The sequence below is a fragment of the Anastrepha ludens genome, chromosome 2 (genome assembly GCF_028408465.1).
Source record: "Anastrepha ludens isolate Willacy chromosome 2, idAnaLude1.1, whole genome shotgun sequence".
NCBI classification, from domain to species: Eukaryota; Metazoa; Arthropoda; class Insecta; order Diptera; family Tephritidae; genus Anastrepha; species Anastrepha ludens.
In genome coordinates, this window is record NC_071498.1 from 107,896,069 (window position 1) to 107,968,157 (window position 72,089).

Here is a 72,089-nt window from a genome sequence, read left to right on the forward strand (position 1 = left end):
GTATATTGCAGCTGTCTGGTTTACCAGTTCTATTATATGTACATCTTCCAATAGGGTGATTAATTTTGTGCCATCTTGTATATTTTTTATTACACCTTTTAACGATTTTGTGTATTTATTATTTGAAGCTACATACATACATACATACATACATACATATAGTAACGTTTCACGACACACATTTTCAAAATTTGGCGAGTGCAGGGTTTAATATCTTGAAGCGATCGAGTTCTCGGCATTAGAAACGAATGCTATAACAACGAATATGACAAAACAATAAGAGACGCACTACTTTTTCTTCTTCTTTAACGGTGCAGTAACCATCTAAGCGATTTTGGCTGAGTTCAACAAACCACGTCCTTTCTTTCACGTACCAACCGGCGGCAATTAGAAATGTTAAGTGAAGTCAAGCCTTTCTCCACTTGATTCTTTCAACTCAATGGAGCCTTCCTACTCGTCTGCTACCAACCTCGCACATCGTATCGAATACTTTCAGAACTGATGCGTTAGTGTCCATTCGTACGTGGCCTCGCCGGCAAAGCCTGTGAATCTTAATTCGCTGCACAAAGTACATGTCTATTTACAGCTCATACAACTCTTCATTCATTCGGCTTCGATATTCGCTGTCGCTATAAATCGTCGGCAGACTCTTTCTGACGAACACTACAAGGGCCCTCGCATCAGGTGCTGTTATCGTCCACGTTTCTGCGTCATACAATAGGCCGAGCATGCTGAGAGACTTGTAAAGTGTGATTTTTATTCGTCGAGAGAGAATTTTACTACTGAGTTGCCTACTTAGTCCATAGTAGCACTTGTTGGCAAGAGAGATTCTCCGTTGGATTTCATGTCTGACGTTGTTATCGTTGTTGATGCTGGTGCCCAATTAGAAGAAGTCTGGATATACCTGTAGGAGGAATTAATCCGCTTTGCTCTCTTTTACTTCCAAACACTCGCCTCACTATCCATATTGAAAAATACAAAATTAACAACGTCGTTGTTAAGGCTAACGATGTCGACATCATCGACACATGAGAGTAATTATGCGCCTTTATAGAAGACTGTTCAGTTCTGTACTATCTCCTCCAGCATCAGGTTAAAGAAATTGATGATAAAGGTTCGTCTTCTTTAAAACCTCGTTTGGTATCAAACAGCCCGAAAAAGTCCTTTCCAAGTCAAATGAAGCCTGTGGTAATTCTCAACGGAATTTTGCATAGCCGTATTAGTTTTATATGGCCACCAATCTGAGCGATATCGAATTCGAAGCTACAAAAGCTTGTTACGTTTAATTTGGAATCCCTGTAAAGAAAGTGTAACCTATAGAGGTATACAGGATGCGTACCGCATTTGAGAACAGCTTGAGAGCAAAACTAAAAGGATTCTATTTTGCACAACATTTAATGAAGCTTCATCTCGGTCCATGAAATAGCAAGAAAAAAGGTTTTTCTAATAACGGTCGCCCCACGACAGCTTCCGAGCGTATTTCCGTTATAAAACAGCTCCTCATAAAAAATATCTGTCGCTCGGAGTCGGCTTAAAATTGCAGGTCCCTCCATTTGTGAAACAACAACAAGACCCACGTCACAAATAGAAGGAGGAGATCGGCCAAACACCTATCAAAAGTTTACCCGCCAATTATTTATTTATTTTGTATAAAATCATTCATTAAAATATCCATTAGATCCAATAATCGGCTTGATCCGGATCCAGAATTGATTGCGTGCCCTAATCAAATGCTTCTTATTCATATTTACAATAACAGTATTAGAGGATGCTAATTGGTTTCACTCTCAACTTCGTCCCATACGCAGTAATCTAAAGGATTTTGGTCTGGGGAGTTAGGCTGAAAGATGTATGGGCTGTCACCGCGTGCCCTATCAATACAGAGCTGTTTTGCTACTGTATCTAGAACCTTGATAAATGCAGCAGAACACACCTTGGGTATTGGTACTTAGTCATCTATCATTCTGGTAATTTTTGCGGTTGGTCTTTTGGTCTTAGTAAAAATGTGTTTCGTCAGGAAAAAAATCGCTGTTCTCCTGTTTGCTCTGACATAAACTGTCTTTTGCGCATAACGTAGGATTTATACTGTAGACCTTCTTGGGCAACTCGACGGATAGGCACCTCATTGATTTTAAAGGGTCCTCGTCAATGATCGCTCGCACTTCTTGAATAAATCCTGCAGATCGGACAGTGTCAAAACGTGTCTCAAGGTTTTTTGCGTTTTGCAACAGATTTTGCATCGTCGCTTAATGCTTAAAATTGACTTCGAACCTTCTGAACGAATAAACGGGTGCTCTTAAGAAAATTAGATTTTTAAATCGGTGTGATTGGCACATTTAGTGACGATGGCTGCATGTCTCTTCATTTCTTGAATTAAGTCGTAGTCCTCCATGTCTTACATATATAAAAAAGAACAAAAAGAAAAATAATGGTTTTAGCTCCTCCTCCAATTTGTGGTGTGCGTCTTAATGTTTTTCCACAAACGGACGGACCTACAGTTTTAAGCCGACTCCGAACAGCAGAAGGGTTTTTCATGAGGAGGAGGCAGGATGGTTTTTTTTTCATGGCATTGCCTGCGGAGAAACGACCGCTATAAGAAAATATTTTTCCTATCATTTAGGATTTCGTGCCTTGCTTTTCGAACCTGTGCATTTTCAGCTAATAGTCACGCACCAACTCATTCCGCTACGCCGGCCGCTGTGTAAGTAAGCACTCGCCACCTTTTTTTATAGATTTGTGGCACCTGCAAGTACATACCTAATCATGAAAGAAGTCACGACAAAAACTAATTCCAAAGGCAAAATCAATTAATACGATGGGAATGAAAATGTCTCCAAAAAACCACTCTAAATTCACTTGGTCAGGATTTACAAACTGCCTTCACGCAGTTTTGATATAGAAAAATTATTAAAAGTTTCAAGTATGCGAAACGATTTGTATGCAAAAATTACTCTACTAAAGCCTTTTTGCCACAGAGTGTTTTTATACAGAGCGCACTTAGTGTTCTTAAGTATTTTATATTTTATCTGCTTAATCATTCCTTATACCTTTTGCAGCAGATTTTCTTTCTTCATCGTCCTTCACAACCGCAGTGAATTTTGCGCGTATATTTCAAATGATTTGCATGCAACTTTCAAATATGCTACCGAAAAGTAAAGTATGAGTGTCACTGCAACTCATCACTTTGCATTGCATTTATGCCGAAAACTTTAAATGGTTTTTGGTCTGCGGACCATGACGTCAATTTCGTTTGCAAGTCGCGTGCTACTTCCTCAGAAATTAGCAGAGTGGCGAATGAACGGAATGGCAGTTGTACGAGTATGTGCTGAGTGGAATATGAAATAAAAGAACTAAACTTGCTTTCCAAAATTAATTTCTATCATCTTTGCTCACCAAATCTAAGACATTAAAAACTTTGTTGAATGCAAATTTTGTGTAATTTGTTGCAGTTTAATAATAATGGGAGTGGGAAACTTTGGAGACAATACTATACAAAATATATTTTCAAAGGACAGTGAAATGTAATGGTAAGACCATCATCAGCTATTTGTATTTTTCTTACTTGATGGTAGAAACTGAATGCTATTCGAAGAAAATGTGTTCTTCTTCAAATAGCATCTTATACTTATAATCCCCGGAGATTATGAGTTTACTTTCTACTTTTCATACAGAAAAATGTTAAATTAAACCTTCAGTTCAACTTATCAGGTCAGCCCATAAGTTCGTGCGTTTTTTAAAGGTGGTTTTAAAATTAATAAAAAAGATGTTTAAAGTATTTATTAATCAATAATACAATATATTTTTCTTCATTATTTACAATGTCTTCCCATCGTTTCATCAACTTTTCTCCATACGTCTCGAACGCTTGCGACTTTTTTCCAGGTCATTATCCTAAGTTTCTTGATGTCGTCCTCTAGTTCGTCGGTCCATCTTGTTCTCGGTCTTCCTCTTGCTCTAGTGTTGAACGCTCTGGCTTCTACGATTTTCTTCTGTGCCCTCGTACCGTCCATTCTTGTAATGTGACCCAGCCATCTTAACCGCTGCGCTTTGATGAAACGTATAACATTTTCGCCCTTTATCAGTTGATCTAGCTCGTCGTTCCATCTTATCCACCACTCGCAGTGATCTTTGATTGCTCCGAAAATTCTCTTGAGTACTTTTCGTTCGAAGGCTTGCAGTTTTGTTTTATCTGCTTCAATTAGCGTCCACGATTCAGCTGCATAGCATAATACTTGTCTAATGATGGTTTTATACCGAGTCAATTTGCATTTTCTGTTTAGTAGTTTTGATTTGAAGAGTTTCGTTAACGACGCATACGATCTGTTCGCTGCTAGAATTCTCTCATCCCAACGTTTAGGCAAATTTTTAATTCCCTGCTCAAAAAATTTTTTGTCCTTGGAGCCAAAATACCCTTTTTATAGTTTCTTTTGAGGAGTAATTCTTGTTACTCATATGGGATTGAAGTCCACGGATCCCTTGCGGTATGAGGTCTTGCGTTGTCGTGGTTAAACAAAACTTTGCGTCTATTCACTAAAGACGGTCGTTTTTTGTTAAGTGCCTCATTCAGGTTTGATAGCTGATGGGAGTAATAATCAGCAGTTATCGTCTGGTTTGGTTCCAGAAGTTCATAATAAACAATAAACAAGAGATACGGGTGGGCCATATAGCGTTTGCTGTTTGAACCACCTATTTTTTTGAGAATGGTAACACAAATGACATGTCAAATGTGTTGATAATTTACTTAAAGGTTTGACATTTACGAAATGGGACGCTATACGCTTTAACAAAATTGGAAACTATTGAAAACCTATTTCCAAAGTGGTGAGTCTTCTTCTTCTTTTCTAATTTTCACATCGGTGGCTACGTTAATAAGCAAAATTGTCGGACTTGGAGCTCAGAAGATCCACACGTTACTGTAGAGAAGCAAATGCATCCACAACGAGTCACTGTTTGGTGCGGTTTTTGATCTGGCGGCATCATCGGGCCATTTTTTTCGAAAATGAGCGAGGAGCCGTGGTTACAGTAAATGGCGAGCGTTCCCGTGACATGCCCAAGGAGTTGTTTCCAAAAATTGAAGAGGATGACATGGACGGCATTTGGTTTCAACAGGACGGTGCAACTTGTCACACTGCCAAAGTTACACTCGAACTTTTGGCTACCGTTTTTGAAAACCGAATAATCAGCCGAAATTCCGATATCAATTGGTCGCCTCGGAGCTGTGATTTAAGCCCGTTGGACTATTTTTTGTGGGGAGCCGTTAAGGACAAATGCTTTGCGAGCCATCCAGAGACGATTGATGCTTTAAAACACGAAATCGAAGTTGCCATTCATGAAATTGGAGCCCAAACAATCGAAAATGTGCTTAAAAATTGGGTTGATCGAATGGCCTACTGTAAAGCGAGTCGTGGCAGTCATTTGAACGATATTATTTTTCATTCATAAATGACAATGTTCAATCTTCAAAATAAAAAAAGTTTGGAAAAATATTGATTAGTTTTTTTTTATAGCCTATTCAAAAAGCAAATTTTACATGGCCCACCCTATTTAAGAAGTTTTTGCATCGACTAACGCAAACATCTTTAGCCCATATTTAGCCGGCTTACTAGGTATGTATACACTTTTTAAAGAAGCATCACCCTCTAAAAACCAATAACTGCTCATCTATTGTCAAAAATTCACTTGCAATAAAATATTTTTGAAAATTAGCCACGAATATGTCAAATACATCTCTGATGGGCGCATATATAGCGACTTGTCTCCTATCATTTCTTGTTCTAATGTCATCAAACCTTAGGCATCTTCAAAAATCTAAAACGCTTTTTACTCATTGCCAGGTAACATAATTCCACGCTGTTTTCTTTTGAATTATCCCATATTTGGTGAGCATTTTTGCTAGAACTTCTCAAGGTTCCAATTAGAAATAGAATTCCAATAAAGGCACTTATTTCTTTTTCGTTAGTTAATCTTGCATCCCTTTCCCTTTCAAATTTGTTTTTGATTTTTTCAATATATGTATTTGTTGAATCAGTTATCCTTTGAATAATATTGTCAGTTAGAAAAAGTTGAATACAATCAATCTCCGAAGCTACACTTCGAGCGTTATTTTTTGGACCAGGAAAAAGTTTTATAATATTGTAGGAGCAAATGCGTACCTGTAAATTAGCTCTCATTTTTTCCACTTTGTTGTTTTGTCTCTGCCAAGGTAAAAATTATTGTCATCTGATTTTCTCTCTGCGTAGGCTTCTGGCTCTATAATAGCTTCTTCTTCAGCCGCAGAAAGTTCTTGTTCAGAGTCTGTTTGATGATCGCTACTTTCTACGACGTTGTCCTCTAGTTCATCTTCATCTGCTTCATCTATTGAACCTTCCTCTTCGCTAGAAAGCTCATCTAACCATTTCGTCCTAACAGCAGGATCTGTGCTATGTTCCAAACGATTTTTTTTGCATCAGACATTTCAATCTCTATATAAAACAAAAATACCACTTTCTGTACTGGAATATTTGTTGCAGTGAATAGTCTCTAATTGTGAAAATCCTAAGATTTATAAATAATTATATTTTTGGAATAATATAACTTACCTAGGTATTCCACCAGACAAACTTTTAAATTGTGCACTCTGTAAAAAATGTTACGTAATTGGACGCGTGGATTACAATTGTAGTCCACTCGTATTTAGCTTCAAATAAACGGCCTAATCGTGGGTCTACTCTTTTAATTTTGTACTAAATTAGTAGTTCTGCATATTATAGGCAGCTACTGAAACGGGATTTGACATCTTCAAGCTAAATTTAAATTGGCTACTGATTAAAGGTGGATGGGTTACATAGGTATGTAATCAATGCGCCTAATGGAGGGTTAAACTTGGGCGAACTTCCGTTTTTGATGAGGAGCGACCAGGACGCCCGGCAGACGTTGTTGGCGAGGAAATCATTCAAAAAGCCCATGACATGATTCTCGCTGATCGACGAACGAAAGTGCGTGAAGTAACAGAGACCAGAGGTTTATCGACCGGAACAGCAATTATTATTTTACATAAGTTGGCGATGAAAAAGTGTTCGGCCCGATGGGTGCCGCGATTGCTGCCTAGTAACAACAAGCGGATGCGGCTGTTAACTTCGAAGCAGTGTTTGGAGCAATTCAAGCGAGATCCGAAGGAATTTTTGCGTCCAATTGTCACCGTTGATGAAACCTGGATTCATCATAACACTCCAGAAACTAAGCAACAATCAAAACAAAACACACAGGAAACAAAGCAACAATCACAAAATACTGAAGGAGACAAGGCTGCATTTGGCGAAAAATAAGCCGCTGTTTCACCACGATAACGCACCCTCATATTTATCCGGAGTTGTCGCCGCCAAACTGCGTTAATTGCGTTATGAATTGAAAATGTTTTTGATGGCGCCATCTTTTTAATGAGTTAGTGCGGTAGAAGTAACATCCTTAACAGACTTCCAGTGAAAGCTTGGTGGAATTCGGTTCGGGGGAAGCAAAGTTATTGCATCTAAAGTGTCAGTATGTTTGTGTCATCGGCACAAAAATGAGTTTCGAACGAAAAGCTAATATCAAATTTTTTGTTTTCAAATCGGTAAACTGTTTTCTGAAACATTTGAATTGATGAAAAGAGTTTGTGGCGATGATTGTTTATCTCATGACAGAGTTCAAACAACGAAATTTCGACACGTAATTGCAGAAGCGTAAACCTTTCCAAATATGCAACGGTCGTAGAAATATATTTTCAAACAACAAAACTATGAAATCTCTACAGAAAAAGTGCTGTAACTCCTTCAACTTTACCCTGATTGGCCTGAAATGTTTGGCTTGAAATTTCGACAAGTAATTGCAGCAGGGTAAGCCTTTCCAAATATGCAAAAATCATGAAAATCGGTTGTGAAATAATAAAACTGTGGAATCGCTTCGGAAAACTTGCTGTAACTCCCTCAATTTTTCTCTGATAGGCCTGAAACTTTGACATATTCCCCTCCAGTAAAGTGCTGTAGCTCGAAAATATGGTTCTTTGTGAATTCTACCTATTCGGAAAATTGCATTTGGCCATGAAAGGTAAATATTTTGCGTCCGCAGAGGCCATCCAAAAGGCTTGTACCGACATCCTGAAGGACATTCCGGTCAATCATCGTAAACACTCTTTCGAAAAGCTTTTAGATCGCGCAAAACAATGTGTCGAGGCCAAAGGGGACTATTTTGAATAAAAAAAAATCTTATCAGAGCAGAGTTACTTTCGTTTCTATTTTAGCTAAGGCTTTTTTATTTTAGACTTCACCTTGTACTTCTATAATAATTTATTTTATTGCGTGTAATTAGATTAAAGCTTCACAAAAACGCAGTTCGTTTTCTCTTGACTTGATAAAAATAATACTCACTTGTGAATAGCATCACCTGTGTACTCGTACTATGCACAAATTGTTGTTACAATAAGAAACCGTACAAAAAAAGCTAACGCAGAAGTGACCATTTCATATCACATCAGAGAGGTGGTGTTATTGTTGAAGAGAACGGAATAATTAACATGTAGGTGAGCATTTGGGTTAATATGATTTTGTTTTTTGTTACATTTGTTTTTGTTAATCGAACTAAAAGATGAGCAAATTTGCTTTAAAATACATGCATTATATTTTTCCATACGTTTCATATGCCTGTTCAGAGTTATACACGCACACCACAACTGTTGCGAATATCATTAATGTTTATATTGTACAAATTTATGTGTATATGTAAAGATGTATAATACTCGCAACAAATATAAGACATTTTTTGTATGGAGAAAATGCGCAACAACGTCAGGGGAAAGATTTTGTGCAACATCATGACGCGACGTGACCCAAAAAGAATGGTCACCGCCAATTATATACAGGGTGAACGATATGAAGCGTTACCAACTTCACACTGTTTGTATCTGTAAAACAGCTCATGACATCAACGTCAAAATTGTTCTAATGACGGTTCAATATATTGTTTATAAGCCATCAAGAGCATTTGCGTCTCAGTTTTGTTGAATTTTTGTTTTCTGTAATGGAATTAAAACGTAATAATGTGATTGCGTTATATTTGGCTTGAAAATCGCAACCAGCCATTGTTCGTGAACTCAGTCACCTCAAAGTGAATAAAATGTTTGTGTATCGCACTATAAAACGTTACAATGATACTGGTAGCATTGCAAAACGCTATGGAGGTGGACCAAAAAAACCGCAACAACGCCAGAAATGGTTCGGAAAGTGAAGGCTCGACTTGAACGAAGTCGGCGTCGAAGTGGAAGAAAAATGGCCAAAGAACTGAAAATATCGCAAGGCAGCTTTCGACGCATATTGAAAAATGAGCTCAAGGTAAAGGCTTGCAAGTTCCAAAAAGCACACGATCTTTCACCCCAGCAAAAACAAGTTCGGTGCGAAAGAGCAAAGGTGTTGTTGCGCTTGCACGAACGCACAGTGCGGCCGATTCCCAAAAAGCTGGCCAAAAGTCGAAAAAAAAGTTTCTAGATAGAGTTTTTTTGTCTTTAGGTCTAAGTATCCTCTGTATTTTCAGTCGCAACGTGGCCTTCGTTTGAGCATCGTATTACTGTCGATGAATAGTGAAAGTTGTACACATTTGAAAGATTTTGTAATGGAGTAAATTGAACAAAACCAAATGGAATCATCTTCGGAAGGTTAGTAAAATACGAGAAATCTTTAGTACATATCAATACCTCGACACAAAATTTTTAGCTGCAGCAATACGTAGATACATTTTTTGCAATTTTTTTTATAAAATTTGAGTTTTCAAACTGTATAGTAATACAACGCCGTCATATGCTGCTTTGAAACCTATTAAAGGTTACTCAAAAAAGTAATGGTTACTGAATAAAACAAGATTCAGCTGCTACCACTTGCTACCTTGGCTTTTATGCTATTTTTTGTGCACAAGTGCATCTTGATTATGTTCTTGAATATACGCTATTTCACGTGAGGGGGTGGCCAATAGGGGTGGAAGGGGGTAGATTTTCAAAATTTTAAGATCAAATTCGTAATCAGCGACCCCGAAAACATATAAATTAACATGCATCTTGATTATGTTCTAGAATATACGCTATTTCACGTGAGGGGGTGGCCAATAGGGGTGGAAGGGGGTGGATTTTCAAAATTTTAAGATCAAATTCGTAATCAGCGACCCCGACAACCCCCGAGTAAGAAATTTTGAATCAATTACTTAATTTTTTGAGTTTTGGCCAGCTTTTCGGGAATCGGCCGCACTGTGGAACGTGGCGAATTTCCTAACATTGTGTTTTCTGATGAAAAAAATTTCCCAATTGAGCAGTTTATAAACACCTAAAACGATCGTGTTTACTTGACCGAACGCTCATACGAGAATTTGAGCCTACGTATGGCCACTCGAAGCAGTTTTCCATCGCAAGTAATGGTTTGGGCCGCAGTGACCGCTGATGGACGCTCTCTAATCGTTTTTATAGAGCCTGGTGTCAGAGCGAATGCGACTTATTATCGGGAAAAGGTTTTAGAAGCTGCTTTAGGGCCGTGGACACGCAAACATTTCGGTCGTGGACCATGGACGTTCCAACAGGACTCGGCACCGTCTCATAAAGCTCGAGTGAACCAAGAATGGTTAAAAAATCATGTTCCACACTTCATTGCATCCACACAATGGCTTTCGAATTCGCCAGACGCAAATCCGATGGACTATTCCATCTGGTCCATTTTGGAGAGCAAGGTGAGGACTAAAAAATATGCCAGTATGGATGCGCTGAAAAAAGCGATTATACGAGAATGGGCCAAAATACCTCAAGATCACATTCGTGCAGCATGCAACTCATTTTTTGACCGTTTGAAGGCTATTGTCAAGGCAAAAGGTGGTCATATCGAGCTAAAGTGAATATATGTTAAAATTGTAATCATTTTTGAACAATTTTGTTTTTGAAATCAATAAAAACTAATTTCACACAAAAATGTAATGGTGTTTTGAATAGGTAACACTTCATATCGTTCACCCTGTAGTATATACTCGTATATATTTTTTATAAATATATATTTATTATTGCAAATATTAAATTTTACTAGCTTTATTCTGCATAAGTTCCCCATTTTTCAGCTTAAAGGATTTGGTGTTAAAGCGTTCGTTGTGACAAGCACTCGAGTTCCTCGCGTTGCGTCAAACCGAAACGAACACCAAGGCTAGGTGAAAGTCGTAGATAGATGATCCTTTAACAATATTTCAAACACAAGAAAGCCATTTTCGTTTAAAAGTATATATTTTCATTTGTCTATCTCAAAACTTAAGGAGAAAACCTGCAATCTGGGTTAAATTATATTATGTATGAACATTTTGTAAGCGAAAGTTACTGTGATCGGTTAGCTCCGATCAGTTAGGTTATCTAAAATTTCTCCGCCTAAGAACCTCAATATTTTCCGCCTCAATTGGGTGGGTCGAATTGCATACAACCACAGTATTATTAATATTGTCTGTACTACAATGGCAAAGTGAAATGTAGGCATAGTCATTCATATAACAAAACAAGCAAAAAACTACACTTGGGCTATTGGTGGCAATGAACGCGTCATCAAAAAGCTAAAAATAAAGAAGAAAAATTAGTGGGGTAGTAAAATAAAGAGATTGATTTGCGAATTAATGGATAAAACGCAAAGTGCAATATAAATTGAAATTAGTAGGGCATGCACGTAATAAAAGTATAGTCAATTGAAAATGATTAGTGCAAAATATAATATAAAGCATGGATGAGATGAAGGCACAAGTAGAAACATCCATTCAGGCGAACCAAATACAATTCCCAATTCACGCTAGCAGTTTTGAAAAAATTTGCTTAAACATGAATGCTTCTGAAATATGCATATATACATATTCAGTTATAAAAAAATGGGTACAAAGAAATTCAATTTACAGGGCTTACATGCATGTATACAAACGTACATATACATTTTTATATACAACCAACTGTCTCTCTACACGGTCTTTTTTTACACGATTTTGAAATAACACTATTCCCTAATACATTTTTTACACAAAATTTTCGTTCTTGCACGAATCTCAAAACAAAACACAATTATTATTAGGTGCGCAACTAAGTTCCCGCTGTTTGTCAATAGATGCCGCCAGCAGTGTGTGCTAGTAGATTCTAACATAACCTAAACGTCATAAACCAAGCTTAGGCATATGGTAAACAAATTGCTTCGGCACATTAGTGATTTTGTTTTGGTATCATATAATTTTGGTTTTGTGAAAATGTCTGATTTTGTGCCGAATAATCGTCATTTGCGGGCAGTGTTGATTTTCCTCCTTCATTCGAAAAAAACGGCAGCTGAAGCACCTCGAGAGCTATAAAAAGTTTATGGAGATGCTGCTTTAAGTGAAACAAAGTGCCGAGATTGGTTCCGTCGCTTCAAAGACGGTGATTTTAATGTTGGCGACCGTCCGCGTGAAGGAAGGCCAAAAACCTTCTACCCACCAATCCATTTCCAAGCGATTGTATGCTTTAGGAATGATTCAGAAACAGGGGACTTAAAAACCTACCTGGAAACACTGAAATGGGAAATCCTACCCCACCCGCCATATTCTCCAGATATAGCGCCGTCCGATTATCACCTCTTCCGATCGATGGCACATGGTCTTGCTGACCAGCAGTTCCATTCATTTGAAGACATAAAAAAAATTGCTTGATCCTTGGATAGCCTCAAAAGATGAACAGTTTTACCGCGACGATATACGAGATCTACCGGAAAGATGGGCAAAAGCAGTAGCCAGCGATGGGCAATACTTTCAATGATTCACTTGTAACCATTTTTTCAGAATAAAGTTGCATTTTCATCAAAAAAGCAGCGAGAACTTAGTTGCGCACCTAATAAAGTAAATAAAGTAGAAATGTTTCGTGTGAGATTAAGTAAAGATGCATACATACATAGTATGACATTTATGTTCCTTCAAAACCAATGCAATCAGTACATTTTAAAACTAACCAAGTTCGACTGTGCATTAAATTTTCTACGTAACATTTAGGTCGCTTTTAGTTGGATAACAAGTTGGCACAAAATTAATCATCCACCTTTTTTTTAATCACTTGTTTTTTATATAAAAATAATTATTAGTGAAGCAAATGTTTATTAGGCCTTCATACGCTCCATTGCTTGTCTGTTTGTCTATTGCAGCTCTTTAGTTTAAAGTCTATTGCAGCCGTTTTGCAAAAATTACAAATCTTCCGATAGGGTAACTAATTGGATCAGCTTGAATTCGAAAAAGCAATAAACGGCAAAAAATAGCCAACGAAAAAACCAATAGAAGCCGTTAATAAATTGAATAAAACCTGACAGATGGGCTGCACACATCTGACATACATAGTAACTGATATGTACATATATAATATTTACTGGCGATAGTATTTTAGTCCGTCCGTAATAAACGCTTGTTATCAAGTAGCGATGAATAGTTGCAAATCTAATTTAATGCCTAATTTCATTTGAATCTTTATATATTTCGTACTTATAGATTGAAATTAAATTTTTTTTTGTAATTTCATTATTATATGTATATAATAATGTCGTCTTCTTCTGTCAAAGAACTTTATTTCACTCTCTCTTTTACAAAGACTCTTCTTAGCTTAAAGCTTAACTAATATTTTACATTTAATGAGAATGGGAGAAAGTAAAACTAGCAATGAATGTAGGAATGCAGTTGTTGGTTTACATTAGAGTTAGCATAAGTAATTAAATATAAGAGTAAGATTAAGTTAGAATTAAGAGTAGGTATAATATAGGAATAGGGTGATCATGTAACTAAGTATAGTAGTATGTAACATTATAATATATGTTAACTATATATTTCATTATTATTTCTTTTGCACGGTTTAGAGTTTCTTGATTTTACACGATTTTCTAAAGTTGTGGGACATATCTCTAAATTTACCATATTTCACATGTATTTTTTACACGATTTTTTGTACGCTTTCCTAAAGAACGTATCGTCCCTGAAAAAGATATCGGTGTATAATTTGCCTGTATGTTTTTGCAGTTCTTCGCACTTTTTTGTTAATTCTTTTATTTGTTATAAAATTATAGTTCTAAAAATGCTTGTGTATGTACTATGAATATGATATTTATTATTTTTTTTTTTTTTTTGTTTTGCACAACAAATAAAGTTTTGAAATAGAATCGAAGTTCTTTTAAATTAAAATCTTCAAAAAAAATATTTCTAGTGAAAACCCAGACTGGGATTCGCTATAATGCACATTGGGCAATTTTTGGCAAACTGTAATGTCTTTATTAATGAAACTTGGTGGAGATGTTAGGGAGGTGTTAAGAAACAATCATTATAACTCCAAATTATTCGGGAAATAATAATTTCATAATTATTTGCCTTCAAAGTGCCCTCGGGAACTTCACTATAATTTGGCACATTGCACTATATATTTTTTTACACTTCACTAAAATTCACTAAATATACACTCACACGCGTGTTTTTACTTATTTTTAAACTTATATTCAAATTATTTTCATTAAAATTAAATGCAAATGCATTTGTCCATACAATCACTTTCTAATTTTAAACGCGAATAAGAAGAAGATTGGAATGACAACAGTATGGTGTTGCCGGATGCCTGCAAATGAAAACAAAAATATGAACAAAAATGAAGTATTTCAGTTTAGTATTAGTGATGGGGATGGGGGTTATTGTGCCTCCTTACTACATACACGCATAAGACTTTTTAATTTTGGGTTCAATGGTTTTAACACCGAAAGGAGTTCTACGCAAAAATACTGCGGATTGCGTAGCCGGAGTTGGACTGATGAGGGCTTTTTTTTTTTTTTTGAAAGGAAACGACCTTTTTAATAAAGGCAACTACGACCACCATATTTGTTTTGCAGACATGATAATCGAATTTTTGGGGAGAAAATCTGTTTATAAAAGGCATGAGAACCCCTTTGTAAAACTGATCGAAGCAATACAATACACTTATAAACCGTAATTTTTGGCTTTTAATTACTTTATTATTTTTTGTGATACGCTTAATATCATTGTTTTTAAGTTTCGATGAGTTGTATGTTTTTATTTTCAAAAATATTTCTCAATTTTAAATTACATCAAAAAATACTGCAGTTTTACAATCAACCCTCCACTGAACATCTCTGCATACGAACTTCGTTTTTATTTCAGGTGTATGGCAACACCAACTTTTCGCTAAATTACAGAACTTCAACATTAAATTACTTAAAAACTATAAGCCTCCGGAGGGTGCGGTTTTCAGTTTTAAGATGGGGATACACCCCTCTATTCCCCCTTTTTAACCTTTTTTACAAAGTATACATTATACTAAATTTTTCCCAAAAAACACTTTTTTCAGTTGCAGTGCCTTCTTTTAGTATTTTGAATATTTCATCATCACTTGGAAAAATTTTAACGTCATTTTTGGCCGTTGGATCGCTGTACTGTCATAACGTAATTAATATCCCCATACGTAACGAGCAAACAACAAAAATAGAGGATATTTAATTCTTCCACGATCCAATTGCAAATAGTTATAACGCTTTTCACTCAATGCGTTTACCCAAAACTTCCTTTCGAAGCTCGGATATTATTTCAACAAAAGGCAACCGAAAAAAAATATTAGGAGTAATTAAAAGCTCTATAAATAAAGAGTATAAAGCAGCATTGCTGAACCACATTTAGCAAATGCATCTAGGTTTGTGTTGGGTCATTGATTGCGGATCCCTGCATCATCAATTGGCTCATATAGTCTATTACTTCATTGTACATCTGTTTCCTATTTATTTAAAAATTATCAAGGTCATGCGGTCAACATCTCAAAGCAATGCATTTTTGTATGTTTGCAATTTTATAACGTTATGCTACGCTCTCGCAAAAGTATGTATGCATGTATGTTCATACTTATTATTTAACATCCCGTTAGCTTGTATACAATTGCGTGTTCTCTTTACTAATCTCTCCCAATTTCGAGTAGCTTAACATATTTATAAATTTCACTAGCAATAATGAACTGTATTTCATACTGGAATAAACGCGTATTAGGATAGTCCATTTACATACATACATACGTTGCGGAATTTTTTATAAAAGAAATTGAAAATAAATAAATTAGTTTTAGTTAATAAAATTTTCACCCTGCATTACTAGACTCCAAAATAAAATCTAGCCTATTTATATTTTATGCGTATTTGAAGTTGCTAATTGTTTTAATTAAAAAAAAAAAATTTTTTTAGTTTTTAGTTTTGGTTTTTTTTTAGTTTTCATTTTAATATTTAGTTTTACTGAACCTTTCGCTAGGTGGTGCTACTTTTATGGTTTTTATTCAAACATTTATAATATCCCGTGGCTGTTCTGATGGCAATATTTTGATAGTTTAGAGCTTCTTGCACTGTGTGTCACTAGTACCAGGCGACCTGTAAACTAGTCCTGTCTGGAGCGATCAACCTCACCGCTCGTCTATCATTAGTATCCTCTGAATCGGTGGTTCTCTTTAGCCACCAACATAAATCTAAAATAATTCTGAATAAAGATACTTGGTTACATTTTCATCTTATTCATCTGATACAGCAAAAAGTTGGTGTTCAAACCATTCCATATGGTGATGGAGAAAATGAATTTTTAAGCTCGTGCTCTCAAGAGATATTTGGTAACTCTTTGGGTAAAAATCAAGTAATTGCATGGATTGCAATACAAGATGTTATCATTAATGATCTCGATAAGTTTCGATAAAGAGATTATTTGTTTAGTTTCACTTTGCGAAGTGAACTTGGTTAAAAATCATTGTTAGAAATCCTAATCGAAAAATGAGAAATATTTTGCAAATACATCGTTGATATTTAGACCCGCCCTACAGTTGCCAAGAAATCTGGGTCATTAAGAAGTTTTTCCAGAGAACATCTGAAGAAAAGAACTGCAACACCTCTTCTAAAACTCACGAAGGAAATTCGTCTGTTTAAAAATCAATTTTTTTCATATGAATCTATTTGAAATCATAATTTTAGGTAGTTTAGGTGAGCTTGGTAAATAACTTATTTTTGTTTAGATGTTTAGATTTTAATTAAATATATTATCCATTACTCAAAATATAATCTTAAACAAATCTTTATTTTCTACCATTTTCCTTAACATAACTTAATTCAAGAAAACGTTTTTATTTATGACTTCATTTATAATTTCTTTCAGTAATTCTCGTAAATTAAATTTAAAGTTAAAGCTCAAATTTTTGCTTAACATTCTCAATATGCTTGGCATCAGGTGACTGTGAAGGTCAATCCAACTTATCAATCCCATTTTGCTGTTTTGACTCTACATTACTTTGGCTTCAATGCTTGGGACTGCTGTCTTTTTGTAAAATCCAAGATTGCTTAACAGTTCCTTGAAGTTGTCGATTATCAGCTGTACACCTCTGGTCGCAGTGCATAATGGCCTTCTAACCAGCTGTACACTAAGATCCACATGTGAAACTTATTGCCCAAAAGGAAGATTCATCCGTTAACATTACGTTTGCCCAATTCCGTTCTCAATTCGCCCTAGCCCATGCAAGTATTTTTTGATTGTGACAATTAAAGCAACGGTTTGAGATTCCCTACACGTAAACGTCCTCGAATCGTGTCCTTGGATACATGACCAACATTTTTCTTTAAAACTCCTTCAGCTTCACGCAACTATAAATTCGGCTTTGTCACAAGCAAATCAATGATCTTCTGATCTTACTTCTTTAATTGTCAAGGTTTTTACCTTTGGTATACCAATGCATCCATTTATTTAGGAATATCTTGGATTTTATCAAATATATTGCTGAGATGCATGTGACACTTTTAAACCTATAGTATGTGGACATAGAAACACCGCTTCAAATTGTTTTTCATACGCGGAACTAAGGTTTCAAAATTTCCCACAAACCTAACAAATTGCACAACGGGCATTTGGAGAAGCTTAGGCCTTTTTAACAGCATTTAAATTTTTTATAACTGAAGTCTAAGTTTGATTTTGGCCGGTCGCGTTTCTATTAAACGGACTGTAACTTTAAAATATTGACACCAATTGAAGCTGTGCGGTACACATCTGCAAATGACACAATAGAGCAGTTATCCACCCTACCACCCACCGCTACTGGAATTTGACTTGATGTAACTCTAAGCCATTGCCTAGGCTGAGACTTAATTTATTATGTCAAATCAGCTTCAATCAGTCACGGTTTGACGTTGAGAGTGAACATAAGCTGCGCTACACTGATTTCTATTGGATAGAGTGAATCGAACGAATTTCGCATAAGTGCCTGCGTACTGATTATTTATCCACTACTAAAAATGTGCAGCCTCAAGGACAGTAGACCAGGAGTGGCACTTGTAACTGGCGCCTCCTCTGGTATTGGAGCGCAAATTTCAGTGTTTCTCGCTAATAAAGGAATAACCGTTTTAGGATTGGCGCGACGGGTGGCATTAGTTGAAGTGCGTGTAAATGTTTTCAGTGTATACTTATCTACGTATGTATGCATTTGTGTGTGAAGAAATATTTGTATTTTTAATTTATAATTCATCTGTCTTTAAAAATGTTATTTTTTCAACAATTATTTCTAAAATGCTTGTGGCACTCAAATCCATACGTGGGATACTCAAGTAATATTTTTTATACTCGCGCGCACATGTGTTGTATGTATGTTCACACATATATGTACAATGAAGTATTAATTAAATGACAATCAAGGTTTGTATATTAATATATTTCTGCAAACGGTAAACCTCGAGTTACATCCCTGTTTCTACTACAGAAATAAAAAGGAGGCAAATATCTAATTCGAACGAAAACGAACTGTATTCATTCTTTCAGAAATGTGTCCGGAACTATTCAATAAAGCAAAAAATATTTATTTTCCTTCAAATTTATTCTACCGTCTTCAAAATTGGTTCGTTCCGAAAGATATACTTGTATATTTTTCTGTTATGTGGAGACAGGCGAGTGGACGTACCTAAATTAAAACTTCGTTTGCAGGAAAGAAAAAATGCATAAGTCATATACTTAGAAGTTTTGAAACTTACAGTTTTGGGGAGGTCGGGCGCGGGTATTGTCAATCTAGCTTAGGCCAAGGGTAACAAGCGCACCAACTTCCATTGAAAAATCAAAATATTTTAGCGCTTCATCGTCTACAAAGTAGGCATTGATACCATTTAACAAAATTATAATGGGATGAATCACTTTAAGGGGTAACACCACTGTACACGCGTAAAATAAACACAATTTTTAAAGAATTTTTTTGTATAGAAGGAAAGGGAAAACAATCACTCTGATTTGGGCAGTTATTACTTATATACTAAAATACAAAGCTACAAAGTTCGATCGAAAAATTTTACAAAATGGCGGCATTGGAGACATTTTTGTAATGTGGTTTCTCTTGAAGGAGCTCCGCGGCACGCAGCACAGAGGGTGCAAATTTTAATCTGGAACAAAGAAACATTTTTTTTCTTAGTCTAGATAAGAATAGCTAGAGAAACACGTAGGGGATTTAAAAAATATTTATTTTTGTGGAATTAGCAAGCATTTGAAGGAAAAAACTCTATTTTGGACTAAAAAACGGCACTTAAATAATTATAACAATCGTTCAAATTAATCTATCGAAAATCCCCTACGCTCTTCTCTTAAGAAGGTTGTTATACAGACGTAGTGAAAAACCTGATTAAAAATATTTAAAATTGTTTGAGTTATGCTGCGTGCCAATTTCAGAAAACGTGTTTTGAGAAAAACGCGTTTAAAGTTTGGAAATTTGGAGAAGTCGTTAGGTAGCAGTCACTAACGCTTGGTTAAAAGCTTAAAATATTTATGAAATAAACTTCGGTAACGTATAAAACTTTTTGTTCTGTATTTTAAAAGGTTCAAAGAATTTTTTAAGCTTATAAAAAGAAAATCAATTTTTTGAAATTTCTACAGTGGTGTTACCCCTTAAGTTCAAAAACAAACGCTCAAAAAACCTAAACGAAAACTCGACAGTGAAGGAAAGACTTAAAGCAATTATTTCATACCTGTATATGAAAGAGGTGGTTTTTGTTTTTTATTTTGCTCTCTTAAACCAGGTTATTTCTCTGTTTGGAGGAATTGACTTTTAGCTATCTTGTGTATTTCGGAGGCTGCGAAAAGTTACTTTTAGAATCCCTTTTTATACCTTTTATACGTTTTAAACACATTGGACTTTGAGCTTCTTTGCAGCTTTTTACAATTAGCTCTTCAGAAAAAGTTTCACCGATGTATATGATTAGTTTTTTTTTATTTTGATATGAGACGTCTTTGTTGAAAAACTTAACGTGCTTCCACGTATACTCAAATGAAAGCTTGCAAATTAAAACTCTTTCACTAAAACACCACTATATGTAAGTTCCAAAAACAAAAATAAAGTTTTGGATATATTATTATTGTAATACAATAATATAAAATAAAAGTTTTACAACAAAAAAATCAGCCAAATAAACAGGGTGAATACTCTCTTATTGCATTTTGTAAGCGCAAATTTTGTATAGCTGCCAGGTTAATAAAAATAAAAATGCTGGACAAAAGCAAAACCGAAAAGACGGATTTAGGAGTTAAAAACAAAAAGGATTAACACAAAATTAAGAAAAATATTGCAAAATACTAAGCAAATAAAAAAAAATTAGGCTTTTAGATTATATACATACATATACAATGAAATTCCCCATTACGGACAGTCCTTATAACCGGACAGCTCCAATAACCGGACAAATTTTGGGCACACAGGTTTTTCATTCATTTTTTCATACAAATATCATCCTAATAAACGGACACTCTAATAACCGGACGCGGACAAGGTATTTCAAACCATTTTCATAAAAAAATTTCTCATAAACGGACAAAATTCAAAAATATCACAAGCAAGCTTTGTTGTTCATTATAAAAATGAAACAGGCGATTCCCCTTTTAACATGTATACACTCATTCAAGTCCTGTGTTTTAAATTAAGAGTAGTTTTCCATTCAGTTTGTTAAGTCAGTTGCATGCGAATGGTTGCGTTCAAAGGTTTTCTCCAAATGGATCAAAATGTTTTCACTGAGGACAACAATATAGAAGTTCAATTTGACCAACAAGATGATACTATGGACATAAGTGATTCAGAAGATGAATTTTCAGAAGAAATAAGTGAGCCTATAACATCATAGGATGAGGCTTTAAAACTTGTTGCGGGCTTGAAACAATATGCAAAAAATGACTATGTAGCTTTCCAGCACATTAAAAATATCGAGAGTCACTTTGAAAATGAACATTTTAAATTAAAGCAATCAAGCATTACCTAATTTTTTCAATCAAACTAGTATTGAAATGTAAAGACTTGTACAATGTATTGTACTTAATCGCTATATGTACATATATGTATTTATATGTAATACCAAAGTATGCAAATATTCTTTACTTCCAAAAATTTCTTAAATAAACTATGTACAATACAATTCATATGTGTGGTATATATTTTGTGACTTCATCCCTTATAAGCGGACATCTCCCATAGCCGGACAAAAACACTGCGACGGTGAGTGTCCGGTTATAAGGAATTTCACTGTATACAAAAAAGCACACTTGACTAAATCAAATCCCCTCGTCACTAGTGAATATTTGCTTATGTATATTGCACTAATTTTTCAAAAAATCATTTTTTACATAATTACAAACATCTCATTTTAATTAGAGGCTAAAAATATGTCAGGAAGAAAGAGCTAAAATATGATTCATTAATTTGCTATAACAAGAATAGAACGGATACAAACTATGTTTCTTAAGTATGCCCCAAGATCTTTAAAATTTTCTGTCCCATATCCCTTTTATAGCTCCCGCTATAAACAAATATGATAGAGACCGTTTTTGGGTGTTTGCTCGAGCTACTCCTCCTACTCCTCCCACATGGAGGTTTGCCATTACCTGCCGAGGGGCGACCGCTGTTAGAAAAATGTTTTTCTTAATTTTGGTCTTTCACCGAGATTCGAACCTACGTTCTCTCTGTGAATTCCGAATGGTAGTCACGCACCAACCCGTTCAGCTACGGCAGCAGCTTATTAAAGATTAGATGGATTAAAGTCGCTTAACTGCAAAAGGTCGATTCTATGGCTGCCTTTGTATTTAATTTAAATCAAAGTGACATTGATTGTAAATAGATATTCAAAACGAATATCGCACCACATGCACCTATTACTCGGACTCTGCGCGAATTTAATGAGAAAAAAAAATGCATTTAATTTGCTAACATAATTATATTCTTTTTAATCTAGTCGTATTTTAGTTTTGGCTCGTTTTATTTGTTATTATATTGTATTAATAGGTATATTGTTTATATTAGCACTAAATCAATAGTCCGTAACAGTCCTTATGTTTTTTGACTACCATAAATTAAATAAATAAAAACTCGGGGGCTAGAGAACAAAAAAAATCAAGTTCCGAAAGTGGTAATCTGGTCACACTGATCACCAACTCGGCTAGGGTGACATCACGAAATTCAGCTGATATTACCAAATTCGAAAAGACTTTGTTTTTAAGTTAAAATTTCAAATGATTACGTAAATTTCTTCGGCAAATGTTATGTGATAATCGTGGAATTAAAGTTTGAAGAATTACATGCTTTGTGTCTTTAGACAAAACGTTAGTCAATGACTGCATTAAAAAATTTAACACATTGCTTATGACTTTAACTGATTTAGATCGTATATGATTGCATTCATTTACAACTCTCTTTTGTAGCCATTATGCATGCACACATATGTAAATATTACATAGCAAATAATTTTAAATCAAACTTCTTCTTCGTAGAATTTGAATGCGCATGTATTAGGCGGTGGTAGAATAATCCCTTGCCACTGTGATCTAACCAGCGAGGACAGCATATTTCTTGCATTTGAATATTTACGGAACTCCTTTCCGCCACTTACAATACTCGTATGCAATGCGGGCATACTGAAGTCGAATTTTCTAGCAGGTAAGAAGTGCAACTAATAATTCTTTAGCATCATTTATGAAAGCACTAGGCATTATTTATATTCAAGTTTGTTTTATATAATTTTATTTTCAACTAGTCTTATCTAAAAAACAATGTAATCTTATTTTTCTTAACAGAATCACCTGGCCAGGACATAAAAGAATTATTCGATGTTAATGTCGTAGGTACTTCCATATGCCTACGTGAGGGTCTGAAGTTATTACGCGAAACTAAAACGAAGGGTCACTTTATTGTAATGAACAGGTGAGTTTTCTACTAAGATTACGGTAGAGAATTAAGAAACCGTATTTATAATCATTTTTTGTTTATTACTTGTAACTTTTCTTATCTTCGTCTTATATTCAGTTCTTTTTAAGATTTCTATACGTAAACGTATTTTTATTAAAAGAAATGTTTTTTCCTTTTTTGAGAAAGCACCCAACCTTAAATTATTATTTTTTTTTTTATTAATAGTTGAGACTATACTCAGTAATCATTGAATGACAGAATGGGCGACGGCAGCTTCCCCCTCATCCGCAAATCAAGCCAAAAACAAATCACTGAATGGTTCATAAGGAGATAGGGGTGTCAGAAAACATGATGATTTTCAATAATTTTTTTTTTTGTTGCTAGTGAATTGCTTTATTTTACAAAAATAAAAACATAGCATTAATACATCATGTTTCGGCTTGACTTTAGCAAAATTTCAAAAAAAAAGTTATTAATTGTAAAAGTTATCGCTGTCTGTGTGAAGCCCGCTTCTCCAGAAGCCCCTGCGGTGATCATCACAAGTCCTTGGTGATTCATCTAAAATCAATCGGACAAGAGAAATTAGTTTTATTAATAGATAATCTTGTGCCTGATCGAAGCTTTTTTTCAAAATTAACAATATGGCGGCCTCAGGAAATATTTTTCAAATTTTCGAGAAAAAAGCCAACAATTAATTGTTACAAAAAAATCGAAATTTAAAAAAAAATCCTTCAATCAGGCACGAGTTTTTTATGTTTTTCAAAAGCAGTATACATTTTATTGAAATCTACCAAGAGGATTTTAAGTTACAGTGATCACCAGTTCAAAATAAAAAGATAGTTTTGAGAAAAACGTATTTAAAGTTTTGCCCGAGCCCGAGCTTTGCCGTCAATTGTTGAATAACTCGAAAAGTATTTGTCGGATTATCTTCAAACAACTTCACACAATATTTTAAAAATTCTGACTGCCCCTAACCACGTAATAGAATTCCCACAACTTCTCGAGTTATATTCAAATACGTACAGTGAATAAGTAAACAATCAGGGCAAAATAGTACTCAGACAAAACAAAGAGACAGTTACTGGATCGGACAGTGTACAAACGGGCCATAAACGACATTCATCGGGAGACTCTCACCACCTTCTTAACCTCCCGACCCCCGAATGCCGTTATCGGAGTCAAACTACGCCGCACGTCACTAACCACCTTTTCACATGCCCCATTAAACCCACCCCTCTCCCTCTGGACCCAACCCGTCGAAACAGCTAGTTTCCTGGGCCTACCGTTAGATGAGCTAGACGAAGACGACCGGTGATTACGATACACTGACAGGGCAAAGGTACTGCTACAACAACAACTACTCATGTGAAGCGCTAGCACACGTTGTTGTTGTTGTTGAAGTGGTTGAGTACTTCTACTGAAATAATCTTAATTAACAAGTAGCGCCGTTTTACTACCAATGTTATTGTCTGTTGTTTTTTCTTCAGATCCATTCCGTGAGATCCAAGTGAGATTTTATTAATTTACCGAAAGAGCGAAGTCTTGTTCTTGCTAAGCCTGGGCATTCGCATAAAAAGTGGAAAAAACTTTCTTTTACCCCCTCCGCCAGACAACTTCTTCAGATGGGATTGGAAGAAAGGTTACGTCTGGCTGCAAGATCCATCACCTTCCAGTGAACTGTAAAGGTTGCAGTGATACGCGAAATGTATGAGCGAGAGCAGTTAATTCATCCTCTGGATGTTGTACGACGCCCAAGTTTTTCTTGTTGTAGTATTTGTAGTTAATTTTTTCAACCTTCTTTCGGCTAATGCATAGTAGTGTGAAGCAATGGATGTTTTTATTTTACATTGAATGGGGTAGCAACTGCCACTGTCTCTGCTATGTCTACCTCATTACCCTCAATATTCTTATGACCGGGAACCCATATCAGAGGAATAAGAAGTCAATGACGAAGCAGTTCTAGTTCCTCTATACACTGTAAAACTAGTTTGGATGAAATGGAAGTGGAATCTAAGACCTTGATAGCTGCTTCACTCTTGCACCAATTAGTTTTAGTGATTTGCAAGCTTCCCTGATTGTTAATAGTTATATCCGCTAGCATAGTCAGAAAGTGGATTTGATTTGGATAAATTGAGCGGTTCCGAATAGAGGCCAACTCCACACGACAGTTCATCTTAGAACCGTCCTTGCAGATTTAGACATCGAATTCACCAATCACTTTCCTTTTCCTCCATTCGACTCTCGGTGGATAACGTACCGTCACCGTCTTTCTTGTCGTTCAGTTCGGCGATTGTAAAGTCTAATTTGTTTTGTAGCAGTGAGGGTCCCTGTAGGAGGATCTCGCTGTGACCGTAAGATCTTGATGTCCAGCTTTCAATATCTATGAGACTCTCCGCGGTGCATGTGGCGATTGTTTTTATGTGCAAGTCTAATGGTAGCAGATGTGTTAGCACGTTAAGCGATTCAGTAGGACTGGTGCTAACCGCTCCTGTGGTTAAGATACATGCTGATCTTTGTATCTTGTTTACCTTGGTTTGATTGTATTTCTTTTCCATAAAGGGTTATCAGACTAATGCCGCATATGTTACTATCGGCAATAGCTATGTGGAACCAATTGGATAACTTTGGTTGAATACCCCATTTTTTACCCAACATTCTCTTATATAGTACGGTAGAAGTAGGTAGGTAGGTGAAATGGTTGAAGTTCCAGTCTGGCACTCCTCAAGTAGCACTAAAGCGCCGTTTTGATACCATTATGAGACCTCCAACAGGCAGATATCTACAGCCAGCCAGAGCTGTTGATATAATAGAGGATATTGATGGGATTTAGGTTGGCGCACTGCCCCAGGCTATCGAAGAAAGGAGCGCCCAATGACTTTAGTCATCTAGCTGACAAACCCGGACATTTACAGAGAAAGTGATCTGCAATCTCCTTCTCTGAAAGGTCCCCACAACTTCTGCAATGGGGGTTAAATGGTAACCCTAGCTTTTCCACGGGTGTACCGATCGTTTATTGACCGGTAAACAGCTACGAGTTTGGTAATTGTATGGCGAGGAGTCCAAAGGACATTCTGAGTCCTTTGAATATTGTATTGGGACCAACGGGTTTTCCAAATGGCACATAAAGAAATGGAGCTCTATCTTTTCTGCGCTTTCCTGAAAAATAATTTGTGCAGTTCCCCTTTAACAACTGTCAGGAGGATGCCGATGTCGGGTAGGAGGTCTCTGAGGGCAATTCAGTCCCCTCATCAGCAAGCTCATCAGCAAGCTCATCAGCACTTTCATTTCCCTCTATGTTCCTATATCCGGGAACCTAGATCAGAGAAATGTTACCTGCACACCCAAGAGATTTGATCTCCTCCTTGCAGGAGTTTACTAATTTCGTTCTGCACCATGGCGTCGTCAGAGTCTTAATCGCGACTTGACTATCGAAGAAAATGTTACTCTCTCCCTCGCTTCCGCGTTCCCTAAGCATTTTGCATGCCTGCAGGATCGCAAAGACTTCTGCTTGAAACACACTAGCAGTATTCAGCAGTTTAAAGGAGATAGATAAATTGGCTAAGTTAGAGAAAACCCGTGCTCCCGATCCCGAATCCATCTTGGAACCGTCAGTGAAGACAGAAGTGCACGCTTCGGTACAAATTCTCCTCTCGATCCAATCCTGCCTATTTCGAAAGAATGTCCTAGCACGACCCTCAAACTAGGCATCCATACGTTAAAATTGACGAAACCACTGCGTTGTACATCCACAGCACGACCTGTGGCTTGAGTCTCCACTTTTTACCGAACATAGATTTGCAGGAGTAAAAGGCTATACTGGCCTTCTTTACCCGATTTTCAATATGTAGCTTCCAATGGAGCTTGGAGTCAAGTATCACTCCAAGAAACCTAACATCCCATGAAAGCGGGAGAACGTGGTTGGAGGAGAGGTTTATATTTTCTGGTAAATAGCACCAGCCCCGTTTTGTCAGAGTTGACTCGGAGGCCGCAAGTGGCAGCCCAGCGACTGAGTACAACCAGTGACCTTTCCGAAATTTCAGCCATGACTGAGGGAAACGGTCCCGATACCATCAGGGCCAAGTTATTGGCGTATGCTACTACCTTATTTAGCATTATCAGAACTTCGTCAATAGCAATATGTGTAAAGTACTATATGTATTAGGTTTCTACATTGGGGGCGGCCCCGGAACCGAATGGGTTGGTGCGTAACTACCATTTGGAGAACGTAGGTTCGAATCTCGGTGAAGCACCAAAATGAAGAAAAAGTTTTTTTTCTAATAGCAGTCGCCCCTCGGTAGGCAATGGCAAACCTCCGAATGTATTTCTGCCATGAAAAAGCTCCTCACAAAAATATCTGTTGTTCGAAGTCGGCTTAAAACTGTAGGTCCCTCCATTTGTGGAACAACGTCAAGACGCAAGCCACAAAATAGGAGGAGGAGCTCGGCCAAACACCCAAAAAGGGTGTACCTGCCAATTATATAATAGGACTATGAATAAGTTCGTTTCGGTTTTACAACAGATGGCGTAACTTGATTATTATTCCATCGATCCACATTTCCAAACATTCATTGGAGAGCTACTGTCGTAAGGCACAAACGTCAGTATAAGTTTTTTATTTGAAGCGTAAACAACAATATTTTTACCACACTTGAAAATGTCGAATTTCGTGCCAAATAATGTGTTTTTGCGGGGAACTCTTCTTCATTATTTTAATATGAAGAAAAAAGCAGCCGAAAGTCATCGTATCTTGGTGGAAGTTTATGGTGAGCATGCTCTATCTGAGCGAACGTGCCAGAAGTGGTTTGCACACTTTAAAAGTGGTGATTTTGGCTTGGAAGACGAAGAACGCGAGGGTGCGCCGCCAAAGTTCATGGATACCGAATTGGAGGAATTGCTCGATCAAGATCCGGCTCAAACGCAAGAAGAGGTTGCAAAAACTTTGGGAGTTGATCAATCAACCATTTCCAAACGTTTAAAAGCCATGGGAATGATCCGAAAGGTAGGCCATTGGGTGCCGTATGAATTGAAGCCAAGAGACGTTGAACGCCGTTTTATGGCATGCGAACAACTGCTTCAACGGCACAAAAGAAAGGGTTTTTTGCATCGAATTGTGACTGGCGATGAAAAGTGGGTCCATTACGACAATCCAAAACGTCGGGCAACGTATGGATACCCTGGCCATGCTTCAACATCGACGTCGGCGCAGAATATTCATGGCCTGAAGGTTATGCTGTGTATCTGGTGGGACCAGCTGGGTGTTGTGTATTATGAGCTACTGAAACCGAATGAAATGATTACGGGGGATGTCTACCGACGACAATTGATGCGTTTGAGCCGAGCACTGCGAGAAAAACGGCCGCAATACGCCGATAGACACGACAAAGTTATTTTGCAACATGACAATGCTCGGCCACATGTTGCACAAGTGGTCAAAACATACTTAGAAACGCTCAAATGGGATGTCCTACCCCACCCGCCGTATAGTCCAGACCTTGCGCCATCCGATTACTATCTCTTCCGATCGATGCAACATGGCCTGGCTGACCAGCACTTCCGTAATTACGATGAAGTCAAAAAATGGATCGATTCGTGGATTGCGGCAAAACCGACCGAATTTTTCACAAAGGGAATCCGTGAATTGCCAGAAAGATGGGAAAAAGTAGTAGTAAGCGATGGACAATATTTTGAATATTAAATTTGTAACCATTTTACGTCAATAAAGTTTCAAATTTCGAAAAAAAACCGCACGAACTTATTCATAGTCCTATTATATGTATATATATATATATATATATATTCTACATTGGGCCTCCTGCAGATTTCGGGATAGAGGATAGAGAGAGATTAAGGATAACACCTAAGTATTTTGCTTTTTGGAAGATTAAAGTCTGGTATGTTGGTGAATTTTTTTTTTTTTTTTTTAACTGCAGTCTGTGGCCCAATTGCTGAGTAATCCCAACCTCCTTCCATAAACTCGCTTGTTATTGTTGGAAACATTCTTGTAATTATAATCACTACGTCATCCGCATACACCACTACTTTAATTCCCTTTCGGTCAAACTTGGAAAGTATGTCATGACCACACAGCAAAGGGGATAAAACTCCCCCTGTGGAGTCCCCTTCTGGCAGAGCGCTTTTCTTAAGCATATTGTTTATCAGACGTTGAGATCTGTGCCCGTGCCTAACATATTAAGAGCCTCTGTAATGGAGCTTGTGTTAACGTTGTTAAAAGCACCCTCTATGTCGAGAAAGGCGACAAGTGAGTATTGTTTGTATTCTATGCTTCTCTCGATCGTACTTACAACCTCGTGAAGAATTGTACCTGTAGGTTTTCCTTTGAAATAGGCATGTTGGGATGTTGAAATGGTAGTGTTTGTAATCTTCTCTAAGATATGCATCGAGCAATCGTTCAAGGGTTTTGAGGATAAACTGATGGGTACGAAGTCTTTCGCTGTATCGCGACCGTGTCTACCAGCTTTGGGGGTAAAAATCACCTTAACGCTCTCCAGCTTTTTGGAATATGCCCTAGCATAAGTCTTTTTTTTTTAATCTGGAATAGTCGTTTTTCGAGTATTCCACAGCATGGCAGGGAATATTCCATCGGCAGCTTTGCATACTTCGAAGTTTCTCAGCGCCCATAGAAATCTGTCTATCTGGGGATACAATGTGGTTTAATGTATTGGCGGACAAGTTGGACGATTGACCACTGTTAATATTGTTCTCAATATACGATAATCTGTGTTACCTGGGAAGTGTGGGTTCATGAGATAGTCTAATGTTTCCGTCGAGGATTTTGTCCATTTCCCGTTATCTTTCCTCAAGAAAGAAGGACAGGCGTGTTCCTTCGATAAAAGCTTGTCTAATCTAGCCGTAATTTTGGTTGATACAATGGAACTACAGAAATCCTTCCAAGCATCTGTCTGAGCTTCTCTAATTGCTTTCTTGATTTCCCTAAGCACACGTACTCGTATATTACAATACGTCCTATAGAGGCGTCACTACTTGTATACATTTGTAAAAAGTTACACGGTGTGTTTCACAAACAAAAAAAAACATTTTCCCAACAAAATTTTACGAAAATGTTAATTTTTTTATTTTAAACTATTTTAAAAAGTATTTATGTTTTATCCTACAAAAAAAACATGAAAACAAGAGCCGAAGAGATTTGACTTTAGAAAACTCCATATCAAAATTATCAACTTTCAAAAAGTCTTAAAATTAACAGATTTTTAAGTGTACTTCTTATCGTTATATTCAAAACCATGTCCAAGTAATTACAAGTAGATCACTTGGCATGGATTCACTCATTTATGGTCCAATTTTGTTCATTCTCAACAGATATCTGTATCAATTTGAAAAAAGGACCTACTAGATTTTACTGATTTGGAAATTTTCTGAAATAGCATTTTGTGGCAAATCGTGAACATTCGCGAAGCGTCTCACAACAATACCGAATGAATGAGGTGTACTACCTAAATATGACTGCCAAACGACAAGACAGAAGTTGCCAGAAAACACGATAAACCACATCTAGAAAATACTATAGTTGTTAGGCACTTTTCTTAGTCAGGAGATGTAATCAAAATATCAGAAACATCATCACAGGTGACGTCACACCAATGGTATGTGGGCCATGCTCCCACTAACACAATAACATTCCTCCTCCTTAAGCACATTGTAAAGTATATAAACAGAGGTGCATAGGGACACAGTACTCCGTCTTGAATTGAGCATGTGAAAATGTAACCTAAGAAAACCTAAATAAAAACACCTAATAAGAAATAATTAAGTATTAAATTTAAATAAAGCAAGCAATAATATATATATATATATTGCTAACATTATTTCAATAGTTTTGCAAACATAACGCATCACTCGACATGCGTTGTCGCATCGGATACGAAATAATTAAGTATTAAATTTAAATAAAGCAAGCAATAATATATATATATATATTGCTAACATTATTTCAATAGTTTTGCAAACATAACGCATCACTCGACATGCGTTGTCGCATCGGATACGAGAGACGCAACGGACATATTGTGACAGGCCTAGAAAAGTGTCAGATCACTGTCAACTAAAAACGGAGTTGCCGTCATATATATGTATATTAGTTATTTTAAATTTTATTTCAATAATTTTAATTATAAATAATTTCAATAATCAAAACCTATTTTTCAATTCCCTCAGGCATGAGCTTCCATTGCGTATAACGGAAAATGTATTTCAGTATGATGCCATGATCGCAATTTTTGACTACCCCAATGTGCATTTAGTCTGATAGAACTTTAAATTTATTTTATACTATACGATCATATTTGAATTTCCACTCCCTTAACTAACGATCTTCTTACTGTACATTTGCAACTGCATACAAAATTGAGCTGCTCTCTTCAATATAATTTGCCTGCTTTTTCGCCTTCCACAATAATTGTTTTTATTTTTTCATGCACATTCGTCCAGCATCCTTGGGCACCATATACCGAGCCTACCGGTGCCGTTATTTAGCGCTTACCCAGCAACGAAGCACGCCATCACAGCGCTGTGCCAAACAGTGCGCCAGGAAATTAAATATTTCAAGTTAAATATTAAATTAACGGTAAGCAAATTGTAGCAAAAGTTAAAGTAGTGCTATTGCGCACGCAAACATACGCATACGAATACGTACACATACATGCATATGTCATGAGCACTTGTAAGTATGGGCATGCACACATTGATGGCAAATGAGGGCTGCGCCTGCCTGAATAAATACAACATATTGTAGCTTTAATACCTTTCATGGCTCAAAACTCTAACTTAATGAGCTTTAAAGACACATATCTTGAAATTCAAAGATTTTAATAAAATAAAAAGAGGGAAATTATATTGATTTGTTATTTCAAAACAGAGTATAAGTCCTGGATTGGTCGATACGGATCTGTTGAATGTTTACTCTGACGATATTATCAACTATCCAAAACTTACAGCCGCAGATGTTGCCAATGCGGTTATGTTTGCATTAAACACACCAAATTATGTGCAGGTATTTTTGAATTGTACTCCCTATAACTTTTATACACTTTAAGTGAGAAATCAATTACTCATATGGCTCAATTTTGCAATTTTCAGGTGGAAGAAATCATTATCAAAGCTATGAACCGCTATAATGAATAAAATCATGACTTTCATAAGATCAAATGGTAGAGAAGCTTTCCTTTGAGGGTCATCAGCGAAATTGTATGCAAACATATAAAACAATTTTTAAACAAAATAATTTATCTAATTTAATTAACTTTTTTAAGAATAAAAAGAAACTTTTCGCGGTTATTTTCTGAAATGTTATAAAAAAGCATAGTTTTAAGCAAATATTCATATATCTTAGTACAATCAAGTTCATAAAAGCAATATACATATAATTAGCGGCATAAATTCTTGACACAATTCCAAAAATACTATTTTGCGAGGCCTTCAAAATAGTGCCTGTATATTTTCGCAGTTCTATGTGATTTTTTGTTATTTGTTTCATTTTAATATTATTGTAGCTAGAAATATATTTGCGTATGTTCTATGAACTAGTCTAGTAAAACTGCTATGGATTAGTTAACTTGATATTTTTCTATTTTTTAATAAAATGTGTTATGGTTTTGTGCAACAAATAAAGTTTTAAAAAAGCATCGAAGTTCTTCGCATTATTAAAATCTTCAAAGAAAATATGATTAGTGAAAACCCATTTTTTGCAGCTGCAGTGGCCTTTTTGGGTTTTTTGAAGATTTTATATTCGCTTGGAAGATTTTAGGCGCAATTTTTCTGGCAACACTGGTCTGGAGTTTAAAAATATACTATATGTTTTATTGATTGCTGTACTGTCAAAACGTAATTAATATCACCAGAAAAAAACCAAACCAAAGGGGATACTTAATTCTTCTGCCATCGAGTCATGGCCACATATTTTACAAATCTACAGTCATTTTGCTAGAGTAAAAATTGCTCTGATATGGAATTAAATACTCTCTAGTAAATAATTTTAAAATCCCTTTCGTAAGTAAATACGAAACCAATTGCTAATAGTTATAACGCTTTCCACTCAAAACTTCTTTCGAAGCTCGGATATTATTTCATACAAAAGGCAACCGAAAAAAAATATTAAGAGTAAAGCTCAAACTATAAATAAAGAGTATAAAGCAGCATTGTTGAACCAGATTTGGCAAATGCATCTAGGTTTTTGTTGGGTCATTGATTGCGGGTCGCTGCATCATCAGTGGGGTTATATAGTAAAGGTTGATTTTTTAAGAGCTATAGGAAAGTTTTTCAAAAAAACACACGTAAAATACAGAAAAATGCATGACATTTTTATTAAAAGCGTGACATTTTATAGTACAGTACATATCATTTAATGTTTGAAGATTATTTCCTGCAAATGTTGACCGCGACTGCGCTTCAAATGGTACATCCGCTTAGTCCAATTTTGGCATACTCTTTCCAATGTTTCGGCCGGTGTCTCACATATAAATGCTTAATAGTTATCTTCCAATGCGTTAATTGAAGCAGGCTTGTCTGAATAGACATGAGCTTTACCATAAAAAAAAAAAAAAAAAAAAAATTGGCGCGTACACTTCTGTTAGGTGCTTGGCCGAGCATCTCCTCTTATTTGTGGTGTGCGTGTTGATATTGTTCCACAAATGGAGGGACCTACAGTTTCAAGCCGACTCTGAACGGGAGATATTTTTATGAGGAACTTTTTCATGGCAGAAATACACTCGGAGGTTTGCCATTGCCTGCCGAGGGGCGACCGCTATTAGAAAAATGTTTTTCATAATTTTTTGGTGTTTCACCGAGATTCGAACCAACGATCTCTCTGTGAATTCCGAATGGTAATCACGCACCAACCCATTCGGCTACGGCGGCCACCTTAGCTTTACCATAGCCCCACAAAAAATAATCTAAAGGCGTTATATCGCACGATCTGGCTGGCCAATTGACAGGTCCCGAACGTGAAATAAAATGTTCTCCGAACTCGCCTCTCAACAAGTCCATTGTTACGCGTGCTGTGTGGCATGTGGCACCGTCTTGCTGAAACCACATGTCATGCAAGTCAAGCTCTTGCATTTTGGGCACGGTAGCGTTCACCATTCACAGTTACGTTACGATTCGCAGCATCTTTGAAGAAGTACGGTCCAATGATACCTCCAGCCCATAAACCGCACCAAACTGTGACCTTTTCTGGATACATTGGTAGCTCTTGCAATTCTTCTGGCTGATCTTCACTCCAAAATAGACAATTCTGCTTATTTACGTACCCATTGATCCAAAAATGAGCTTCGTCGCAGAACAAAATTTTTCGATAAAAAAGTGGATTTTCGGCCAACTTTCCAAGAGCCCATTCACCAAAAATTCTTCGTTGCAGTAGGTCGTTCGGGTTCAATTCTTGCACCAGCTGCATTTTGAAAGGCTTCACAACTAAATCCGTTCACAAAATTTTCCACGTTGTTGAGTAACAGAGGCCCAATTGCTGCGAACGGCGACGAATCGATAATTGATGGTCATCATTAACACTGGCCGATACAACTGCGATATTTTCTTCAGTTCGTACTCTACGTAAGCGTGTTGGTGGTTTGATGTCCAATAATATAAATTTGGTTCTAAATTTAGTCACAATAGCTCGAATAGCCGCTTGAGTGGGTCGATTAAACTGACCATAAAATGGAAGAAACGCGCGATAAACTTTCTTAACAGAACACACATTTTTATAACAAAATTCAATGATTTGCAAGCGTTGTTCGTTTGTAAGACGATTCATATTCACGATTCATAGACTAAACTGAAGATGTTTGACAGTGAAAAAAAAATCACCCTTTATATGACTTCATTTTACATCTGTTTCCTATTTATTCCTATTTATCAAGATCATGCGGTCAACATCTCAAAGCAATGCATTTTTGTATGTTTGCAATTTTGTAACGTTATGCTACGCTCTCGCAAAAGTATGTATGTATGTATGTTCATACTTATTATTTACTTTAGGCAGCTTAACAATCATACACATACACATACACTTAGCATCCCGTTAGCTTATATGCAATTGCGTGTTCTCTTTACTAATCTCTCCCAATTTCGAGTATCTTAACATATTTATTAATTTCACTAGCAATAATGAACTGTATTTTAAACTGGAATAAACGGGCATTAGGATAGCCCATTTACATATATACAATACATACGTCACGGAATTTTTTATGAAAGAAATTGAAAATAAATAACTTAGTTTTAGTTAATAAAGTTTTCACCATCCATAACTTGATTCCAAAATAAAATCTAGCCTATTTATTCTTTATGCATATTTGAAGTTGGTAATTGTTTTAATTAAAAAAAAAAACTTTTTTTGGAGTTTTCATTTTGATATTTCGTTTTATTCAAGCTTTCGCTAGGTGACCCTATTTTTATGGTTTTTATTGAAATATTTGTATTTTTACCATTGATTGAAAAATCCAGTTTTGCTAAATGTTGCAATGTAAAATTCTTGAAAAAAGTTTGTTTAAATTTCTTGCAAGTAAAAGTTGATTTTTTGTAGAGAAAATTACTTTTTTAAATCAAAAAAATTTATAAAAATAATTAATTTTTTAATATTTTTTTGTTTGTCTGTAGAAGAAATTACGATATGAAAGTACAAAACAATTGGGAAACAAAATTATGAAAATAGAGAGGAGGTTAAAAACTGGGCCTTTTTTGGAACTGTAAATTTACGTCACTGTTATCATCGTCACTTTCAAGGTGAACCCCCATATACATATGGAGTACCAGCGCTATAGTCATCGGTCATCATCGTTAGTCTCATCTAGCGGTAGATCCCAGAAAAATGCTGCTTCTACGGAGTAGATGCAATGGAGAGAAGTGTTAAGTGAATGGGTTTCAGAGGGCACGTGAACAGGTGGTTAATATCGTGCCGAGTACTTTCAAAGGCCGGACATATGTTGAGTATGTCGGGGTCCATTCTGGATAGGTAGAAGTTTAACCTACTACAATATCCTAAACGCAATTGTGCCATGACGCAGGTCTCACACTGAAGCTCTTTGTCTGCGTGTGGGGCGTAAGGCATCATGTGGCTGTGCTGATGGCAGTATTTTGGTAGTTTGGAGCTTCTTTCACAGTGTGTCAATAGTGACTGGCAACCTGTGAACTAGTCGTGTCTAGAGCGATCAACCTCATCGTTCGTCTATCATTAGTATGCTCTGAATCGGTGGTTCTCTTTAGCCACCAACATAAATCTAAAATAATTCTGAATAAAGATACTTGGTTACATTTTCATCTTATTCATCTGATACAGCAAAAAGTTGGTGTTCAAACCATTCCATATGGTGATGGAGAAAATGAATGTTTAAGCTCATGTTCCCTCTTTTATACCTACTTAGTTCGTCAAACGCTCTCAAGAGATATTTGGTAACTCTCAAAATCAATTATTTGAATGGATTGCAATACAAATGTTATCACTAAAATTCTCGATAAATTTCGATAAAGAGGTTATTTTTTTAGTTTCTCTAAGATCTCCTTTTGGGAAGTGGACTTTGTTAAAAATCATTAATAGAAACCTAATCGATAATGAGAAATATTTTGCAAATACATCGTTGATATTTAGACCCACCCTAGGGTCTATAAAAAGTTTTTGCAGAGAACATCTGAAGAAAATAACTGTAACACCTTTGTAAAACTCACGAAGGAAAGTCGTCTTGTTATTATTATTATTATTAGAAGGCCATTACGCACTGCGACCAGAGCTGATCTATTGTGAAAGGCATATTTTGTAACCCTAGAGTTTTAGGCTTTTTAGAAATTTTAGCACAGTTTTGGGTTTGTTGTTCCAAAGATTGCATGGAGATACTACGATACCACCAAGGTGGTGAAGTCTTTGTCTGCCCAACGCAGGACATTCACAAAGCACATGTTCTGAGCTTTCTATGTCCATTTCGCAAAAGCGGCAGACATTGGTCTCGGATAGACCAATATTGTTTAGATGGTACCTCAGGCTGCAGTGACCTGTAAGGTATCCGGTTAAAAGACGCAGATCTACTCTGTTTAGTGAGAGAAGTTTGTCAGATATTCCTTTGATGGGACTTAGGAATAGTTTGGCTTGACGCTGACCGGCACAGTTTAGCCAGTGTGCGGCAAGTTTTCTTTCCTCCCATTTCCTAAGGAATTCATTAATGTGGCCTTTTGTCAGTCCACAGAAAGGCTCAGGACCAGTAAGTTGCATATTTGCTCCTTGTTTTGCAAGGTCGTCAGCCATTTCATTTCCCTCATGTCCTTCATGTCACGGAATCCAACATAGTGTTACTGTGTTGAGGTTTCCTAACGTGTTTAGGAGGTTTAGGCAATCGTTTACCAATTTAGAGGTGATGGTTGTTGATAGAAGGGCTTTTAAAGCCGCTTGGCTATCTGAAAGTATGTAGATGTGAGTACCTCTCATTTTCCTTCTAAGGCATTCTCTCACACATATTTCAATGGCATGTATTTCTGCCTGGAATATTGTTGGGTAGGATCCCATCGGAATCGATTTTTTGAATTTGGGCCCATTGATTCCTGCCCCTGTTCTACCATTTTCCAATTTGGACCCATCAGTAAACCATAGCTGGGAGCCAGGTTTGAAAGTGATAGAGTTAGTTCTCCAGTCTGTTCGTTCATTGATTATAACTTGGAAGTTCCTGAAGAGTATTGGTTTGGGTGATAGTATATCATCCCTATGAAGAATGGGACTATGTAGGAAGTCTTCTAAGATCTTTAAATGTCCTTTCATATCCCTACTTTTAAGTTCAGATATACCTTTTAGTCTTAAGGCACTCGAGCGAGCTTCCCTTTCAATTAGAATTGGAAGCGGTGGTATGTTCAGGAGCACACCCAATGCATCCGTGGGACACGTTTTCATAGCCCCTGTAATACCAACACATACCAGGCGATGCAGTTTGCTTAATTCGTTTGCCGCCTTTCTTTGCTTGACCTTGGGCCACCATGCTAAGGATGCATAAGTGACTATGGGTTTTACAACTGTGGTGAATGTCCAGAAGGTCATTCTAGGGCTTAGTCCCCATGTCTTACCAAAACGCCTTGTACAGGCAAAGAATGCCCTTGTGGCTTTTGAAGTAACTCTCTCAATATGGGAGTTCCACGTAAGCGTTTTGTCAAGACTAACGCCAAGATAGTTCGCTTCTGTCGAGAGTTCAAGTGTTGTTCTATTAAGGGTCGGACATTTGAGATTTATGTTCCTTCTCCTGTCGTCTTGTTAAAAATAGATTTTTTTCATATGAATCTATTTGAAATCATATTTTTTATTGTTGCTTTTTCCGCACTAAGTAGTTTAAGTTAGCATGGTAAATAACTTATTTTTCGAATGTTGCGATTTTAATTAAATACATATATTATCCATTACTCAAAAGAAAATCTTAAACAAATCTTTACTTTCTGCCATTTCCCTAACCAGAACTTAATTCAAGGAAACATTTTTATTTATGACTTCATTTATAATTCCCTTCAGTGATTCACGTAAATTATATAATATTAAAATAATTGTATGCGTATGCCTTCTTCAATTATTTAAAAAATGCACCTTATTTATGTACATATATATGAATGTAACTTTAAAATATCGGCATCAATTGAACCTGTGAGGTGCACATCTGCAATTAACACCATAGACCATTTGTCCAACCTACCATACACCGCGGCTGGAATTTGAGCAACGCTAAGTCGTTGCCTAGGCTGAGATTTAATTTATTATGTCAAATCCGCTTCAATCAGTTACGGTTTGGCGTTAAGAGCGAACGAAAGCTGCGCTGCGCTGATTTCTATTGTATAGAGTGAATCGAACGAATTTCGCATAAGTGCCTGCGTACTGATTATTTATCCACTTCTAAAATGTATGACTCATACGATAGTTTGCAAGAAGTGGCAATTGTTACTAGTGCCGGTGGTGCTATTGCAGCGCAAATTGCAGTGTTTCTCGCTAATAAAGGAATGACCGTTGTAGGATTAACGCAACAGCCCGAAGTAGTAGAAGTACGTGTAAATATTTGTAATGTATACATACCGGTGTGTGTGTGTGTTAAAAAATATTTTACTTTTAATTTATAATTCACTTTTTTTTTCAACAATTATTTCTAAAATGTTTGCGGCACTCAAATCCATATGGTGAACGTCCCAACTAATATTTTTATACTCGCGTGTTGTATGTACATATGTCCACACATGTATGTATATATGCATGTAATTATATTCGCGATTTAATATATAACAAATGAAGTAGTAAGTAAATGACCAAGCCATGATAGTTGTAGGCCTGCCTGTTCCTATTGTAGGAATAAAAAGAAGACAAGTATCTATCCAAACGAAAACGGATAGTATACGGATGTAATGCAACACAAAATATTTAGTATCCTTCAAATTTATTGGAAAGAAAGCTCTTTCGGAATATATTTTTTTATTTCAATTTTTAAGCAGACGAGTGAACGTACGCAAATCAAAACTTTGTTTATATGAGAGATTATCTACACCTCGTTGTCTAATTATAAACGTATAATGATCTTACTTATATTTTTTACAGTGTTTTAGATAAAATATTTTTACAAGCACTGTTTGCACAAATGTGTTAAAGAAGCAGGTTCGCATAACAAACAACAAAACCAGCATACAGGGTCCGGCACTCGAGGTGTAACCAATTAAAAAGGCCATACATTTACTTGGGGGAAAATTACTTTTGTTCAATTCAAAGTGAAAAATGTGTGAAAATAATACAAAATTTAGAAGCAATTCACTTATGCCCCTTTTGCCTTGATTATGGCCTGAAGACGGTCCAGAAACGAATCGCAAACTGCCCGTATTTTGGTCCACCCGCAGACAATGGCTTTTTTCAGCGCCTCGAGACTCGTGAAACTTTTAGTTCGGACCTTGCTCGCCAAATCTGCGGTTACAGCGGCCCAATCCATTACCTGGGTTAGAAGCTGCCTCATGGTGGCTAATTACTAATACACTTCGAGTGCCGGACCCTGCAATGTATGGTATTTCTTTTATTTTCAATAACTTCAAAAATCCCCTTCGGCATTAAATCAAATAACTTTTGCCCTAGTTGCGTGCAAAGGGAGTCCCATGAATGACGCATAGCATATTTCAGCTCTTCATTTGTAGAGTACGGTTATTTCCTTCATAAACTGTTCGAACCAATTCACCTCACACGTTCTGCATGATACTGAGATCTAGAGAAATTGATGGCCACTCAAGAAATGGGGATGAATGCTTCTTCTTTTTTTTTAATTTCGCACGATACAATCACTTATTTCTATTAGACGGCCTATTTACCGAAATGACTTTTCCGAAGCAAAAGCTAAAATTTTACCTTTTTCCATTTCTGTAAGTTGTGTACCACGAAGCATCTTGATATAAAATGGCAAAACACCTTGAAATTTCTACATTTATTAATAACCGTACTATGATTTTATAATTTTGCAAGAGCTATATTTGTCTACTCCCTGATTGCCTAATACAAACGATATTGTTTTTCTTGCTTTCTTATGTTGCACATGCGCTTGTGCAAAGAGTGCATGTGAAAATATTTTTTCCAAAACACAATAAAAAATATAAACAAAATTATTGCAAAATTGTAATCGGACTTTGAGCTTTCTTGCAGCTTTTTACAATTGGCTCTTCAGAAAAAGTTTCACAGATGTATATGATTATTTTTTGTTTGTTTTGATACTGAGACCAGTTTCCGATTTTTTTAATTATCTTACTTCTTATTTGCTGAATAACTCGACGTACTACAGACTCTTACACTAAAACATCAATATATGTATGTATGCAAGTTCAAATAGCATATTGTAACCACAAATTTAGTATATCTGTCAGGTTTAATAAAAATAAAAATGCTGGACAAAAGCAAAACCAAATAATCGGTTTTCGCAGTGAAAAACAAAAACGATTAACACAAAATTAACAAAAATATTGAAAAATATGATTTTTTGTTTTTTTTTTTAAGCAACTATTTCGAGCATCCCAAGTGCACGGAACAAAAACGCACACACGACTAAATCAATTCTTCTCATCGCTAGTGAATATCTGCCTATGTACATATATACATCGAGAAACTTCCGTGTTGGTGCGATTTTTTCAATTACCATTTCAAAAAAATATGGCTACTCATACAAGGTGAAGTCCGAAATAAGCAAGACTGGCATCATAAAAATGTTTTTGATGGCACCATCTTTTTAATGAGTTAGTGCGTTGGAAATTATATCTCTAGCTGACTTCCAATGAAAGCTTGGTGGCATTCGATTCAGTGGAAGCGAGGTTATTGCGTCTAAAGTGTTAGTATGTTTGTGTCATCGGTACAAAAATGACTTTCGAACAAAGAGCTAATATCAAATTTTGTTTTAAAATCGGTAAAACGTTTAATGAAACATTTGAATTGATGAAAAAAGTTTATGGCGATGATTGTCTATCTCGTGCCAGAGTTCATGAGTGGTTTACACGTTTCAGGGATGGTTATGAGGACATAATTGACAAAATCACGAATCTCCGAAAACTCCATCGAAATCGTTCGTAAATTTATCAAAAACTAACCGAAATCATCGTTGAAATTCATGGAATCGTAGTTCAATATCTCCAAAACATCGATTTATCGTATTTTAACTAATTATTTGGGCTTACGAAAGTTCTGTACACGTTTCATTCCGCCCAAGTTATCTGAGGGCCAAAAATTGCTCAGAATTCAACATTCGAAAGACCTCATTAAGGGGGGTCTTATCAGTGGCTTCAAAAAAAGGTGTTTTTTCTCAATTTTTTTGGAGACGAAAAAAGCGACACACAAGAATAATCTTTTACATTTATTTGAAGGAATGATTAAAGAGTAATAAATAGTTTTTTAACATAAATAAAAAAACAAAATGGCAGACATATGAGGGATCTCGCCCAGCTTCTCGTTGCGCGCTAGTAAAACGGCGTGTAAGATTGCGGTCGTAGTTTTCACCTGAAACGCAAAAGAAATATTATATATTGTCTTATTCAGAAGGCTTTCTCGCTTATAATAGACTACTCTTGTATAAAAATATGAAAAAATGGATACACAATTAATTATTGAAAAAAAAATGTTTTTTTCGCTAGTTTTTTCAAAAAAGGTGTTAAGTAACATTAACAAATGAATGTATTTGTGATTTGTATTTTGTTGGCTTATTAGTTGCGCATTTTAATTATCTTTATATAGATTATCGGTTTGAAACGATAACTTTCGTCGTGTTTTTTAAATCTTACACTCCATTTTCAAAAACATGGTTTTGAGAAAACGTGTTTCAAAGTTTTCAGAAGGTAGACAGTATACTCACACGAGGACGGTACACAGGCCTGTAACTCAAAAATCACTTCGAATTCCGCCATACAATTTTGAGGGCATATTCTCCTATAATATATCTATCGATTGCAGTAAAAAAATCGATTTTTTGAAGCCAACTGATAAGAGGCCCCCCTTAAAGAGGCGAGAAAAGACGAGAACTTCCTTTACAACATTGTAACTGGTGATGAAACGGGGCGTTTCCAACATGAACCTGAAACTAAGCGTCAAGGTGCCAAATGGAAGGCCTCAGACGAGCCATCACCCACAAAATCGCGTTAGGAGTCAAAGATCAAGTCAATGCTCATTTGCTTTTGCGATTCCAAGGGAATGGTCCCCAAGGAGTTCGTGCCAACGGGCCAAACCATCAATGCAATTTTCTATATTGGCATTTTGAAGCGTTTGTTGCATCGCATTCGTCGAATTCGCCCTGAATACCGCGAAGGAGGAAGCTGGCGCTTATTGCATGATAATGCACCATCTCATCGATCCACTTTGTGATTGATTTTTTGACTGAAAATCGCATTTTAACCATCAACCACTTATCGTATTCGCCTGATATGGCTCCCTGGGACTTCTACCTATTCGGAAAATGCATATAGCTATGAAGGGAAAACGTTTTGCGTCCGTAGAGGCATTTCAAAAGGCTTGCACCGACATCCTGAAGGACACTCCGGTCAATGACCTGAAACACGCTTTCGAAAAGCTTTCAGACCGCGCAAAACAGTGTATCGAGGCCAGAGGGGACTATTTTGAATAAATAAAATCGAAGTTATCAGAACAAAGCTCCTGTCTTTCTATTTTAGCTCACCTTGTGTATGTATAGATGTATATGGTGGTTAAGTTTCAAGGGCCGGTGTTGGTTTTGAATAAAATACAATTTTTTTAGGAAATTATTGTTATTTCTCTTTATTATGATAATATTGGTATAGTACGGAACAAAATATCGGCCAAATGGCCGCCGCGGCCTCGGCGACACACCTCCATTCGATGGTCAAAATTTTCGATGACGATGAGGCATAATTGAGGTTCTATGCTGTTAATGTGCCGAATTATCTCATCCTTTAGCTCTTGAATTGTTGCTGGCTTATCGACGTACACCTTTTCTTTCAAATAAACCCAAAGAAGGAAGTCCAACGGTGTCCAATCACATGATCTTGGCGGCCAATTGACATCGCCGCCATCAAATTGTTCGCACAGAAGAGCCATTGTTTCGTTTGCTGTGTGACAAGTGGCACCGTTCTGTTGAAACCACATATCGTCCACATCCATATCTTCCAATTCGGGCCATAAAAAGTTCGTTATCATCTCACGATAGCGAACACTATTCACAGTAACTGCCTGACCGGCCTCATTTTGGAAAAAATACGGCCCAATGCTGCCGCCGGCCCATAAACCGCACCAAACAGTCACTCTTTGTGGGTGCATTGGTTTTTCGGTATTGGATTATCATTCGCTCAAATGCGGCAATTCTGCTTATTGACGAATCCACTGAGGTGAAAATGTGCCTCATCACTGAAGATGATTTTCTTCGAAAATTGGTCATTCACTGTTGCCATTTCCTGCCACCATTCTGACCATTGACGGGGCTTGAAATGGTCAAGAGGCTTTAGTTCTTGAGTCAATTGCACCTTGTAAGCATGTAAATGCAAGTCTTTATGCATAATGTTCATCAACGACGAGCGTGAGAGGTGCAATTATTGGGCACGACGACGAGTTGAGGTGGACGGCTCTTCAACCTCACTATCGCGAACAGCAGCAATATTTTCTGCGTCACAAGCTGTAAGAGGATACACTGGTGTTTTCACATCTCCTACAGACCCTGTTCGCTCAAACTTTTGCACAATTTTTCCGATTGTACGCACATTTGGACGATTAAAGTCACCGAAAAAATCACGAAGTGCGCGATATGCATTTTGATTTTAACGCCCGTTTTCATAATAAGCCTGAATAACTTTAACGCATTGCTCGATTGTGTATCTTTCCATGGTTCAAATTGAGTTAGTCTGAAATTGAAAAATGTCAAATGAAATGCAGAAAAAAGCTTGACGTTTAGGTGTGGTTCACATTCAACATCGGCCCTTGAAATTTAACCACACTTTACTTATAAAAGATTTGTTCCCTGGAAAATAATCCCACTGGGCATAGCTATTGTACTTACATATTGGCGCTTACATCGTTTTTGGATGTTTTGAGGTCTTGATGTTTTCCACAAATGAAGGCACCCAAAGTTTTACGCTGCTTCCGAACAGCAGACGGTTTTTTATGAGGCGCTTTGTATATGCACTCGTATATTTACATAAAAAATAGTAACAACAATGTATTTTCTTCTTTGTAGGCATTGAATGAGCAAATAGAAGGTCATGGGAAAATAGTCCCTCGCGTATGTGATGTAACCAGCGAGGAAAGCCTAATGGTTACTTTTAACTATATACGGAATATCTTTCCGCAAGTTACAGTTTTCGTATGCAATTCTGACATAATGAGCGTAAATTTTCTATCAGGTGAGAAGTGTAACTAATAACTCTTTAGCATCATTTATGAAAGCTCTAGGCATTATTTACATTTAAGTATGGTATGGATACAGTTTTATTTTTAACTAGCATTTACTAAAAACAATTGCATATTCTTTTTCTTAATAGAATCGAGTGGCGCGGAAATACAAGAATTATTCGATGTTAATGTCATATCTACTTCCTATTTCATACGTGAGAGTCTGGCGTTAATACGCGCAAAGAAAACGAGGGGTCACATTTTTGTTATGAACAGGTGAGTTTTTTACTGCAACCAGGAATGAAAGATAGTTTTCTCATTTATCAAATATATTTACCTGAAATATCACGTAATTGTACATTTTTTTAAGCTCACTACTAATCTTCTTCTTCTTATATATACCTATGTAAGTGGAAGTATGAATATGAAAGTTTCTAATTTTATTTGTTTTTAGACTCTTAAAGCGTTCATCCGATTGCGATGAAATATTGGAGAGTTCTTGTTGTTGTTGGAATGTCTAGAAAAAATTTGGGTTCGTGATATTTAAAAACATCGTATTTATGGTCCATTTTTGCTTATACTTGTGACTTGCCTTAATTTGGAGGAAACTCTTTTCAATAAAATAGAGGCGCTTAGGCACTTTGGGCGAGGTATTTGAAAATGTCGTATTTTTGCGACTCAATGTGAAGTGATCGAAGTGTTTTGAACGTGGTCTTAGATTTTTCTGGGTTTATTTGTAGACTAGTAAGCTGAAAAAAATTCGGAAAAATTTATAATTTGAACGTTTATTGAATGTTGAAAATTTATGTTACGTTGCTTGTTAATGTCAAATATCTTCGGTTATTTTCAAGATTTCTATCCCTTTTTATTTTTTACTATAAAACACACTTTTTATAAGATTTTTTTTTTTTTTTTTTTGGAAAAGCACGCAAATTTTTTCATCAACAGTTAAATTCATAATGAAATTCCCATTACTTTCGAGTTATACTACTTAGTCTTGACAGAAATTTTGCGAAAAAGGGGTTAAGATCGGGCCAAAAGTGTACCAGGAGGATGTCTTAGAAGATGTGGTGAAGCTCTCTCTTCAATGGAGAGCTTCGGATCTTCCAGCAAGGTTCCGCTCCACGTCATAAGGCAAAAACCACCCAGCAGTGGCTAAAAAACAAAATTTCTGGGTTCATAGCCGCAGAAGATTGGCTGTCTGGAAGTCCAGATGTGAATCCATTGGACTACGGTTTGTGCTCAGAATTGAAAAACATGGCCTGTCGAAGACCTCATAGAAATTTGGAGAGTCTTAAACAATCTTTGGTTCGAACAGCGACGTCAATTGTAATATTTCCAGGATTGAATAAAGCTAGCTTCATTAAAAAACGGATTATAATTTCACATCTATACCCAACTGAACTTGTAATAGAACTTATGGCAGGAAGAGGAAAATTCAATTACGTACGTACAGCGAGTAAGTAAGTAATCAGTGCAAAATATTTTACTTATATATTGAGGCGCTGCTACGTACATTAGTAAACATATCCACGCTGTTTTTCACAAGTTGAAAAAAAAACATTTTCCCAAAAATGTTTAATTCAAATGAAAAATTCTTTTAAACTATTTTAGAAAGTATATTTTATGCTAAAACAAAACAAAATTATAATATATTAAATAGGAATGAAGATATTTGACTTTAAAAAACTCCACATCAAAATTATTAACATTCAATAAATCTCAAAATTAAAAAAAAAAATTAAACAAATTTTTAAGTTTACATCTTCCTTATATTTAAAACCATGTCCAAATAATTGAATCATTTGACATGGAATTTTGTTCATCCTCAACAGTTGTTTTATCTATCAATTTGAAAAAAGGACTCACTAGACAGCACTGAGGGTGAAATTTTCCAAAATAGCGTATTTATGGACCGATTGAGTTCATAATTTATATATAAAGGGTGATCGGATTGGGGGTACTTTTCCCAATAGGGGTTTTTTGGCAGATCACGCGTGACTACTGTCAAACTAAATATCATACCTTTTTCATTATTCATCATGGAAGGACCTACTGCCCAACAACGTTTATAAACCGCACAATTAAATTACAAAAATCGACGCTCTGTGAAAAGTGTTCATCGCGCGCTCAGGCCAACTTAAGGTGTACATCGATTGGGCTCATTTTTGGCTTAATGGCTAAGTTGCGGTTTTTCTGCTGAAAAGCAACCCGGAGTCATTCAAGAACAGCCATTACATCTATTGAAAACAATGGTTTGGTGCGGTCTATGGAGGCGGATATTTCTTTAAAGGCCCATATTTCTTCAAATGCAAGGCTGATGCCAGTGTAACAGTGACTGGCGAACGCTATCGCATCATGATAAACGACTTTTTGATGCCGAAAATTGAAACCTTTGATTTCCACTAAATTTGGTTCCAACAAGACGGCGCTACTTGCGATTTATCTCTCGCCTCGGACCAGTGGATTGGCCGCCAAAATCGTGTGATATCACACCTTTGGACTTTTATTTGTGGGGGTATGTAAAGTCTGAATGCTTTGTGGATAAACCAGCTTCGATTAAGACGTGGGAAGCCGATATTACTAAGGTTCACGAGAAACCGACATTACGCCGCAGCTGTGAATGGTTCTACACAAAAATAATAAAGATTGTCCAATCAATTTGAATCTTTGTTGTTTTGATTGACTTTTTATTAGTTTACATTTTTATTCTGTTTTTTTAATCATTACTCTAAAATTAAAAAGACTTGCATCTTCAGTAAAAAATGTTCTCACTGTAATTAAAAAAAAAAAAATTTAAATAAACAGTAATTTTTCTTAAAAATTCGAGAAATTGCCCTTGTTGCTGGAACAAATTATTTTTCCTTTATTAATAAAGTAAAAAAAAATATATACATCAAGCAGCCAGAACAAAACCCATGTCGACCGTGCGCTTCGATGATGTCCCACAAATGGAGCGGACTGCCGTTTTAAAAGCGCAGCCTCAATCAAAAACAGAATACCCTACTGTGTTGGTCAAAATATTTTCACATTCGGCCCTGCGAATAATGTGACTAATTAGCGTTGCATCAACACAAACCTCTTAAATCATCTCTGATTTTTATTTGCTAACTAAAATATCTTCTAGTAGGTAATAAATAAGCTTAAATGAACGTATGTATGTGCATACTCGTATATACCTGTCAAATGTTGTGGGTTCACAGGAATGGATAATATATGCACTGATTGTAATGATTGAACGGTTTTAAATAACATTAAGCGTGTGATGATGGCGATATTAATTGATTAAAATTTCATATGGCTCAAACGCCTTAGCGACCAAGCGCGGTTGGAACTTTATAATTTATACCATAAGTACAAAGAAACACATGGGCTGAAAAGTCCCAGGCTTAAAAACGAAACCACGTTTTTTTGTTGAAGCTTTATTCATCAACGTAATTTGTATCAAGAACAACGCAATCACTCCTGCGCCGCTCTAACACTTCAATACCACTTTTGTAGAACGACTGATCTTTTGCCTTAGACCTAAGTTTCAGCAATAATCTGTCCATTTCAGCGAAATTTCTTATCAGGGAACATTTTTTTAGGTCTGCGAACAGCCAGTAGTCGCTGGGAGCCAAATCTGACGAATACGGTGGACGTGGGACGAAGTTCAAGTCATGTAGTTTTGTCATTGTTTTGGTTGACTTTTTTGATGTTTTCTGGTGTTACTGCCTAATTTGGACGTCTACTGTGTTGTGCGTCATCGGTGTCTCTACGACCACTTTTGAAGTCAGCAAACCATTATTTTGTTGTTGTTTCTGACGGAGCGCAGTCGCCATAACACTTTTCAAGCCATTGCTTCGGTTGCACGGTATTTTTTCTCATCGAGAGGCAGTGTAAAATTAAAACACGAGATACTTTTTGATTCATTGTTGTTAAAATAACAAACGGAGCGTTACTCTTAGCACAATAACTCACGAACTAATGAATAGAAATTAGAAATTTCATTTAACAGCTGTATTTTTAAAGTTAGGACTAAGAGAATGAAATAAAGCTAGTGCCATCGTGCCATCTATGTGTTAGGCCCGGGACTTTTCAGCCCATGTGTTACGAGCATAGGCGGTGTTGCAATGAACTCTCCGGAATCTTATTTATAACTCAGGATACTGCGTCGTTCATAAACACGTGTTCGAAAAGTTCCACCCGAAGTTTGAAGTCGCTAACACACTTGGTTTGTATCATATTTTATGCGAATTTTTCGTAACTGTTTTAGTTACTTCGAGGTAAACGAGGGTCTCGCATTAAAAGCAACGCGTTGTGACTCAATTTCAAGTGGAATCTGGCGAAAAGCGTCAGATCGTGTTTAATTGTGCATAGCAGTTCAAGGAGTATTGTGAATCTATATTTAACGGGAATCGTGTTGCCTACCGAGTTAAACATCTACAGAGCAAGCGTTCGGAATTTGAACAGGCGATCAAGGTACCGTACAGGGGGTCAGGGAAGCTGCGAACGCGGTGCTGAACGTGTCAACCTCGAGGGATTATTAAAAGTCCGTCCAATCGTTAGGATGATTATGCTATGTTAGACGGTCACTACAGTGAAGGTCGATAATAAAAATTTTCTCGCAAACTAAATTTGCTTCTTTTCTACTGAAAAAAATCCGGAACTTAATTGCGCTGCCTCGTACTTACCTTGATCAAAAAATTCCCGGAACGACCGCCAGGTGACGCTCTAAGCCAACTGATTTCAGTTCTGTGCTTTTTTTTTTGTTAGTTCTCTACACCTGTGATTAACATTCCTATTAAAATTGTATCGTCATTTCTTGATATGTATAAAAGTTACGCCGTCTTTAGTAAATCTGCCTCTGCACATGTTCTCAATTTTTTACGCTTGTAAAAATGGATTTGAATTTGCAACAGGGTTTTTATTAAATTTTTGGCTAAAAATGGATTCAGTAGTGCGAAAACCTTAGAAATGTTGGGAAACTGTTACTCTAAAGAAAACAGCTGTTTGCGAAGCGCACGCACGCTTCAGAAGAGATCGTGAGGCCATCGAAGATGCCGAACGTAGTGGCAGGCCTTCGACAACGAAAACTGTTGAAAACCTAAAAAATGTCACAGAATAGTTGATCAATAACCGTAAATTAATTATTAGAAAGCTGGCAGTGGAATGGAACATTTCTTATGTATCCGTTCAGGGCATTGTAGTTAATGATTTGGGTTTACGTCGAGTTTCTGCAAAGTTGTTCCCAAAGAACCTGAATTCCATGCAAAAAAAGGGCCGCGTTGATATCGCCAAATACATGACTTTGAAGACTGAATCCGACCCAACATTTATCAAACGCATTGTTACTAAAGACTTGACGTGGTAGACGTCGTTTTCAGTCAAAAAAAAAGTGATGCTCACTAAATTTGTAGTTTGAATTATCTAAATATATTCCGGGAACTTTTTGATCAAAGTGGTCATGGTACATATATTTAAATATGGCTATAAGTGGCGTATAACGTGACGGTCATTCATGCCACATGCACTCAAATTAAGTGCTTATGCGGTATTTAACTATATGCGACATTTACAGACATCGGGTGTCGCAAGTGTATAGGTACATAGGTAAATGCGCACTTGCTATTAATGTGCCGCAATTTATTATATGATGCACCTGGATGCCTAGCATTTAAGTAGATATTTTAGGGGGACACATAGTCAAACACACTAATAGCGTTTTCTTTTCATGGAAAAAATGTCTTATATGTCATCTTATATGATTACAATAACTCCACATTACTATATACCATAAGAAATGTCGTACACTCGTTATGTGGAGAAAGTGTGCAACACTGTCAGGAATATTTTCAAAAAACAACGAGAATTTTGTGTCACTGTAAAGGTTACACTTTATTATACTAAAATTTAATGGGCTATAAAACTAAGAACCCAGGTTTTTGTTTTTACCTCTGATTAAAAAGTTTAAATCTGATTTGTTGAATTTTTATAAATCTTGTATAAAGTTTGAAACTTTGATCAATATTGTGTTATTATAAAATATGGCATTTTTTATATAAAAAAAAATTGAAGTTAAAAAAAAAGTTAGTACAGTCAAAACTTGTGGTGATTTTATAATTTTGCAACTGAGTGCATACTTTACCTACGATGATAATTTGTAAATGTCATGCTGACAGGCTGTTTGCACATAATTGTGAACTACCCTATTATGTATGTATGTGAGAAAAATAAAATTGTGCTGAAAATATACCCTCTTTCAGTTTCGGGCCGAGGCCAAAAAAAAACCATTTTGCGAAGTTGTGCCAGTTACTCATCCCAAGAGCAGTTGTGTCCTTCTGAACTGGATGGTTTTAGTTTGGCAGTAGATGGATTTGCTTTCAAATTTCCTGCCTAACCGAATAGCAAATCTTAGCAGAAGCTATAACTCATATTTTCTCTGGTACTTATGCTAATTCCTATGTAGACGAACTCATTCACAACTTCGAAGTTATAACTGCCAACGGTGACGCTTGATCTATTAGGCAGGCACTCTTTTTGAATTGTCATCAGGCAATTTATAGAGAACGACCGACCTTCAGCCAATTTCAGCCATAGCGAAACCGAACCGGTATAAAGCTAATTTTTATCAACTTAAACTTTTTCAACAAAAAACTTAAAGAAATGTTCGACAAAAGTTAAGCTCTTTTTGGCCGAAGCCGAAGGTAAACCGAACTGAAATTTTGTCGACGAACATGGCCAAATTGGAGATCGAAGTTCGGTCGATCTCTTGTATTTTGTTTTAACATCGCTCATCTTCTCTAAACTAAGGAAGACTGCAACTGCGGCCCTAGTGTGAGGCCAACTTCATCAGGATCATCCGCGTGTATGATGCCACTGCAGCCCGAAATGGCAGCACAACGTATGTTTCCTAACATCAAAATGATATCGCAGGAAACTAAGTCATCTGGCCTAAAACATTGAGCTCAATTTGGATAAGGCTTCATGAACGTATGTAGCTTCCTTTCGTGCATTTAAAAGTCAGAAAATTCTTTGATAGGAACCAATCAGTTGACAGAACTATCGATAGTTCCAAATAAGAAATATTTAGCGTGCTTATCCCACCGTGATTGTACGAAACAAGACCCGTTTATCAGACGTACCTTCTACCAACTCTGCCCCCACGGACTTTTAACAGTTCGCCACTGTGCCATTAACCTACCCATAAATGATGTTTTGTCATAAAATGAACTTAAGTGTTGACATGTCATTTGTGTTCATAATTTACTTAAAGGTTTGACATTTACGAAATGGGACGCTATACGCTTGAACAAAATTGGTAAATATTGAAAACCTATTTCCAAAGTGGTGAGTCTTCTTCTTCTTCCGCGGTTACAGTAAATGGCGAGCATGACATGCTCAACGAGTTTTTGTTTCCAAAAATTGAAGAGGCTGACATGGACGACATTTGGTTTCAACAGGACGGTGCAACTTGTATCACTGCCAAAGTTACACTCGATCTTTTGGCTACCGTTTTTGAATTCCGATATCAATTGGCCGCCTCGGAGCTGTGATTTAAGCCCGTTGGACAATTTATTGTGGGGAGCCCTTAAGGACAAATGCTATGCGAACCATCCAGAGACGATTGATGCTTTAAAACACGAAATCAAAGTCGTGGCAGTCATTTGAACGATATTATTTTTCATTCATAAATGACAATGTTCAATCTTCAAAATAAAAAAAAAAAGTTTGAAAAAATATTGATTCGTTTTTTTTTATAGCCGATTCAAAAAGCAAATTTTATATGGACCACCCTATACCCTGCCGTGTGGCAAATCAGGCGAAAAATTTTATATCACACGTATTTTTATCGTTGGGTTTTTTTATTATATCAAATAAGTTACAAAAAATAATTGAAATTTAAATTAATTAAGTTATTTTAAATGCACGCTTGACTTTTCGACAAAAGCTCGAAAGAGTATAGAATTGGCCTGTTTCTTAACCAAGTTTAGAAGCAAGTCGATAATATACTTTTTTCAATTTTAAATAGATTCGTGATGAAAAATACTTCTGTGTCCCGCGTGAAGCTACCGTCTACGATTACAATAAATTCTATTAAAATACTCTTCCGCTTCAATAAACAATAAAATTATGATTATTATTTCAATAGTTTCCATTTTGATTAACGCTTTTTAATTTTATAATATACCTATAGCACAACCAACAAAAATCTTTTTATACGCAACGAAATATGATACTCGTATTTGCTTTGACAGCAAAAACATCTGTTTTTTTTTTTTTGTTTATTTGCGACAATAATTCCATTGTGACACCATTACACCTTTTGCATGACACGCCACTCAAATGCGTTGCCGCAACGGACACATTGTGAAAGGCCTATAAAAGTGTCAGACCAATGTCAACTAAAAACGGATTTGCCGGATTTGTGGTGTACCTATATGTAAGTATATTTTATTATTTTAAATTTTATTTATAAAGTATAAATTTTATTTAAATAATTTTACTAATTAAAACTAACTGTTCAATTCCCTCAGACATGAGCTTCCATTGCGTGTAACGGAAAATGTATTTCAGTATGATGCCATGATCGCAATTTTTGTCTACCCCAATGTGCATTTGCTTGGAGTTTTTGAGAGCAAAATTCTGCGCAAGATTTGTGGACCTTTGCTCGTTGGTGACGACGAGTATTGCAGGCGATGATCTGTATGAGCTTTACGAAGACGTAGACATAGCGCAACGAATAAAGGTCCAAAGGGCTACGTTGGCTGGGTCATGTCGTCCGAATGGATAAAAACGCTCCGGCTCTGAAAGTATCCGATGCGGTACCAGCTGGTGGTAGCAGAGGAAGAGGAAAAGGCCTCCTCTACGTTGGAAAGATCAGGCGGAGAAGAAGAGTGCATGAAAGTACAAGGCAAACTTTAAACGCGTTTTTTTTTTCAAAATGGTGTTTTCAAAGTCGGCGACCAACAATACTCAAAAACGGCTAAACCGATTAGTATCAAATATTAACACGAGCTTCTTAAATATATTTTTTAGTAATTAATCGAAGATTTTTTTTCCACCGATAAATATTTTTTGTTTTATAAACAATTTAAGGCTGACATTTTGGTCAAAAATCGATTTTTTTTTTTTTGAGAAACCGCCATTTTGTCAAAAAAATGTATTTTGCTTATTTCTTCCATTAATGACTAGATTTAACATAACCTTATCGAAATCTGTTTGGTTTTTTTAATTTCAGAGGATCCAGTTCAGAGATATAGTCGTCACCGCAAAACGTCTTTTTTGAGAGGAGCTCCCGGAGATCAGCTGTAGCTCCTTTCCAAATAAATATTTTCACTAATACTAAGTCTTAAAATACAGTTAAAAGGTAATATAATATTTTTCCGAAAAAATTCTGCAAAATTCGCTTTTTTCTAACTGTATAGAACCCCTTAAACTTAGCCAAAATCGCAGAAGCGGTTATCGCGCCAATCAAGAAGAAGAAGAATGTGCATTTATTATGATAGACCTTTGAATTTTATGCTATACGATTATATTTGGATTTCTGCTCCCATAACTAACGATCTTCTTACTGTACATTTGCTATTGCATACACAATTTGGCTGCTCTTTTCATTATACTTCGACTATTTTTTTCGCCTTCCACAATAATTATACATTTTTATTGCTTCTTTTTCCAGCGTCCTTGGTCACCATATACCGAGCGCGCCTGTGCCGTTGTACAACGTTTACCCAGCAACGAAGTTCGCTATGAAAGCGCTATGCGAAGCAACGCGCCGGGAAATTAAACATTTGAAGTTAAATGTTAAACTAACGGTAAGCAAATTTAGCAAAAGTTAAAGTAGTGTTATTGCGCACGTAAACATATAGTGTCGCAGAGTTTGAGCGTGATCTGTCAATTAGCTTATTTTTGGCATTTAATTATATCAGTCAACTGCAGGTGTGCTCTGCGATTTTCACTATGAATTTTGTGTTTTGAACGGAATTTCGGGTGTGGAATCGTTGAAAATGTTTCAGAAAGCCTATGGGGAGTATTCTTTGTCAAAAACACGGGTCTACGAGTGGTGTAAGGCTTTTGCAGAGGGCCGAAAACGTCGAAAAAGTCAAAAAAATTGTGCTGCAAACGATCATTTAAGTGTGAAGCTAAGAAGATCTCTTCAAACGCGGTGAAAAGGTGCTTTGATGACTGGGCAAATCGTTGGCATATGTGTATTGCTTCAAATGAAACCTATTTTGAAGGCGACAAAATAAATATTGATGATTAAGCAATTATTTTGCGTTTTATTGAACTACTCCCTCTACTTTTTTGACAGAATGTACGAGTATAATACAATACATAATTGCCATGTGCACTTGTAAGTACATAAGTACATACGTTGGAGACAAATGAGGGCATCGTTGCTTTTGACTGAATAAATAATCGAATGCCTTTGATGGATCAAAACGCTAACTTGTTGAGGATTAAAGGCACATATCTTGAAATATTCTTCTGAAAAAATTGGTTAGCAGCCAAAAGCTACTGTTTTTGAAATTAAATTTATTTACTTTACACAAATAATTTGTAATTTTTTTGTTTTATGCTTCTTTTGTTTAGCTCTCTAAAATAAACAAGAAAAAGTAAATTCCGTCCGGACCGAACTTTACATACCCGCGCATTTTAGTAACATTTATTATTAATTTTAAGAATAAAACAAACTTATAGGCAAAGAGAGTTATAGCTTGTAACAATTGAGGCAGGAACGGAAATGTAGTCCTAACATATAAAAAGTGGGCGTGGTTTTTATCCGATCTCAGTAAGATTTATAAGGAATGGAAATGATGGAGAGCAACAGGTGTACTAAGTTTGAATGAGTTTTATTAAATTGTTATCGAGTTACCAGGAGCGGGCGTGGCACCGCCAATTTTTTTCTTTTTATTTGAGCCATACTTTTTTCTAGGGCTCATTATTTGTACAAATTATGTATATAATTAACGTTATAAAGGGTTTTCCAATAACAGGTGTTATTTATCGCTATCGAGAGATGTAGAACGATTTTTTATAGCCAGAATTGGATGGTATTTACCTGGACAACGTTTATTTTCAACAAGACCGGAAAAGTTTCCGGACCGTGTTATCTCTCGAAGAGATGATTACAATTGGCCACCGAGATCTTGTGATTTAACACCTTGTGACTTTTTTCTTTGGGGCCACGTGAAAGAAAAAGTCTACGCCAACAGCCTAGGGCCGATTCAAGACCTCAAAGATGGAATGCGTGAGGCTATGGAGGGCATAGGGCAGCCACTTTGCAATTCGGTTATGAAAAATTTCATGAAAAGGATATTGTCCTGTAAGCGTGGTCGTGGTGGTCATTTGCCTGATGTTATTTTCCACTATCAACGGCATACCTCCCTCTTTATAATGAAATAAACATCCGATCATTTATAGTAAAAAACAGCATTTTTCTTTGAATATTAAAATAGCACCTCTCATTGGAAAACCCTTCATACGAGATGGGTTTATATTACTTGTAAACTATTGTTGTGGCATAGCAGTCAGCTGTGCAACAAAATGCAAATTTCGTATCGCAACTAAACTTTAAAGCAACTTATTTCTCAAAATATGTATATTTTTAAAATCGCCCAATTCACTTTTTTATTTTATACAAAGCACGTGCTTATATATATATACAGTCTGAGGCAGAAAAAAGGAACCGCGATTATTCATGAAGTATAAAAGATATATATTTAAAAAATTTTGTAAATGAAAGTATGTACAAAACTGCGAGTAGCAATTACTCAATAAGCCGTGTAGTCTTCATCGTTGTCGAGTATAGCCTGGCATCATCTTCATGCTTTAAACCAACTTTTCTGCGTAGCTCGTCGACAAACATGAAGATATTTTGCACAGGACTAGAGCTTGGTGCACTAGTTCCTTTAAATCATGGACTGGCCTTCCGGCAAAATGCGTTTTCATAGTTCCCTACACATTTTCAATGGGGTTGGCGTCTGGGGACTGGAAAGGCCAATCCAATATCTACTGTGCCGCCATTTTTTTGTTTTGTTGTGTCTCAATTTGTTTTTCTGAGAGCAGTGGTTTTGATGATGTGGGACGGTAGGATATATTCGCCTCCTTCAATCGACGTTCGATGGTGTGGATAATCACATCTATTCCATTTTTAGCAAGAACTGATTGTACTTGGCGTAGACACAAAGAAGGGTCCCGCTTAAAATGTTGGACGATCACTTTATCCTGCTTTCGCGTCGTCACTCACGTCAAGCCACGCTCGAAAAACTCACCAACATTTTTGTACCCTTATACCGCTGATTCCACATCACAACAAATTGTTTTGCGGCGGCGTAAGATAATTTCGGCCCTTTCGAATGCGTGCATAAAAATACCGCCTCAAAACGTTTCGCATACTTCTCACTCATTTTTGTTTGGTTGCGTTTACGTACTAACCTGAGTTAGCACTGGCGTCGCAGCCCTTGAGTGGAACTATTATGCAGAACGAAATACAGGGTGCGCCATCTTTTATGTCGTTATGTAAACGCTGAATGGCGACCGCCGTGGCCGAATGGGTTGGTGCGTGACTACCATTCGGATTTCAGAGAGAGAACGTCGATTCGAATCTCAGCGAAAGATCAAAAAATTAAGAAAAGGTTGTTTTCTAAAGCGGTCGCCCCTCGGCAGGCAATGGCAAACCTCCGAGTGTATTTCTAAACGAAACGGCCGATAGAAGCCATTATCGATGGATGTTGGCTCATTATGTCTGACCACAAATGCGTGCGAAAGCTTTAGACGGTTACTGGTTTCAACAAGACAGTACACCATGCCACACTGCGAATGCAACAATTGAATTTCTGCAACGAAAATTCCCGGCATCGACTGGGCCAGATCACCTGGCTTACCTACACCCTTTTGGGTGTTTGGCCGAACTCATCCTCCTATTTGTGGTGAGCGTCTTGTTGTTGTTCCACGTGCTTATATTGTCATGATGATTATCTCACATCTCAATGAGATATGTTATATTTGTTAATAGAAATAACTATGAAACTGTATTTCTGTGCCCATGAGTATTAAAATTAAAATAAAAGATGTTAACAAAGGAAAACAAAATATCGCTATAAAAAGTTATAATAATTTTTTTATTTCAAAACAGAGTATCAGTCCTGGAATGGTAGATAAGGAGTTATTTAGTGTTTACAATGGCGCTATTGCTGTCCTGCCAATGCTTAAAGCCTCAGATATCGCGAAAGCGATCATTTTTGCATTAGACACACCAGATTATGTGCAGGTATGTTTGAATTGTACTCTCTATAATTTGTATACGCTTTAAGTAAGAAGTCCATTACTGAGATGGCTCAATTTTTTGATGCAATTTTCAGGTGGAAGAAATCATTCTGCAAGCTATGAAGTACTAAGACGCACAAAATCATGATGTTCATTAGATCAAGTGGTAGTGAAGCGTTCCCTTGAGTGTCATCAGCATAATTACGTACATACATACATAACACTTTTTAACAAAATAATATATCCAATTAATGAGAATTTTTTGAGAATAAAAACGAACTTCCCAATGTTATTTTTTGAAATATTATAAAAAATCATTTTTTCAAGCAAATTCTCAAATATTTTGTTAGAATCAATTTCACAAAAAAATATAATTATATTTAGCAGCAATAATTCTTAATACAACTCAAAAAAATACTATTATACGAAGGCTTCAAAATAGGCGTTGGTTTAATCCGTTGTCTATTCGGTATATGGAAACAGAATCTGGAACCTTTAGAATAAAAGAGCAAGTCGCCTCCCATGCAATTACTAAAAGAGCAACAGTGTCCTTGTGTAACAAAACTTTTTTCTCTCCATATACAGTCATTTGTATTTCATATCGGTGGTAAAACGATCGAACAGTTCTGCACAATAAGCGCCGTTGATCGTTTTACACTTTTCAAGGTAATCTGAGCATGTGCCCCCCAGGGCGCGAGTGCTGTCGTCTTTATTTTGTTAGCCAACAAACCTAACATAGATGTCTTCGGCCTCGATTGAACCCAAGAAATCTACTCTCGCGATTTATGTAACTTTTCTGTTTTTGCCGTTCTTTATTAAACTCCAATCTCAACTTTCGACCGTTCTTTATTAAACTCCAATCTCAACTTTCGACCGTTCTTTATTAAACTCCAATCTCAACTAAAAACTATATTCTTACAATCTACCCTAAATCCCTACTTGCGGTGTAGCTATTGAGTTTGTGTTGGTGTAGTTGCGCCGGCAGCTTTGTTTGTATGTTGGTACGAATGCATTCTCAGCTGCATTCCTCAAGCTGCCAAAAGTCACGTACGTAAATTGATGATCAGCTTGACCGCTGTAAGATTTGTTTATTTGCAAAATCCAAAAGACGGGCAGGCGTAGGAGTAAGCTGTGCGATCTAATTACGAACAGCCAGTAGCGTGGGAGTGATTCAAGGGAATCATCAAATCTCTGTTTTAGCTTTGCAAGTGTGCAATGCGCTAACTTCTCCCCCTCTTAAGACGAGCCGTCCTCGACTCGTGCCAAAATTTCCTCTACTGCCCTCTGAGTTTTTACTTTATTACTTGCTAATTTGTTTCTGCGGTGGATGAAAAAAATTGCTATTGCGATCAATAATAATGGAGGAAAAGAAAAAATCGTCCAGAACAAATTACGATGAACAGATATACCCTCCTTCAATTCGTGAATGCGAGAGATGTTGTCGATATAAATTTGGTGCAAATATGGTAGGGACAAACTCGTATGGTGTTCCAAGTAATTAATGGATACGGTTTTTGGAGGATGTGGTTGGATATAAGTCGGTTCTCTTTTTACCACGTAAGTTGTATCATTTATGGTGATAGAGTCACGAAAAAGAAGCAGATACGTTCCCCTTATTTCCAATTTTCGTTGATCAAATATTGTCGTTGGTTGCACGTTGTTAAGAATAATGATGCCCTCTTCTATTTTTTGAACTGATGGTATGTGATATGCCGATTCTGATGAACAATTAGCTGTGTTATTATTTAGCATCTGACCCAAGCAATCTGAGTGAGCCGGTTTGCACACTTTAGCTACCAGAGTGTCATTGCAGTTCTCGAGTGGTTGAAACGTATCGCTACATTTTGCCGCAAGCGTGGTCTCTAGCTTTACGATACTATTATTATGGACTACAGGATAGATTTTTAGGAATTGACAGAAATTTGTAACCTTAGGAACCTTAAGAATATAGTAAATAACATCAGAACTTTGCAAAATTTTTACCTTAGATACTAAAAGTAAATTACTTAAACTAAAGGGTAATTGTTCGGAATTGAACGCTTGATCCATCTCTTCGTCATCCAAAATAAGTGGATTTATGATATTACTTTTTGCCAACACAATGGAAAGTGCTAGTCTGTTTAGTTGGCTGATTATATGGTTATTTCTTCTTACCAAATTTTCACAGAGCAATGTTTCCTCGTCTTTTAATATCCAATCCGTTTGATTTCCGCGAAGTGTATTGATTAGGTTGGTAATTTCGTTAATTCTATTTTGTAAATCGGAGTTAATTCTAATCTGCCTATTGTTGTTTTCTATTAGTATGCTTTCCTTTGTCAAGAGCAGTTCAAAATCTTCGTGGTCCGGGGTACCGGCTATAAATTTCAGGGCGGACCCCAGAAAATCTATTGACCTTGCAATTCTCTTAGGTATTTCCAAAGTGCGAATTATGTGTAGTATTTCCTCACCTTGCTGTTTCAAAATATTTTCGTTCACTACCTGATTTTTTGATTTTGATGTGAACCATCGGCTTCCGTAAGCTATCTGGCGATAATCTGTTAGGTTGGTGGCGTGCACGAGGTAAATGAATTCATTATAAATAGCCACATTTCCCCGAGGGATGGTGATAACTTGTGAGGAGGTGTAGTCAATTAAATTGGCTCTAGTGACGAAGACTAGGGCAAGCGGCAATCTGAAATTGATTTTATCGTAAATTACTTTTATGAATTTTCCTGCCTTCTATCTGTACTGTTGTACCTAAATCTCTTTCTACTATTTTTTCCACGAACACCTTCTCAAATTTATTTCCCAATCGCTTATTTCGTCGAAGAAACACCCTTTCACCAGGCTGATATGTTTTGGTTATTCTTTTCTCATTCAATCTATTCAATACTAAATTCTGGGCTCTTATTAATTTATCTCTAATTTCCCCAAATTTCTCCGCTGGGCAGTTCTGCAAAATTTCGATTGGTTTCGAATCTACAACCGAGTGAATTGTTCTGTTGTACTTGTAAGCAGCAAGCAAAATCAGATCTTTAACCTCGCTTATCTGCTGCTGTGCCTTCACGCATCTGGCTATTTCCAAAAGGGTTGAATGAAACTTTTCGACCTGTCCGTTGCTTTCGCTATGTAAGGTGGGTACGAAAAACTGTTCTATGGAGAAATGATCGCGTAGCATGTTTCTAATTAAATTTGAAGTAAACGCTCTTTCGTTATCTGTGACAATTGTTTTAGTGTTTTGGAACATACCTAATACCTCTAATAAAGCTTCTTTTATATCAATGGTACATCTTGAAATAACAGGTTTAACAATTGCAAACTTTGAAAACCTATCAACAGCAGTTAAGAATAGCTGCTTTCCAGTAATTAAAATGTCTAAGTGGAGAATTTCTCCTGGGTGCTCTGGGATTGGAGTTTTCCCAATTTCCGGATTTGGTGGTTTTCTTTGGTATTTATTTTCCAGACAGATCTTGCAATTTGATACAGCTGACCTGAGCATTTTCCTCATGTCGGGAAAGTAGTATTCTGATAGAATTTGCTTAAAATTCTCGGACAGAGATCGATGGGCACGGGCATGCTCCGTTGCTATTGCTTCCTGTTGATCGTTCGGATTCGTTAGATCGATTACAAATTTTTCTGTATGAATAAATTTAACCCCCGGGAATGCTTCGACAAGAGGTCCCTGGATCTCTGATAGTGTCGGAAGATCGCAACAAAGAGCGTTTGTAACGCTAGGGTTTACGAGTTTCTTAAGATTATGCAACAAATTTACTATTGTGTCGTAATTTATAGTATAACGAATTTTTTTCTGAAAAATTATTTTTGTACTTTGGTGATAATGATCCCCCTTCGTCAAAATGAATTGTCTTTTGAATTGGTTTACTGGATACTGGATAGTTTTAATTGTGTTTGAGAGCGATGACTCGCTATGTGCTGTAGCATCTGTATCAGTCATATTATTCAAAAACTGACGGGACAGAGCGTCTGCTACGACGTTGTCTCTGCCGGGTTTATAAACAAATTTAGGCGAAAATTCTTCTATGAACGCACGCCATCGCTTCATTTTTGTATTAGGATTTTTGTTCGAAATAGCGAAAGTTAAAGGCTGGTGGTCTGTGAATATTACGATGTCTTTAATACCGTATAAGTAATGTCGAAGGTTTTTAAGGGCCCACACTATAGCCAAGAGCTCACGCTCATTGGTTGCATAATTCTCCTCTGTTTTTGATAATGTTCTTGAAATCATTGTAATGGGCCGACCATTCTGGGAGAGGACCGCGCCTAAAGCGCTAGAGGAAGCGTCTGTTGTTAGTTCGAATGTTTTGTCATAATCCGGATAAAACAGCAAAACATCTTCCGATGCCAAAATGCTTTTTACCCTTTTAAATGCTTGAATGGCCTCGTCATCAAGGACTATTTTAGTGTGTTTGGACTTGTGGGATGACACATGGCCATTCTCCCCCCGAAGATACTTTGTTAATGGTTTGACGATAGACGCATAATCCCTTATAAACCTTCTATAATAACCTGACAGACCCAAGAAAGAGCGTAATGCTCGAAGTGTTTCCGGCTTCCTATAGTCGATTATGTCCTTGACCTTATTTGGACATGTTTTTATCCCCCTTCGAGAGACAATAAAGCCAAGAAACTCAACCTTATCTTTAAAGAATTTAGTCTTTTCTGCTGAAACTCGCATACCGGCCCTTTCCAACTTCCCCAGTACCTTATCGACATGTTGAATATGAGACTTTTCGTCCCTTGAAAAGATGATTATATCATCCATATAAACTTGGCAACTTTGGCCAATGTCGTCTCTCAAGACGTCATCAATAGCCCGTTGAAAGATACTGGGCGCATTTTTTAACCCGAATGGCAATCTATTAAATTCGTATTTGCCATTGTTAATGCTGAAGGCTGTTTTTTCGCGGTCCTTCTCCTCAAGGATTATCTGGTGGAATCCAGACTTTAGATCTAAAGTAGTAAAAAATCTGGAACTGCCCAGGTTTGCCAATATGGTAGAAATATCTGGTATAGGATATTTATCCGCAATCGTTTTTTCGTTTAATTTTCGAAAGTCGATTACCATGCGGAGCTTTTGTTTACCATATTCATCCAGGCCTTTTTTATTCACTACATGGACCGGAGAGTTATACGCCGAATTAGATTTTCGGATAATTCCTTCTTTCAACAGTATTTCTATTTCCTTATTAATGAATCCTGCCGCCGAAACCGGGTATGGATAAGATCGGGTGTAAATTGGTTCCGAGGAAGTGGTACGAATTTTAGCTTTGACCTTAGTATTAAATGGCAAAGCGCGGTTAGGTTCGGCAAAGGCCTTAAAATTCTTTTTAATCATAGAGTCAAAATCGTTTTTCACAAGAGCTGGGACCGAGTCCTTGTCCAAATATATGGAGTTAACTTGCTCACATTTGACGTTATTTAATTTTTCCTTACCACCCTCGTAATATAAGTATCCGGATGTCGTATCAATTTTAGATTCTATCTCCTTAAGGAAATCGTATCCCACTATACCATCGAAGCCCTTTATATTAGGAAGAATGAAGAAAGTTGAGACTTTCCCCAAAACGAAAACCTTACATTTTTTTTCTATGAGATTACATCCGTTTATAGTTTTGACCGTAAACTGTCTCTCCACAGGGATAATTCCCTTTAGGAAGCTCAAATTTTTGATATAGTTTTTTGAAGTTCCTGTATCAATCAGTAACCTAAGCTCCTGCCCCTCCGACGCCTTCTTGGTAATGTAAGGTAGGAGCGACCTTATACTAAAAAATTAACCTCGTCTTCCATCGCGAAATTGGAAGCGATCTCGACATCCGAATCACTGTCACGGTCCACAGTAATTTTCTTTTGTGGATCCACCTCTGGGGTTGTCTCCAAATGGTTGGTCCGTTGCACTTTCGGCTTCCGTGAATTTACTGAATCTCCCCTTCTGTGCTCCCGTTTATTCACGTATTGATTAGCATCCCTTTTGGGGTGCCCTCCCACGGCATTTCCCTTTCTATAACTCTGGTTGGACTGTTTTGTACGTCGGAATGCGGAGGATCCGCGGTCTACATCCATTGGAGTAGGGGTGTCCTTGAGCATTTGGGGATTGCCAGGATAGTTATTGTGGTATTTTGGGCTAGTGGTAGTTGCTACGTTGTTAACCGCAAATGTTCTGGCGAAATCATAACGCATGCGGTTGTTCGCTAACTCCTGGGCAGTAGCCAGTGCAGAAGGCAAATCTTTAGGATTGGCAGAAAATAGAATGTCGCATAACGGCCGCTTTAGGCCAGAAATAAAAACTCTTAATGCGTTTTCTCTAGCTCTATCATTGAGCGCGGCGGCAAGCTGCGTATTGTTTGAATGAGTCATTATATTTTTATTTGTTATGAGTGTTAATTGCTTGTCTACCGTATCATAATATTGGCAGATTGACAAACTGCCCTGCCTCAGAACGCTGAGCTCTGTTTCCAAAACATGTAGCGGTCTTTTGTCCGCGTATGCTTTGTCCAATCTAGCTATTATAGCTTTAAAATTTAAAACAGTTGAGAAGGAAGCGAGCGTTGCATTTGCGGGGCCTACTATCTTGTTTCTAAATATCCCCATGGCAACATAATATTGCTCTGAACCCTCTTTGTAGTAGCCAATGGCGAATTCTGCTGCGGAACGCCAGGCCGGATAAGAAGCAGTATCCCCCTTAAATTCTTGTATAGATTTTATTAAATCCATATTTGTGTTGCCCCCGACCACAGTTGGATTTATTTCCACGGGAATGTAACTCTCCGCGGATGGCGGCTCTAAGCGCCGAAGAGTTTGCATCACTTCATCCAACTGGGCTTTTAATTCTTTTTTATTTTGCTCATTTTGTTGTCTTAAAATTTCTATTACCTGTTCCCTAGTTACACTCATGTTAATTTTGTTTTGCTTTTTTTTTTTTAAAAAAGGGTAAGAAAGAGCCGAAGGTATTTCGCTTTACAAAAACTTTATATAACTTTTCTTTAATTGCACTGGATCAAAACCGAACAATTACTTACAGTATTATTATTTCACGTATTGCAATCATTTCTGCCGTGCAGGTTTCCTTCGTTTCCACAAATAGTTGATTGTATCCTTCGTTGTTAGATTCAGTTGTTCTGCCAGTTGGGTTCAGTTGTCCTGCTAGTTGGGCTCGGTTATTCTGCCAGTTGGGTTCAGTTGTCCTGCTAGTTGGGCTCGGTTGTTCTGCTAGTTGGGTTCAGTTATTCTGCTAGTTGGGTTCAGTTGTCCTGCTAGTTGGGCGCCACTTTTCTGTTTTTGCCGTTCTTTATTAAACTCCAATCTCAACTTTCGACCGTTCTTTATTAAACTCCAATCTCAACTTTCGACCGTTCTTTATTAAACTCCAATCTCAACTAAAAACTATATTCTTACAATCTACCCTAAATCCCTACTTGCGGTGTAGCTATTGAGTTTGTGTTGGTGTAGTTGCGCCGGCAGCTTTGTTTGTATGTTGGTACGAATGCATTCTCAGCTGCATTCCTCAAGCTGCCAAAAGTCACGTACGTAAATTGATGATCAGCTTGACCGCTGTAAGATTTGTTTATTTGCAAAATCCAAAAGACGGGCAGGCGTAGGAGTAAGCTGTGCGATCTAATTACGAACAGCCAGTAACGTGGGAGTGATTCAAGGGAATCATCAAATCTCTGTTTTAGCTTTGCAAGTGTGCAATGCGCTAACTTGTAGCATCCACAGATATAAAACGGTGCAAACACTCGTTCGTACGAGCATAGCGATTAAATATCGCCAAATATCCTTTTGAAGTTATCAAAGATCCAAGCATGTGAAGCATGCCCATTATTTTGTACATGGTCTCAAATTTTTCTTAAAATTGGTTTTTTGTAGGCTTTAGTATAACAAGAAGTAAACTGGAAAAATTTTTAAAAATTTATTTATTTAATTTTGAATAATTTTGCGATTTATTCATTGGAGAAAATTTTGTTGTGAAGTTTTTCCCCGAATTTCTTCTTTTTAACGTTTTTATAATTTTTTTAGAAGAGAAAATATATTTAAAAAAAGTCCGGAAATTTGGCCAAAAAATATTTTTTTATTATTTAAAAAAAACACATTGCTCCACTTTTCGGATGGCCACCTTGCATTCACGCATTAATTGGTTCTGGTCCAGTTATTTCCGATTCGTTAGCGATTTAAAAAAAAATGATAAGGGTGTCAATTTCCAGTGCAGAGTGCACGCGGGCGCACAAAACAATTATCAACTTTGAGCTCTTCTCTCATGACGAATGCAACTCTCTTTTGTTTACACATTTTTTTGAATGTAAAAAAAGAGCTATGGTCTCTTTTCCACTAGTTTACATCGAAAACATATTGAATGCAATTGCATATGTGTCCAAAATCATTCAGTTAGGATGCCTTCAGTAGGCATACCTTCTCTATAAATGCATTCGCTCCAAGGTGGATTTAATAAGGTGACAGCATTCACCCAGCTGAATTTTTCGCCGTAGGTATGGCTTACGTCAAAATGATATGCTTTGTTTGTATGTATTGGTATGTTTACATTCGTATGTTTACATTTGCTTGCTGATTTTGACATGATGCTTGCACCAAACGCAACAACAAATACATGTAGGGTTTTACTTATATGTGTTTGCTGTCACCTGTAATAAATTCGCCTTGATTCGCTCCATACCATAGACACTGAGTGGCAAAAAATGCTTTCCCTATGGCGATTATGTATAATATAATCGATAACTGGTATTTCAAAAGGGAAGTTCGGTCGAAATTAGTAAATATAATAATGCGGCCGCCGTAGCCAAATGGCTTGGTACGTGACTACCATTCGAAAGTGCACAGGTTGAATCTCCGTGGATGAAACATCAAATGATAGAAGGTTTTTTCTAAGAGCGGTCGCTCCTCAGCAGGCAATGGCAAATCTCCGAGTGTATTTCTGCCATTAAAAAGTTCTTCATAAAAAACCATTTGCCATTCTGGGGTGGCGTAAAACTGTAGGTTATATCATTTTCAGAACAAAATAAAGACTCACACCACAAATCGGAGGAGGAGCTCGGCCAAACACTTAACAGAAGTGTACGCGCCAATTTTTTTATTTTTTAATATATCGCCACAAAATTGCATGGTTTTAGCTGAATGAAGCATTTCGTAATCAGGTAGACTGGGAACAATGATACATGAAAACCAAAACTTGATCATTTGTAATAATTTTGATTTAACTGATTAACTCCAGTTGCTAAATTGTTACAGTTTTCTTCAATATATGTACTTACTTCAAAAAAGCTATAGTTTGAAACAATTATTACAAAATATTTATTTCGGTTTTCTTATTAGCCGGGTTAGGCCAATTGGCCTATTTATGGACGCATTTTGTATTTACATGAACAAAAATTGCGGATTTAGGTATAGTCGGACTATTATAGACGGAAGAATAAATAGCACCTATGTACTGAACGAAACTTTACTATGAAATGACATTTATATTACCATTTGTGATGCAAAGGAAAAAGCAAGACAACGCTATGTGTAGCACGCAAAGTCACTTCTTCGCTTAAGCAGTGAAACAACGAAGCAAAGCAAATTATCGCATTTTATTTTGTGCTCTTATTGAATTTTAAGTGGAAAGCAAGTTCAAAGCGAGCACGAGGAAGAAAATACTTTTGAATTGAATTTTGCTTTGCTGTCGTGTCGTTGTCGCTGTCGTCGTCGTCGTTTCCACCTCCGACTCCGTCGCCTTTGCCTATTCCTTTGTCCGCAGCCGTCGCCGTTGTCGTTGTCATCGCCTTCGTCTTTCTTTTGTAGTGTAAAAGAAAACGCTGAAACACGGTAAAAGGCGAGGATAAATTAAAAGTTTTCAATTATTCCGTGAAAATTTTTAATTTTATTGTAAATTATTTATAAGGTAAATATTCGAAACCACGACCGATCTTAGATGTGTTGTGAAGTATGAAAAGTGTAGTGTCGAAAGTGTGAAGTAAAAACGTGTGCCAACTAATAGTGGCTGTTGAATTGATATGATTTGTATCACAGTGATTGGGCGCACCTAGTTAAATCACTATTGTGCTGTCTACTTATAAAGTAAGCCAGGGAAGAGTAAAAACAGAGCACAAATTTTCCACAGATAGTTTTGGTACATCATTTTTTATTAAAGGGTGGGCTGTGGAATTACTATTCGAACTTCCTAGTATCATTTTCCAACGACATCTCTGGCAATTGGTGACGAAACAAAAAATATTTGTGAGTGCAAAGAAAGTTTCCGCATACAACCTTATCTGTGCTTTGTGTGTGACCTTGTCCCACTGCTTGAAAGTTGCTCCTACACCACTTACTTCCTCTTTTACCAGTAAAACTCCGCATCTGATCTAGAGTATTTGCAGAATAGGAATCTGATGTCAATACCGCTTTTAGGGTGAATAAGACGTAGATGCATTTATTTTTTTCTAATTAGCTACGGACAAAGTTCAGATTTTCATTGAACCATTTGCACATTTTTACAATATCATTTTATTCTATTCTCGTTCGAAATATTTTGCCAAAGTATTGTTAAAAAACTGTGTAAAGACGGCACATCTAATAAATGTACATTATATTAATCTTATGTATTACATTTTGATCTAAATATATTTCTCGTTACAGAATAATACAAGTAATTTATACGTACTTGTAATACCTTTTCCTGTGTTTCTACAAATAAAAAGCTATCAAAATGTTTATCTGGGATTGGTTCACTGGTGTCCTAGGATACTTGGGTAAATATTAAAAAAATTGGTTCTATGTAATTGTTTAAATATAAAAAATTTTAAGGATGTTTGTTTTTAATTATTGCCAACGGGGCACAGAGCGAATGCGTAATATATTAAAATGTAATAGATACGTATAGTATATTAAAATTGCCAAACATAAAAGGCATATTGTAAAATTGTTAATTATGTATGAGCCAAAATCAGCCATACATAGCAATGACAAGCACATATGCGAGTGTCAACTAGTCAACTTATGTAAATTCTTCTCAATGTTGACGAGTACAATAATATTTCGCTTTTTGTTTAATACTTTTTATGACATAATACATGCTTACGTTCAAGTAAACTTTTTAATCTTTATTGACCTCACTGGAACGTTAAAAACATTAATTCCAAACGTTCAGCATCGTTATTCACAGTGTCTTTATACATATTTAGATTTTCTCTTTTTTTTTAATTATATCACAAATGAACTCTGTCCCTTTCTCTAACGCAGGTCTGTGGAAGAAGTCTGGTAAGCTATTGTTCCTTGGTTTAGATAACGCCGGTAAAACAACATTATTGCATATGCTCAAAGATGATAAGCTAGCACAGCACGTACCAACTCTACATCCCAGTAAGTATACATGCATGAGCTTGAAATGTTAAATTTGTTTAAATTTTACCTATAACTGCAGCATCAGAAGAACTGTCAATTGGTAACATGCGATTCACCACGTTCGATCTGGGGGGTCACACTCAAGGTAGGTATATGATTTAGGTTTAACGGTAATTAAAAAAAAAACTTGTAACGTGTGCCCGAATTCAATGTAAACCTGCGACAGTTCTAAAATAATTAGAAATTGTCATTGTTGTTGTTGTTGTAACAGTTCAGTAGAGCCTGCTAGTGTGGTGTAGTTACTGATCGTCGTTGTCCTCGAAAGCAAAGGCAACTAAAAGTAGCTGCATATTTTTTAGAGCTAAATTTAATGCATATCTGGAAATTTATTTTTCGTTTCATTCTTTGTTCAATTCATGCACGTCTTTTTCATTTGTAATAATAAGTCAAGTTATATCAATGCATATCAGCAAACATACCTACTTACATTCAAATAGACGTTCAGTATGCAGATAAAAGCACACATCACGTACGCTTAGCATGCAGATAAAACAACACATTACGTATGATAACAGCATTTAATGAATAAGAAGGGAAGATTCGGACACAACAAATGAGTTATTACCTAGAATTTAATAATTAGTTCTTTATCTGTCGATATGAATTGCTCAAAGTAACAGTTCTAAGTGTTGCGAATCCTAATGCCCCAAAGTTTGGTTTCCATTATGCTATATTTAATCAACGACAATATTTTTATCAATCGAAAAACCCAGATGTTTTCCAACAATGGGATGATTAAAATCAATCATAAGTATATTTTTAGGTAAATATTTATTATTTAAATAGATGTATTTTCTTATCTTAAGTGGAGTGTATTCCAGTAAGAATTGTATATGGTTTCAGTTAATTTCTCTATTTGCAACCGATAGCCTTGCAGGTTGTCTTACTTTATACCTTAGTCTACTTAGACAAAATTGATATATAGTCGATTGAACAAATCTACTTAGACAAAATTGATATATAGTCGATTTCATTTGCTTTATATAATGGGCCTTTTAAATGAAGTTTGATCGATTTTTTCCTCCAGTTTGTAAGCGAGGAAGTAGTTTTTTCATGATTTTGCCCACCGATTTTCATATCCCATCTCCTACTGACAAAGACCAAACGAATAGTTAACTCCGAAAACCTCGATTACGGCAGCTGCAACAAATTTTGTAATTTTCCAAAAGCAATTTTAAGATCAATGTAAAAAATGTATGACCTGATACTTCCTATACCGTTCATTTTTTTAAACAAAATATTTAAGCATATACATATGTATGTATGCATATATGTATACTTGAAAATGATATGCGCATTAAAAGGCAAGTCATTGTTGTATGTATGTTATTATTTTTGTAATTGATAAGGTATATAAATTTTATAATATATAAAAAACATATCACTATGATTTTCATAGATTTTTCTTTTTTTTTGCCGTATCAGTGGTTGTTACAAATTTAAACTAACAATATACTTAGTCCTGCCATAAGTTCTGTTACAAATTAAGTTCGTTATAGATATGAAATTATAATACTTTTTTAATGAAGTTAGCTTTATTTATTCATGGAAATATTAAAAAAAAAATAATTTTCATTCGAAATGGTCACCATTTGCTTTTACACAAGCTTTCAAACGATTAGGCCATTCAGTTATTGCAGCACGCACGGTTTCCATGGATATTCGTTTGAGACTCTCAAAATTTTTGTGAGATCTTCGACAGGCCATGTTCTCTAATTCTGACTACAAAATGTAGTCCAATAGATTCAGATCCGGACTTCCAGACAGCCAATCTTCTGCGGCTATGAGCCCTGGAATATTGTTTTTTAGCCACTGCTGGGTGGTTTTGGTTTATGGGCTGGAGCGAAATCTTACGGGAAGATCCAACGCTCTCCATTGAAGAGAGTACTGTTCAACTGCTTCACCACGCCTTCTAAGACATCCTCCTGATGCACTTTTGCCCCTGTCTTAACCCATTTTTCGCAGAAATTATGAGATATATCGCCTTTAAAAGACACTTCCCACCAAACCACACGGGGGCTGGATGGTGTGCCCGCTGAACCCTTGTAGCAACATTTTTTGCGTCTTTAGAAGTTTGAAGAGAGATTTTGTCGTTTTGCTTATTAAAAACTTCTCCAACAGTGAAAATTTTCTCATCTGTGAAAAGAATATGTTCATGGCCGTTCACCGCGTGCCACCGAAGAAGCTACTTGCGTCTGTCGAGTCTAATTTTCTTCAAGTGCGTTGTCAAAAGATGACCAGTTGACCGACGGAAGGCTTTCAAATGGAGATCATCTCTAATTAGTCTTGACAGGGATCTGGCCGACACATTCATTTCCCTGGACATGAAACACACAAATGTTTTTAGAAAATTGCATTTGTAATTTCTAAATAGAGTAAATGAAGTTGTTACGATTTGTTTTT

At 36.5% G+C, this 72,089-nt stretch overlaps 3 protein-coding genes across 5 annotated transcripts in view; all 3 read left to right on the forward strand.

Moving 5' to 3' along the window:
- The first annotated feature begins 18,162 nt into the window (after positions 1 to 18,162).
- On the forward strand, positions 18,163 to 32,873 carry LOC128855050 (farnesol dehydrogenase-like). Its single transcript, XM_054089635.1, has 6 exons — positions 18,163 to 18,446; positions 22,795 to 22,960; positions 23,098 to 23,224; positions 31,676 to 31,811; positions 32,103 to 32,237; positions 32,324 to 32,873. Exons 1-6 carry the CDS (start codon positions 18,306 to 18,308, stop codon positions 32,366 to 32,368), a joined length of 750 nt encoding a protein of 249 aa, XP_053945610.1. The 5' UTR covers positions 18,163 to 18,305; the 3' UTR covers positions 32,369 to 32,873.
- A 6,092-nt stretch (positions 32,874 to 38,965) lies between these two features.
- LOC128855051 (farnesol dehydrogenase-like) lies at positions 38,966 to 58,590 on the forward strand. Its single transcript, XM_054089636.1, has 6 exons — positions 38,966 to 39,235; positions 44,893 to 45,058; positions 45,197 to 45,323; positions 54,709 to 54,844; positions 58,168 to 58,302; positions 58,394 to 58,590. Exons 1-6 carry the CDS (start codon positions 39,095 to 39,097, stop codon positions 58,427 to 58,429), a joined length of 741 nt encoding a protein of 246 aa, XP_053945611.1. The 5' UTR covers positions 38,966 to 39,094; the 3' UTR covers positions 58,430 to 58,590.
- Positions 58,591 to 67,830: 9,240 nt separating this feature from the next.
- The window catches only part of LOC128855053 (GTP-binding protein SAR1), a 5,780-nt gene continuing 1,521 nt past the window's right edge, over positions 67,831 to 72,089 (forward strand). The window contains exons 1-4 of one of the 3 annotated variants that reach the window (XM_054089637.1): positions 67,831 to 68,187; positions 68,922 to 69,034; positions 69,525 to 69,644; positions 69,706 to 69,771. In XM_054089637.1, coding sequence (XP_053945612.1) covers positions 68,992 to 69,034; positions 69,525 to 69,644; positions 69,706 to 69,771 — 229 coding nt within the window. In that variant the 5' untranslated portion in view covers positions 67,831 to 68,187; positions 68,922 to 68,991. Of the gene's footprint in view, positions 68,188 to 68,259; positions 68,364 to 68,385; positions 68,523 to 68,921; positions 69,035 to 69,524; positions 69,645 to 69,705; positions 69,772 to 72,089 lie in introns of those variants that run through there. The other 2 variants (XM_054089639.1, XM_054089638.1) reach the window with 2 other exon arrangements.

What these genes read in the sequence shown, in the direction of transcription:
- LOC128855050 (XM_054089635.1), top strand. Translation starts at nt 18,306, where the DNA reads ATGTGCAGCCTCAAGGACAGTAGACCAGGAGTGGCACTTGTAACTGGC. An exon ending in GAAGTCGAATTTTCTAGCAG is followed by an intron (nt 22,961 to 23,097) that starts GTAAGAAGTGCA and finishes TTTTCTTAACAG; the next exon opens with AATCACCTGGCCAGGACATA. An exon ending in CACTTTATTGTAATGAACAG is followed by an intron (nt 23,225 to 31,675) that starts GTGAGTTTTCTA and finishes ACATTCGTCCAG; the next exon opens with CATCCTTGGGCACCATATAC.
- LOC128855051 (XM_054089636.1), top strand. Translation starts at nt 39,095, where the DNA reads ATGTATGACTCATACGATAGTTTGCAAGAAGTGGCAATTGTTACTAGT. An exon ending in GAGCGTAAATTTTCTATCAG is followed by an intron (nt 45,059 to 45,196) that starts GTGAGAAGTGTA and finishes TTTTCTTAATAG; the next exon opens with AATCGAGTGGCGCGGAAATA. An exon ending in AGTTAAATGTTAAACTAACG is followed by an intron (nt 54,845 to 58,167) that starts GTAAGCAAATTT and finishes ATTTCAAAACAG; the next exon opens with AGTATCAGTCCTGGAATGGT.